Here is a 72089-nt window from a genome sequence, read left to right on the forward strand (position 1 = left end):
CCTCTCTCTCACTCTGTCACTGTCTGCCTGTCTGTCTGCCTGCCTCTCTCTCACTCTGTCACTGTCTGCCTGTCTGCCTCTCTCTCACTCTGTCACTGTCTGTCTGTCTGTCTGCCTGTCTGCCTCTCTCTCACTCTGTCACTGTCTGCCTGTCTGCCTATCTCTCACTCTGTCACTGTCTGCCTGTCTGCCTCTCTCTCACTCTGTCACTGTCTGCCTGCCTGTCTGTCTGCCTCTCTCTCACTCTGTCACTCTCTGTCTGTCTGCCTGTCTGTCTGTCTGCCTCTCTCTCACTCTGTCACTGTCTGCCTGCCTGTCTGTCTGTCTGCCTCTCTCTCACTCTGTCACTGTCTGCCTGTCTGTCTGTGTGCCTCTCTCTCACTCTGTCACTGTCTGCCTGTCTGTCTGTCTGCCTCTCTCTCACTCTGTCACTGTCTGCCTGTCTGTCTGTGTGCCTCTCTCTCACTCTGTCACTGTCTGCCTGTCTGTCTGTCTGCCTCTCTCTCACTCTGTCACTGTCTGCCTGTCTGTCTGTCTGTCTGCCTCTCTCTCACTCTCTCACTGTCTGCCTGTCTGTCTGTCTGCCTCTCGCTCTCTCTCTCTCTCTGCCAGCCTCTTCCTGTCTCTGCCCTATATCCTCAAAACCGTTTATTGCTGCTTGCAGCTATATTTGTATTTTTTTTTCTTCTCCAAAAAATATATAAAAAATCACACCCTGTGTGAAGGAAGCGGTGCCTTTGATGAGTTTATTTAATTGGGCTATATATGAACTAGAGAAACAATGTTAAATCCCTGTAAATTCAAAATTGGCCTCCTGGTGGCGCTATAACAGGGCAATGTGAAAAGGGGGGCAATTCTTCCTGGGCCTAGTGGGAATATGCGTGGAAAGTTTCACGGAAATTGCACACTGCGTTCATGTTGTGGGCACGTGTGCAGTGTTGCTTCTTTGCCGTGCCTCCTGGTGGCGCTATAACAGGGCAATGTGAAAAGGGGGGGCAATTCTTCCTGGGTCTAGTGGGAATATGATTTGCGTGACGTTTGCAGAAAATGTGTAAAAGTATTTTAAAAACAATTGTTTTGCCAAAATTGGCCTCCTGGTGGCGCTATAACAGGGCAATGTGAAAAGGGGGGCAATTCTTCCTGGGCCTAGTGGGAATATGCGTGGAAAGTTTCACGGAAATTGCACACTGCGTTCATGTTGTGTGCACGTGTGCAGTGTTGCTTCTTTGCCGTGCCTCCTGGTGGCGCTATAACAGGGCAATGTGAAAAGGGGGGCAATTCTTCCTGGGCCTAGTGGGAATATGCGTGGAAAGTTTCACGGAAATTGCACACTGCGTTCATGTTGTGTGCACGTGTGCAGTGTTGCTTCTTTGCCGTGCTCATACGGACGGACGGACGGACGGACGGACGGACGGACGGACACACAGACACGGTCAAATGTAGAGCGGCTGGTACCGCTAAAAATAAATGAATAAAGTAATTGAAAAAACACGGTCTCCTCATGTATTAGAAGGACAATATCAGTCACCAGAACCAAGGACGGGTGTTTCCGATGAATCTAACATGGTCTAACATTATCTAACATGACAAGATTGTCAAGTGAAATATCCCTTTAATTGCAAATTCTAAAATAGGCTGACAGAGGTTACATTGTCAGAGGTTTATGTAGAAATGGAATAGTGTTTTCAGCTAAAATACAGAATGTTTTTTTCTTCAGAAAAATAGTTTTTCATCAAACTCTTGTTAATATGGAGTTCGAGTTTGGATAGTGTTGTTATTAGCCATAGTGTGAGATTTAATCCGTTGTATATGATAACTTTGCAACTTTGTGTATAAATGTTGGTAAAAATAATGCACAGAGAGAAGAAATACATGCATGATACTGTAGGAGAAAACAGAGCATCTTAGATTGTGTTTTTTTTTATTATAAGTTATAAGAATAGTGTTTTCAATAAGTGTATCGTCACTCCCTGATTATGTGCAGGTATGCAAACAAAAGTAGTTTGATAAAACACAACTGATGTTATGAAGCATAAAAAAGTTACTTAAAACATGCAAGATGTTACTGTTGCAGGGACTCCTGCAAGATATAAGGACTGTGTTTCCTAATGGGCTGACTCTTTCTATTGATCGCTGCAAGTGATTGACGGGGGCCCAGATTGGAAATGGATCTTTAATCACGCACCTTAGATATGGTGAAAAGGCCCTGGTATTTATCTAATTATTATTACTATTATTACTATTATTACTACAACTGCCGAACACCATCCTGTCTAAGAGTCGAAGTATTTATGGGTAGGATATGATGCCATGCGGTCGTAAGACGACGTCACGCTGGCGTTGTGTCCATATACGGGTGTAGTACCGCATCGCCGTCGTCATCTGGTGGTGAGTGGAGTGCTTGGCCACGTTCTGCTCGGTAAGGAGTGTTAGAAATACTGCAGGGCGTTCGCTATGCTTAATATCCATCCTAGGGTCTTAAAAGTGAATAATCCTTTAAACTCTGGGGGTCTGTTGAGGTAAGGGTCTGTGAGAGTTGTTACTGTTGTACTGTTAAACTAACTAACGCTACAATTTAGGCACACTTTGTGTGAACCTCATAATAATTATGTAAAGTGTTAATCATATTACATTTTAAAAATGAGTCACCATACAACCCATTTTTACAGATATCATAAAACTGTTACAGTTTAAAATAACCTGAAACATTTATTTGTAATCTTATATTCTTAAAAAGGAAGGGTTATCATTCATTCATAGCGTAGTGCTACAGCAATCTGAAATCCCCAGTTTTGTGAGTCATTGAGTTAAGATTATGTATTCCTTCAAAGTAATGTAGGCTAGATATACAAAAACGGTCTCTGCTCATGTGCATTGTTGTATAAGATTAACAATGTCTGTTACTAAGGTCCATCTTGTGGAACCTTGTGTATGGCCTTGGTGTTACGATTTGATTTGTATGAATGTATGTAAGCATGCATGCATGCATGTATGCATGTATGCATGTATGCATGTATGTATGTATGTATGTATGTATGTATGTATGTATGTATGTATCTTATGAACACCTCCTGAATCAATGAAAATGCCCTTTTTCAATAGAGGACGTTATGAACCTTAATGCAATAGAAATGATCTTATGAATAGATAATATTTGACACCATAAAACAATACAAATTCCCTATATAACTACTCTAATGCTGTACAGACTAGCATTAGACCCTACTGATACTAATAATCAGTAAAGCATCTGGGAATGTGTAAAGATCAACAACAACATTATTATCAACATGTTAGTGTTTCTGCTACATTGTTGTGAAGCTGAATGGAGACATGTTTAAACTGAAGCTTCCTGATGGAGAGGAGGTTCACTTTTAGTAGGGGGTACTAACCACAAAAAATGGCCAAATCGTTACGCGGCGGATAAAAGCATGAAATTTGATACAGATGTCCCTTGGGTCATCCTAAAACATCCTAGAAGGGGTGCCCAAAAAAATCTTAAACAGGAAGTGAGTTATGGACAAAATTAAAAATGGCCACCTAAACTGTTGACCGTTGACTCAAAAGACACCAAAAGAATCTCCAAAAAGCATAAAATTTGGCACATATGTCCCTTGGGTCATCCTAAGACATCCTAGAAGGGGTGCCCAAAGGAATCTGAAACAGGAAGTGAGTTATTGACTAAATTGAAAATGGCCACCTAGTGTTGTCGATTGACTCAAAAGACAACTAAAGAATCTCATAAAAGCATACAATTTGGCACACATGTCCTTTTGGTCATCCTAAGACATCCTAGAAGGGGTGCCCAAAAAAATCTTAAGCAGGAACTGAGTTATTGACAAAATTGAAAATGGCCGCCTACAGTGTTATCTATTGACTCAAAAGACAACTAAAGAATCTCATAAAAGCATACAATTTGGCATACATGTCCCTTGGGTGATCCCAAGACATCCCAGAAGGGGTGCCCAAAAAAATCTTAAACAGGAAGTGAGTTATTGACAAAATTGAAAATGACCGCTTACAGTGTTGTCGATTGACTCAAAAGACAACTAAAGAATCTCATAAAAGCATACAATTTGGCATACATGTCCCTTGGCTCATCCTAAGACATCCTAGAAGGGGTGCCTGAAATTATCTGAAACAGGAAGTGAGTTATTGACTAAATTGAAAATGGCCGTGTACAGTGTTGACAGATGATGCAAAAGACACTCATAAAAAATAATCTCATAAAAGCATGAAATTTGATACAAATGTCCCTTGGGTGATCTGAATGCATCCTAAGGGGTGCCAAAAAATGTTTTAATAGTCTCTCAATGGAAAACACTCCTCCCACACGGGCTGCACTGCTACAATATTCAAATCGAGCAGCCAATCTGGCATTTGGTCCAGAAGCCTGAAAGCTATGCAATCTCTACCATCTCCTGACAAATATGGATGGATTAAAGTCGCTGATTCGTGGACACCTTTATGGACACTCTTGCCAGAGGCTGCTTAAGTTTGTAGAGAACTCAAGTGTGGCTGCAAAGCTGAGCCCTTCTGTTCGAGAAAGTGTAGATGCCGGGATGCTGGGTTACCTTGCAGAGCATTATGCCAATGTGCTGGTAATTGCGAAATGGCACACATGAATACATGTAGTTACTAAACACTAATCACAAAAAAACAGTAATGATCAAGAAGAAAATACATGAGAAGATAGTGTAAAACAAGCAAGAAGATGTAGAGTGCAAAATAAATAAGATGCAGAGAGTAAAATAATAATATGCAGAGTAAGATAAGATGCAGAGTAAAATAAATAAGAATATGCAGAGAGTTAGATAAATAAAGAAGATTCAAAGAGTACAATAAAAAAATAATGCAGAAAGTAAAATAAATAAGTGATGTAGAAATTAAAACAGAAGGTAGACTACAAAATACGGCAGCATAACCTGTCGTATTGGTCTGCATAATATGCAGACTGCCATGGTCAACTGTTTAAACAGCCATTTAGAATTTCTTCAACATGGTCCCTTCCTAAAAAGTTTAATAAACAAGCAAACAAACAAATAAATAACCCCTTCTAGGATATATTAAGAAGCACTCAATGTACGTACCAAATTATACACTTTTATGACGTCCCTTTATGTTTTCTTTTGTGTCAACTGCTTTAGGCGGTCACTTCCTGTTTAAAACCTTTTTGGGCACCCCTTGTAGGATGCGTTCAGATCACCCAAGGGACATTTGTACCACATTTCATGCTTTTATGAGATTCTTTAGGTATCTTGCATCATCTTTCAACACTGTAGGCGGCCATTTTCAATTTAGTCAATAACTCACTTCCTGTTTCAGATTATTTTGGGCACCCCTTCTAGGATGTGTTAGGATGACCCAAGGGACATATGTGCCAAATTGTATGCTTTTTGGAGATTCTATAGGCTTTTTGAGTCAATCGCCAACACTGTAGGCGGCCATTTTCAATTTAGTCAATAACTCACTTCCTGTTGAAGACTTTTTTGGGCACCCCTTCTAGGATGTCTTAGGATGACCCAAGGGACATGTGTGACACATTTTATACTTTTTGGAGATTCTTTAGTTGCCTTTTGAGTCAATCGACAACACTAGGCGGCCATTTTCAATTTGGTCAATAACTCACTTCCTGTTTCAGATTTTTTTTGGGCACCCCTTCTAGGATGTCTTAGGATGACCCAAGGGACATGTGTGCCACATTTTATGCTTTTTGGAGATTCTTTTGGTGTCTTTTGAGTCAACGGTCAACAGTTTAGGTGGCCATTTTGGATTTTGTCCATAACTCACTTCCTGTTTAAGATTTTTTTGGGCACCCCTTCTAGGATGTTTTAGGATGACCCAAGGGACATCTGTATCAAATTTCATGCTTTTATCCGCCGCGTAACGATTTTTCACTTAGTGCCCCCTACTATTTATCCTGAACTTACAGTAACAAGTTCAACACATGAACCCTATTCGGTTTATGTCATAATAGGTGAACATTAAGTGAAAATATCTGATCTACAAGTTAACAACAAATCACAATCCTATGTGTTGTGAGCTTGTAGATCAGCTCTTTTCTGAAGAGTTAATATGTCTTTACTGTGTGATTTTAATCATTGACAAAGTGACATTATAGGATCAACAGTAGGCTATGCACCATGTGCAATATTGTCCAATGGGGTATTTAAGATTTAACCTTTCCCCCCTATAATACAGCTTTTTCTGAAAAATCGGTACTGCTGTATTACAGAATGTGTTGTTTTCTTATTAACTGTATTGTCAACTGTCCATTAACTCTTGATACTTTTTTTAAAATGTTATTTTAGGCAGTCTATTTGTTAGAGTATTCAGAGTATGTGAATACTTAACTCAGGGGTTCACAAACTTTTCAGGCCTGCGACCCCCCAAAATATTCATATTTGAACTGGGGCTGCCTCTTAAGAAAAGACTCGCCCCACCTGCCTCTGATTGGCCTACCGAACGCCCCCTTCTGTGACGCACGCGGAAGTTTCCAGCTTGCCCTGCTGAAGCGGAAGCACGGCCGAGATACGAACGCCTCAGAGCCGTCTACCTTTATATGTTTATGCTCTCAATGCTGCACATTGGGGAGGAGGAGGGGCGTGGGGGCGGGAGCACAGATCGGTGAACCAATGGGATCCGGCGGATTCTCTCTCAGGGGATTTTGAACCCGCCCCTCTAGACCAGATATCAGACGCACTAGGGCAGCCTAGGGAACCACTGTTGTAACTAACATAACTGCCACTGGTTGTAGTTTGTCTACCAGCTCTTCTATTGAGACATTTAGACACTGGTTTTGAGTAGGACTACTACTGGTTACTGGATGTACTGCATACCACTTAAACTCTACTGTGTTCTCTGTTATAGATCAACAGATTTCAGCACCCAGGTTATGACATGAAGGTAATGGATAGCAGCTTTAATGATTATGCATCCACAAATACAAAAAAATCCCTCAACTTTTCAATACCATATATTATGCAAAGAAAATACATTTTCAAAAGGTTTATTTGAAGATTATTCCATGTATATGACAACACAATAGTCTTGTACAACTGTAGCATACTTATCACTATGAGATATCTACTGTGTAAATGGACAAAACTGAAAAGTTAGGAGAAGACATGTTTTAAAGTCACAATTTATTTCATCCCTAATTTGTACTGTATGTCTAAAAGTCAATAATTGATTATCCATTTGTATTTCAATTAAATATTCTCAAATGAAGATGCAACACTTTTTTCAATGTAAGGATATTACAACTGACTCAAAACTCAAATCATAATTTCAACCAAAAATAAACAGCAAATGACACAGAATATATCCATATGTATAGATATGATTCCTTCTAGTCTTTTTCCCCTCTCCGGTAAAATTGCAAAAAAAAAGAAATATGTTGCTTACACCATCTTGTTAAGAAACAAACAAAAGTAAGTCCAATTGACTTCACAAGTTTTATTCATGTATTCGGAAAAACTCATTGTGCTTAATGATATACAATTATACAACAAACAGTTCATGACTCAATTTTCTCTTCATTCAATCTTCATTATTTTAGGATAAACACATAGGATAACTATACAACTATACTTTGTGTCTATTCTGTGTTCAACTTGTATATTGTACCAAATAAAATCAATGATGACAGCATACAAAAACACAATATGGGCATTCCACAAGTGTGGAGAGGACATTACTTTCTTTTAAAGACCCTTTTAAATTTCAAATTAGGTAAAAAGGACAGAATTGAAGTACTTTGCTGGGTGTTTTAATTGTGATGTATATTTATGTATTATCTTGTCTTAAATGTATGCATTGACCCGAAAACTATTTTCCCTTGGATAATAAAGGACATCTAATCTATCTAATCTAATCTAATCTAATCAATCAGATGAAAAAAAAATGCTTTTCTATTCTACATTCTTTCAATTGACTGTCACAACAGTCAGGCAGTCCAGGCACTTTGATGAACTTTTACATTAATAATCCAGTAATAAGTACACTGTCACCCGCATTAACTTTAATCACATTTATGGTATTTGAAAGCATGTTGTGAATGTGTGTGGGGCATTCCCAGACTACATGTTCTCCAAGCTTTCAATAGCTTCCTGTTTTGTATGCTCTTTCCATTCTTCAGGAATTTCTCCAATGCCCTCAAATGTTTTGCCATAATAATCCTCCAGTTGCTTTTCAAAGTGACATACAAACCATTTCCAGTATGTCAGTTTTGATTCGTCAGGGGTAATTCTCCAGTCAGGATACTTTTTTCGATACTCTTTGAATGGAATGGTCTCGTCTGATTTTTTTTTAGGGAAGAAATGTACATCACTTGCAACCAGCGTTGTGCAGAAATCAGTGACAAATAACTTAGTACCTCTATAGGAGCCTCCAGAAACTGCACGCGGGCTATGAAAAGGGACACTGTGATCATCAGGGCTGTGATCCTCAACAGTGTTGGTACAGATAGCGCAACAGAAAGGACACTGTACCCAGCAACACTTGCACAGTTGGTCGATAAGAATTGACACACACACAGTCTTCAACCGGACATCCTCCTTGTTGGTTAAGAGGCTGTTCAAATCTGCCTCCATAGACTTAAGGTGATTCTCAATCTGCTCTTTAAGAAAGTCAAACTTGTTTATGTCCTTAAGATGATCATAGCAGTCGGTGGCAACACGTAGGTCATCTTTTAACAGACTGGAAAACTCCTTCAACCACATGCTGGTGTCTCCACTCTGCTTTTTTACTATTTCTGTTACATCATGCACTGCTTGCTTCAGAAGACCGACTACATCCTCCACATTTTTCTTCATGATATTGAGTACTTTGTTCTGATTGTTGGATATGTATTCTTCAACAGATGTTTTAATAAATAGCTCCACGTGTTTCCTTGGATGTCTGATATAGTTAATGTAACTGTCAAAGTCTTCATCTTTTGCCAGTGATTGTAAAACATGTTTCTCCAAGTTCACCCTATTTGCACTGAAGGGAGGGTGACTACATCGTATCTCTCCAGCCAGGGCAAGGGCACTCTTGTCATAGATAGGCTGAACTGCAGACACCTTCAGTTTGCTACAAAGTAGTTCAGCAAGCACAGCGGCAGAGGAGCTACCTCTACAAAAGCTACTGAATACATTATAGAATTGTCCTTTTTGGTTTTCCAAATATGCACGCGCATCATTGATCTTTTGGAATTCATTGTGAGCATTTTGAAAATATGCCATTGCAATTTTACAGGCATTAAGTAATAGATCAAGTCTGAACTCCTTCTTGAGGCCTATGAGGGATTCAAAATCTTTCAATTGTTCTTCCACATTTTTTGCTACTTCTTGCATGTAACTATTATGGTAGCCTCCTGTGTCAACAGGTTTCTCCTTAATTAAGACATTGGTTTGTGTCTCAACTTTGGCAATGAGGGCTTTTAGCAGATCGTTAGGATTAATCTCTTTTGTTGAACTCGTTGAACTAAACCATGAAGCAACCTTTTTGAAAGCCTTCGTGAAAACTTCACCTGTGCTCGATGTGTTATGCATATTGGCTATGCAATCTGTATAATCCCCTTGCTTGGATATGTCTTTACTGCTTTTGCGGCTGGCTATAAGACTCCACTCATATCCCATATCCTGAAGGATAGAATACACATCCTCTTGAATGTTGATCTCCATTATGGGAGGAACATCTGCAGTGAGGTCAGTAACCCAACCTTTCCAAAGAGTGTTGAACTCCTTTTCAAGTTCCGTTTCATCATTTGCCTTGCCTTTTAGCTTGCTGGCAAGCTCTTTGCTCTTGTGTAGAAGCTCATTTTCGTAAAATGTCTTCCTATCATCCCAATTTTTTCGAGCTTTCCTCTGCTGAATAATTTCCTCTAGCTTTTGTTTGGCTCCTGTCACTTGTTCATCGCGGAAAGCCTTAATTTTCTTTTCAAATTGTGTTTTCCATTGCACCAGTACATCTTTATCTTCTTCAAAATATTCTTTCACTGCCTTTTCCACTTCTTCCCAAGTCTTATTCATGTCTTTGACAAGATCACTCTTATTAATCTTGTCAAGTCTTCCATTGTCAATTCTGTGGTGAAGTTGGTTTTCAATTGTCCGCATTCCTTGCCTTAAAGCCCAGGTCCATTTTGCATACTCTTCTTCAAGTTTTCTGTACAATGAAATTTCCATTGTGTTTTTGAAACTGAAAACAAAGTTTTCATTCAGCAGAGCATCCCAAAGGTCTTTAATGGTGCTGTTGAATTCTGAAAGTTTCATTCCTTTAGACTGTTTTGCTTTTGAGAGTATCAGGTTCTTCAGCTCTTGAATGTTTTCACTATAACCTGGGTTTGGAGGGGCCATAGGTGGATTGCCTTCCCAGAGCTGGGAAATGTATTTCACATCTTTGTCTACATCAAATGCAATGACGTCACTGAAGAACTTGGCATCAAACGCTTCCTCTTTGGCAGCTAGTTTGGTCATCTCATCAAGATTTTCTTGTAGTCGTCTCTTTCCCACCTTATTTTTTTCACCAGCTTCAATAGCTGCAACATTCTGGTGAACGAACACACAACTTGGAGACAGTTTAACTTTCTTCATTCTCATGAAGGCCTGAACAGCAATATGAAGAATATCTTGCATCTCAGACAGATTCTCTCCAAAGATGTTGATTAAAGTCATATTTCCTAGACCAATGACAAATGTTGCCAATTCATTGTCATGACGATAAGTGTCCTGCCCTGCCAGCTCAGGAGCACGCAGTCCTTCAGTGTCCACAACCAGGACATAGTCAAACTTGAAGTCTTCCTGGATCTCCTTTGATACATTCACTAGCTGCATGAAGGCTCCTCTAGTGCACCTGCCAGAACTTACTGCAAACTTCAATCCAAACATTGCATTCAGCATTGTAGATTTTCCACTGCTCTGGATGCCTAGAACTGATAAAACAAAAACTCTCTTCTCGTCTCCAAGTTTGTTTTTCACTTCATCTAGAACACTAGTGATCCATGTTAAAGGCACATGAGCGGCATCTCCATCCATCAGCTCCATTGGGTGACCTGCTATCATAAGCTCTGCCGCCAGCTTAGGGTAATGAGACCAGTATCCTCTCTTGCTGGTAGATGCCTCTATAGAGGCTTCATAGAGTTGTCCTGTTTCTCTCAAGATGTGCTCAAATCCAACAGTTGATGACTGCAGTTCATCTGAAATTTCCCCCAACTCATGTTGCTTCTTCTTCAACATATCTGAGTTGCCATTATTCTTTTTCAAATGCAAGACCTCAGACCACTTAGCATCATATGCCTGGTTGAGTTCAGAAAGTTTATCTGAGAAGCTGTCATCCAGAAAGAATACAATCCATTTTAGGAAGTAGAGTTTTTCATTCTCATCCAGAGACTGCAGGTTTTCAATAAACATCTGCATCAACTCACTGGATGGTTTGTCACATTGTTTCTGTCTTATCTGCTTCAGTTTCATTAGTTTTTCACTTTTTTTCATCTCTAGACTTTGAGCACCACAACTGTCTACTTTGAGGCAGGAGAGGTCTTTCTTTACTTTGCACCACTCATGCCACAATTGGCCATGGCATGGTAGAAATGTGCCTTTGATCTCTGAAAGCTCTTTTCCTTTGAGCAAATTTAGAATCTGCTGAGCAGCAAATTTCCCTTTTTGGCATGCAGGGTCTTCTTCATCTGTTTTGATTTCAGAGACATTTCCCATACTTTGAAGTTGGAAGGATGTATTTGTTGTTGACAAAATGTTTCTAATTACTCTCGTCATTTCTTCAGCCACATTTGACTGACTTCTATCCTTCACACCCATTATAAACTTTCCTGGTTTGATCTCCTTGGCAACAGAGTCATTATCAGCAAGGAGACAAATGAGAGGTTTTGGGCCCTTAACAAGCTCTGCCACCATTGTATCATCTCTTCTCAGAGTAGGTAAAAGGACAACATTAACTGAAGCCTTATCAATCAGTATTGCACGCTGTTTATCGTGTGTTAGAGCATCTCCATGGAGATTACAGAAGGCAACACAGTCAGAGAAAGCATCATTTGGTTTCCCAGCAGGACAGTACCAGGCAATCTCTGCCATACCATCTATCAGACAGTGAGATTTGGTGGCACCTGAACAATTCCTATGAAAGAACGTGCTGTGGCGGTTGTTGATTAAGGTATTCATCAGCTGAGATTTAGATGATGACACTGAGCCAAAGCGTAAAAATGACACCATAGGTGTCTCAGCTTGGCAAATAGGCAAATCCTTATTTGTTTTGGTACCTGAATGCATATCAGTTACCTTCCATGTTTTTCTTATTTGCCTATATGTCCACAAAGGACACTGGATATCCATTGTGACAGGGTCAGGCACAAGCAAAGGTAAGGCATACTGACACTGTGATAGTTTGGTAATCATGTCCTGCCTGAGAAAGCTATCAGAGCAGTGAAACACAGCCATCTGAACGTCCATTGGATTGATATGGCACTGCTTCATGCTCTGATCAGTGTTTACATTGGTCCTGTCAAAAACATCAAAGAAACTTTCTTCTCTGGAACCCTTGTCAGAATCTTGAGTGACTTTTACATTGTTTTCTACTGGAATGTACCTGGCTCTGTGGTCTAGCATTAACAATTTCTGAAGGAAAGCATGAACTAAATCTTTCTCAGTTATCTCATTGGGCTTCTTTATGGAAGAGCCTATTTGCAGAATGTCAGCAGTTGTTAACTTATCTAGGTAGTTGTCTTTAAGGTGAAGTCTGCAAAGCAGTTCATTAAATTCTCTTGAACGTTCTTTTTCTGGGCTGATCTTTTCAGAAATCTTCACAGATTGCTGTCCTTGGCCGACCTTTAAAACGAGCAATCAAACAAAAAAACATCTATTAATAAAATCAGATATGAAGCAAAAAGCCCTGAAGGTCTTGTGACACCAAATACAGTTCTCTATCGTATCGAGACTATCTCTCCACCCAACATATTTACATATCTATGGGGACCCATACTCCCCACCTCGCTTAAAATGTGGATATATCTTTAAGACACAACAGTCGGACTGGCACGCACAGCCCTATATAAGGCCCAGCTGTGCGTGATTACACAGATTATTTGATCTCCACGAGCAGTCTAAGACGTGGGTCTTCTGAGCAGAAGTGTAGAGCAGAAATTATCAAGAACAGAATCTTTTTGGAAGATTTATTTTGGAGAGAACTACTTACGAGTTGGCAGCTGTTGGAATCCACTGCAAAGTGCAGTTCAGAGAGCTGGTGTTAAGTCGCTCCTCTCGGGGTTGCTGTCACGGCTCATTTGTAGGCAAACAAACAAATTAAGGGAAGTGTGGACCAGTGGTGTAAAGTAACCAAGTTTATTCAAGTACTATACTTAAGTACAAATTTAGATGTAGATGTAGATCTTCTATTTTCAAAAGATTTGTATACATCTATACATTTGAAAAGTCCCGTCAGTGGAGACACTTGGCGGGGAGTGCTGGTGTTCTGTCGAACACACCCTGGGCGGCCATTATAGCCCGCTTTACGGTGTATTACCGATTGGGTCGGTTTACACGTGCGTGGCGGGTCTGCCAGGGGTCCCCTGAATCAGTTATTGCACGTTATACAGCGTATTGCCGATCAGGTCAGTTTACGCGGCTGTGGCGTAGTTCGCTGGAGAACCGGGGTCGGTGATACCAGCGGAGCGCATCCGTACTGTCAGGGGCAAGCGGAGCTTACCATATACGGTGTGTTGCACGGCGGGGCCGTCTAACACCTAGGTGCGATTCTGCATGGTGTGCTCCAGTGAGCTTAATGTCAGAGTGTTTGTGTTGGAGCGCCTCAGTGCGGCTGCAGAGTTCATGTGCAACCTCTTCCAGAGAAGATAGAGACACTAGAAACTCTGCTGGAGACACAAAACAAACTGCTGGACATTGAGTTTGATACGGACATCCATCCTAACAAATAAAAAACATATATATATGATACATATATATATATATATATATATATATATATATATATATATATATATATATATATATATATGTATATGTATATGTATATATATATATATATATATATGGGCTGGAGATGGAAACAGCGGAGTGGGGCTGCATGTGGGGCGTATATGCCCACAGAGGATGGCCATGACCAGTGTGGGCCCTGTCTGGGCCCTGGTCACGCCATAGCAGCTCGTGAGGATCCTGCCTCCTGTATGAATTGCTTCATCTTGCCAGCTAAGGCTAGGCAGGCCAGGTGCCTGGTGTGTTGCACGGCGGGGCCGTCTACACACCTAGGTCTAATTCTGCATGGTAGAATCCGGTCATCGAAGCCACGGAGTAAGCTCCTTGCTCATCCCGAGAATGCACAGAGCCATGGCTGTCTAGACGCAGCTAGCCAACATAGGGGCTATTCTGTCACTGTATCAGTGCCCGCTTACATGGCACTTGCGTGACCATAATAGCCCTGACCTTTAATGAGGAGCTGCAGGAACATGCTTGCAGGCTCCCCAGGCTGTTGGAGTAACAAGCAGGGCTATGGCTGCTCTCTGGTCGGTGAGGCGCCATTGGTGGCTGTCCTAGTCCAAGCTGCGGCAGGAGGACCGAGCTTGTCCGATGAAGCTGCCTATTGAACCATCGGCCATGTTCGGCCAAGAGGCCAGTGCCTGGTTACAACGAGCTAAGGAGACTCTTGGATGTGCACGGGAGGTGATGGTAGGAATGCTCCGGCAGCTTGCCTCGGCAGCTCCTCGAGCTGCTTGCCTCTGCAGCTCCTCGGGCTGCACAACCCCAGTCGGGTTTGGCAGTTCCAGGTGACCTACGGGTCTGGTTGGAGGCCAACCGGCGTGGTAGGGCTAGATGTGCTCAGCGTGCTGGGCGGGCCCAGTGCCCCCCCGAGCCCACGCCTCAGTCCTGACGGTTCTGGGAACCCAGCCCCCTGCTGCTTTCTCTCGGGACAGTAGCTGTCCTGGAAGACAATTCAGGTGGACCCCTGGGTGGGTTCCACAGGGGGCTCAACAGGGGTTGAAACCCCTGCACTCCAGGATGTTGACAGTGCTGAGGGTCTGACAGGCCATCCTCCAAGGCGACTGGCTTGCCATGCTCGAACGGGGGATGCTTATTCTCAGATCCCAAGATCTGATGCACTGACGCTATCTCGGGTTCGTCTTAGACGATAGAACCTTCGAGTTCTGTGTCCTCCTATTCGCTATATATCTAGCCCCCACACGTTACAAGGTGCTTGGACGCAGTCCTGGGACCTTGGCGTCAGGAGAGCCTTTACAACCTAAATTGGATGACGGCTGGTGTGTGCTTGCTCAAAGGTGCAGTGCCACAACAATGTGGCCAGGCTCCTGCAGCACATTGGTCACCTAGGCCGGCGCCTCAACAAGAGGGTTTGCAAGCGTCAGCTCTCACAGTCCGCAGGGTTCCTCGACATGTGTTAGAGGCCAAAGCAGGGACTCTGTCCATTGCTCCAGCGGGACGGGCCACCCTCAGGGCTTGCTCGTCCTGATTTTCAGTTGAGGGCCAGGTTGACGTGGAGGCTGTGCCTCCGCCCTTTGGGGCTGATGGCAGCCACGGCACACATTGTGCCCCCGGCTCTCCTGAACATGCGGCCAGTGCATTCCTTGTCAATCACAGTCATGCACCATACGGGGCGTATCGCTGGCGGGGTCAGCTAACACGTTCGGGTCTATAGTTCCGTCTGTGCGGTGACACAGTGGAGCATGCGAGACTGTCAGGGGTGAGCAGAACGCACCATACGGGTGTTGCAATGCATGTCCAGTTACGCAGGGTGGGGCAGCCAGCACCCCTTTCACTGAGTGTGTGCTGGCCTTGGCAGCAGGACATGGCCTTCACCAGTCGCATCTGTAAGGATAATTGTGGAGTTGCAAGCTCTGTCAGTCCATGAGGAGCCTTGCAGGTCTAGGCCCGGATGATGGGGGAGTATTGTTACGCCCCAACGGCCTTTCTCCCCAAAGTTCATCCCAATCAGAGTTTGAGCTCTGTCCTCTCTTTGACATGCAGACAGATGGAGTACAAAGACAGAGTCGGTCCCCACTCTGCCCTGTTAGAGCGTTAGAGTCGTACGTCAGGGCCACACAGGCCCACAGAGTAACGGACCAGTGCTTCGGGTGCTAAGCAGGAGTGCTTGGACCACTGTCGAAGGCTAGGCTGTCCCACTGGATCATAGAAGTGATACAGCAGGCATACAAGCATGCAGGAGTACCGGTGCCGCCTGAGTGTGGGCACACTCGACCCGTGGGACGGCGGCCTCCTGGGCGCTGTGGAATGGTGTGTCTCTGACAGAGGTCCGCACAGCAGCGACATGGCCCGACATGGGCCCTTTGGGGAGTCGGTCTTGTGTGCTACTCAGTGGTGTCACCGTCACCTCCACCAGTCAAGTCGGCCTTGCGTCTGGCAGGCTGGCTTGAGCGGCCCGTCTCCCCTGTGGTCACTGGCCCTGGCGGCGGATGGCGTCTGGCTGTCCAGTCACCCCAGGGGTTGTAAATATTTTACATTGTGCATAATTGTAAATATTTTAAATCGAACGTACTTGTAAATATTTTAATTGCAGTATGTGCTGGATCGGAGCCCACTGGTGTTGGCTCTGGGGGTCTGGGACTGATTCGCTTCCTCACGAGGTGTCTTACAGAGTTCCCCATACATATGAAATATGTTGGGTGGAGAGATAGTCTCAATGCGATAGAGAACGTTCGGTTACGTTGTCACCTTTGTTCTCTGAGTGAAGAGACTATCTCTCCACCTCGATGTTGCTCGTCAGCGGTGTAGATCAAAGTAAATCCAGTGTAATCACGCACACCTGGGCCTTATATAGAGCTGTGCGTGCCAGTAGGACTGGTGTGTCTTAAATAAATATCCACGTTTTAAGCGAGGTGGGGTCATTACCCATACATATGAAACATTTGGGTGGAGAGGTAGTCTCTTAACTCAGAGAACAAAGGCTACAACGTAACCAAACGTTATCTTACCTCAGCCGTGTTATTGATGCTAACTTCCTTGAAGGAACCTATTTGTATAAACAAATACAGGTCAAACCATTACAGTAAACTCAATGCTGTGTTGTTTAAACATAATCTGTCATAACTCATGTTTCCCTGAAAGTCAGTGTAATAAATTGTGAGGTCTTCAGTTACAAGTTTACTGGTTTTAATAAGCATTCAGTATGTTCACTTGTGAGAATGTGTTGTATGTTCATAATTTGCAATGAAATCTTTGTTAAGGGTTTTTACCTGTCTCACTTGGAGCAGGAACAGTGCTGCTGGTATCTGAAGACTTGTTTTCAGTTGTTGCGTTGTCATCTTCTCCAACACTATCTGTCAACTCTGAGCTTCCAGCATCAACAGCTTTGAGTTCAATCTAAGAAAGCAGGACATTTTCTTTAAACATTTGTATTGTACTTAAGCTTTGTATAGGGGCTGATAATCTGATTTGTTTTATAAAATAAATGCACAAAAACAATACACTAATACATTCATAACCGTAAACACATGTACTCACAATTACAAACAAACACACACATCAAACACACATGGACTCAACCACATGCGAGCAAACCAATACAGCACCACATGCACCAGTTGTTCAAGTCTTTAACTCTATAACCATTGTTAAACAGTTCACAACGAGATGAAGAGTCCATGATTTATGAATAGAAGGGAAGGGAGTTCTCATACCTTGTATAGTCTGATAGCTGTTGGCCCAATGATAGTCTGTACCAGTCTGTGTATTACTAATGGAATGTTCGCCATTGACCCTCCAATATAAGGTAACACATATGGAACTCTGTAAACCATTTCCTTCTAAAAACTAAAAACTGTATCTAATATAAATTCAAACCTTTAAAAACAAAATGACCAAAATTGTATGTAGAAGTGGTTTAGTATAATCACATGTGGTGCAAAAAGCCTTTTAACATTCCTGAGAAACCAAATAACTTGATCTTACCTGATCCTTGTTTGTGCTGCTATCCATGGAACCTACAGCATTTGTATAATCAAATATGTACAGATTTAATTATACAATTATACATTTACTGCAAGAATCTCAATATCGCTTCATTTAAAGGCATTTTGTGATAGCTAATGTTTTCCTGAAAGTCAGTGCAATAATCTCTGTACTTGGTCTGTACTTTATTCCCATCTACCCTTAATCTCTTCAGCACAATAGCCTATATACTAACTCACAACACATCCAGAATATGGATGCTAGGATTCAAGTGGTTAAATTGTATTACATTATTCTAATAATCGCTAAGTATGTTCAGTTGTGAGAATTTGTTATGTGTTCTTAACTTTTGGAACATCCAAGTAGTGAATTATTTAATGCAGGTTTTACCTGTCTCACCTGGAGCAGGAACAGTGCTGCTGGTATCTGAAGACTTGTTTTCACTTGTGTTGTCATCTTTTCTGATCTCTGAGCTTCCAGCATCAACAGCTTTGTGTTGACTCTAAGAAAATGTATACATTTCACATCTGAATGATCTACAGTACAAGCAACTTTTAACTTTGTTGTGTATCACAACTGCATAATGGCTGACAATCTTACTTGGTCAAGCCCAGTGGTGGGCAAAGTACTCAACCTCAGTACAGCAGTGTTGATTTTGACAGCAAATTTTGATTTAGTTTTAGTCATAGTCTTTTGAATAAAATTCCATTTACTTTTAGTCATATTTTAGTCATCTGAAATGTTTACATTTTTGTCTAGTTTTAGTCGACTAAATATCATAAGATTATAGTCGACTAAATCCACAGTTGATTTAGTCGACTAAAATGTATTTTGGAGGTGCCTTGATGGCGTTGATGCAAATGACAAAGTAAATGTTCGTTTTAATATTCAAAACACACAAAAACATTTAAAAAATATTGAAGATATAGAATATGAATGATTTAAATGAATTTTTGAAATTATGAATTGTGTGAACTGTTATACACTACCATATGCGAAACAAAATAAAATTAAATTAAATGAAATGAAAAGATAGCTGATCTACAAGCTCACAACACGCCACTTAGCACCACATTTTGAGCTTGTACATATGCTATTTTCACTATTCTTAATAGAGCTTATCTAAGTGATTAATTCATAATACATTTTGTAAGTTTGTAAGTAAGAGTCAAAAGTACAATATTTTGTCCTTTAAGTGAAGGTGAGTCAAAGTCATAAGATGGATTTAATATGGACCTCAGTACATGCCCTTGCATGTACTGACCTGTCCTTTGGAATGCCCTGCCCCTAGAGATCAGGCTCACTGAGTCTGTCCCCCGATTTAAATCCCTCCTTAAAACCCACTTCTATAGACAAGTAAGACGCGCGAACGCGGGAAGCGAACGCAAAACAAATAATAATAATAATGAAAAAAAAATATTAAAGAAAAAGTAACCAATACAAAAAAAATAAAAAATACAAAACATTTCTGCGTTAAAAGGAGCATCTTAGAAAAATACAAATTCACAAAAAAAAAACTTTGAATGTTTTTGAACAATTCAACAAGTGTTTGAAGTGCCTGTTTCACCCACTTCCGGGGGGCGGAGCCAAAATCCGAGCCCGAAGAATTTGTTCGTAGACCCCCACTTAGGGGGGGTTGAAAAAGTTTCGGAGCGATTCGGGCACTTTTCATTTAACATGGGGTTTCAATGGGGAGTTTTTAGGAGCCTTCTCCGGGGCGTGGCTTCCGGGGGAAGGGGCGGGCTTAAACGCAACCTTGACAGGTGTGTTCAGTTTTCAAAGACCTTTCATTTGATGTATGGTACGTCTATATTGGACATTTACTTGGCTGCACACAGCACAGGCAGTGCACACAATAGTGCACAAAGAGACGCAGAGACACAGAGACACACACCCACAAGCCGAGCACGGCCTCCTTCCGCTGCGTTCGCAATTAGCTTTTAGGGCTCTATTCAGAGCCAGATTTGAACAAACCACTAATTAGGGATTTCGGACTAGGCAAGAGGCGTTTCCCCGCAAAATTCGGTATTCTATGGCACCCCCCTCACCCGCCAAACACCTGAGCTACCCGTTACATTATGCATAGGTGTGGTTTGGGCGTTACAATGATAAAACCAATCACCGTGCCAGAAGCCATTGCCTTTAAGAGAAGACTGCGCTAGCCGTCATCCCGATCCAATATATGCTCTAGCCTATCTACCTGTCTGCACTGTTGCCTGGTCTGATTATTATAAGCCACATTGGGCTTGTTTTCCTTCTTTTTTTTTTTTTTATCCAAATACATTTTTATATTAATTTGTAGCCTATTGTGTTCACAATAAGCTTGTCATATTAGTCAGATCCGGAATAGTATATGAAAGCCATTTAAAATATGTATACTATTGGTACACACTGGCTGCTCCCAAATAATTAATTACATCATGTTGCGACAACGCTCCTACGTGGTACACAGACAAACAGTAGCACATGGGTATAATAAATTGGACAGTTTTAGGAAAGGTACATAGCCTATGTACTCATGTTGGCTGTTATCGTTCTATTTCCACCGTTCTAATGGATTCCAGGGGTGTGTAAACATCTCTGAAGTTGCTCCATAGTTTCCTCTGAAGTGACGCAAAGTTAACTTACATCCATATTGTCCCCGTTATCTTTCATCATCCACCTTTGTTCAGTAATCCCGAACAGAGCTAAACTTTAAGTTTACATCAATCAAAGCCTCTCAAACCCAGACACATTGCTGCGATGCGTATGTGCGTCGCCTACCCAAAATAACAGACATACAAGCTATCAACGGCGCTGCGTCATGTCGTGTCGACAGTTACAGATCTGTTATTTTGGGCAGCATACAATGAGGCGCGCGCGCGCCACGGAGTAGCCTATCACTAAACCAAAAACATTACATTACGTGGTCAACAACATACTAGACATGTAACTTGCTTGGAGCTTTTAATGCAGTGGTTCTCAACCTGTGGGTCGAGACCACAATGGAGCACCCAACGCCTGGCGAGCTTGTAGATCTGCTATTTTCACAATATTTATCTGTGGAACCGAGTCAAACAAAATGGGGGGGTCCCCAGTTCAAATATGGTTATTTTGGGGGGTCATGAACGTAGCGTTTGCATGGGAGGCGTTGTGAGCTTGTAGATCTGCTATTTTCAAATAGCTGATGTATATGTTAGAGTGCTCATGTGGCCCATAGTCGCTTGACTCGCTTCTTTTGGGCTGGTTTTCCTAGACCTGGTTGCTTGTTAGTTGTTTTTCCTCACAACACTGGCACTGATGATAACTAGACGGCAGCCGTCATAGAATCAAAATGACCCCGCTGGGAGTGGTGGTGGCGTTTGTGGTAGAGTGACCATGGGTTTGTATGAAGAGAGATAGCGCATTTGCGGTAGAGTGAGCATCGGTTTATATGAAGAGAGAGAGCACATTTGCGGTAGAGTGAGCATGGGGTTGTATAGAGAGAGATAGCGCATATGCGGTAGAGTGAGCATGGGGTTGTATAGAGAGAGATAGCGCATATGCGGTAGAGTGAGCATCGGTTTATATGAAGAGAGAGAGCACATTTGCGGTAGAGTGAGCATGGGGTTGTACAAAGAGAGAGAGGCATTTGCGGTAGAGTGAGCGAGCATGGGTTTGTATAAAGAAAGAGCGCATTTCACACACAGATCATTCATATATTACCAAGATTTAATGAGAAATAAGGCTTCTTTAGAAAAATGACTGACGGGCTGGGCTGGGTCTAATTTGTCAATTATTAGTCGAGCCGGGCTGAAATATTTAGGGGATATGAAAGCTCTAGTTAGTAGTTTGAAGTGCTCATGTGGCCTTAGAGTTGCTTCTTTTTGTTTTCATAGACCTGCGGACTGCGTTGCTTATTTCTCTCCAAGGCTGGCAACACGGCTCATGGTCCAACGCACAAAGCCATTGTAGTGTCTGTGTGCACTTGACGGGTGATTTTATAAACCAGCGGGTGCTTCTAGAATCCACTATCCCCCGTCCCCAAGCCGTACCCATGTGTGTCTGTAGAATTGCAATGTGGGGGATATAGCAACAACACGCCCACGGGCACACCTCCACGCGCAAATAACGGCGTCGGCATAATGGTGACGGGTAGAGCAGGTGCTAGAATAACCTATTGGGGCGGCGCAGGTCCATTATCCCGATTTAACGGGGAATTTTTGGCCTGAGAATGGGGCCCTCTATGCCCAGCCCATTGTTTTCTGCATTGTGTTTAATCTTTACATTTTCTTTGTTTTGTGTTTTTCTTTTGCTGTTTTCTTTGTAAAGCACTTTGTAACCCAGTTTTGAGAGGTGCTATATAAATAAAGTTGTATTATTATATTATTATTATTAGCTTAAATAGTAAAATGGTTTTAAGCTTAAATAATGTACATTGGACAAAAGGTCAACAGTCTTATGCCACCAAATACAAATGATCTTACCTTATCCTTGTTCTTAGTCATGTTTTTATCAATGGCACCTATAGATACAGGTTGAAAAGTAAGTACCTCCACTTAGCTTAATTTAAACATAACAATATGTTTTGTTTTTTTCCTGGAAATCAGTGTAATAATCGTTGAGTTATTACATGTTGAGTTAATGAACACTCAGTGTGTTCAGTTGTCAGAATTTGTTGTGTGTTCATAACATTTAGAACATCCAGGCAGTTAATTATTGAATGCAGGTGTTTACCTGTCCGACTTGGATCAGGAACAGTGCTGCTGGTATCTGAAGACTTGTTTTCAGGTGTTGTGTTGTCATCTTCTCCAACTATATCTGACATCTCTGCACTTCCAGCATCAACAGCTTTGAGGTCACTCTAAGAAGACAGGAATTTGTATTTAAACCTATGTATTGTGCTTAAGCTTTGTATAGTGGCTGATAATGAGATTTGTGTCATGAAATAAATGCACAAAAACAATACACAACAATACACTAATGCATTAATATAACACATGTACTCTACTACAAACAACACACACACACACACACACACACACACACACACACACACACACACACACACACACACACACACACACACACACACACACACACACACACACACACACATCAAACCCACATGAACTCAACAGCATGTGAGCAAACCAACACAGCACCACACACATTCACCTGTTGTTCAACAGTCTGTGACTATAACAATTGTTAAACAGTCCACAACGGAATGAACAGTCCATCCATCCATCTAATACTACAAAGCGCAAAAGTCTGCGCTTCCCTGTGTCCCGGCTACCAGCGTCCCAGTAAATTCTTGGTTATCATTTCATTGTTTCGTTATACAATACAACAAGAACATGTAAAATGTCATTAAAACGCTGGTCACAATGTTCTTGGCTTATTAGGCATTGTTTCATCAACTTTTCATTGTTGCCTCTTTGGGGCATATTTCTTTTCTTTCCACAATATTTCTGCCCCCTGCGAACCACACCGGAAAGGAACACCGCTAGCAACAGTTAGTCAAAATGGCTAATATCTACTTAAACATTTGCTACTTACTATGTCTTCGTAGCCACCGTTGTACTGTCCATATTCCCACCCCAGCCACGTTAATATGTCCGTACTTTCACGTGTCCTACACATCCCAAAGCAAACTTCATTCACACACTCTTATAATGACTCGGTTTAAAACAACAGAAGACGTTCGACTTCTACCGTTTACAGAGTTGCTTGACTCGCGCAAGAAACAAGCAATCCGGTCTATGAAAATTGCCTCCGGTCTTGCTAATCCAAAGTTGCTTCTAATAAGTGGACATGGTAACCGTCATGTCCATCACGTCACTGCTAACATAAGGATGCGTCACTGGCGTCACTGTCTATCTCCCAAAGCCCCATAGTCCACAGCGCCCCTTGAGGCACCTCAGTACAGTTCAATTGAAGTGTTGAAGTGTGAATCCGCCCTCAGACTTACAGACCTGTAAGGGTCCATTTGGTTCCATTAGTAGGCTATACTGTCAGAGTTACAGACCTGTAAGGGTCCATTTGGTTCCATTTGTACATTCTCACAGTTACAGACCTGTAAGGGTCCATTTGGTTCCATTAGTAGGCTACACGGTCAGAGTTACAGACCTGTAAGGGTCCATTTGGTTCCATTTGTACATTCTCACAGTTACAGACCTGTAAGGGTGCATTTGGTTCCATTCGTAGGCTACACTCTCACAGTTACAGACCTGTAAGAGTCCATTTGGAACACCCCAGGGGGCCCACATTTCTAGTATGAATACAAGGGAAGGGAGCTCTCATACAGTGTACCAGGTTGTCATTCATATTTAATTTTAAAGATAGAAGTCACACCGCGTCAGTCGTGAATTTGGAGAACAGGACCAACTCGTCCTGCACTGCGTGATCTGCCCTGTCCAGTATTCAACCTATTAAGTACATTTGGCTCTGAAGACCTCAATGGTTTACTTAAACAGAGACCTGGCTGTGCTAGTGTGACTCCTTTCGTGTCTTCAAAGAGAAAAAGTCAAACAAAGTCAGTTTGAAGGAGGTGTGGCATTTCAATGAGTTTAAATTAGTCTCAACCGTGAGACACCTACACCTACTTTGTGTGTCTTCAATGCTGTTGTCTTACAAAACAAGAACACCCTGGTATTGTTCAAACCACAGTGGCTGGTAGGAGTAGTTCCATGGTTAGCTAGTGGAAGCGGTATTATGGCAGTGAGAATCAGGAGTGTCAGGAGATGAGAAGGTGTTAAGGTTTTAATGTTAATGAACAGATCTCATCGGGTCTTGTGATGTTAACGTGTTTCTCAAAATGTGAAGGAAGGAGAGTGAAGTGAAGAAAGAAAGAATAAAGAAACAAACTAAGAAATGTAAGAGGTATTTCACGTTAAAACACTTCTGGGGGCCCGGACCGATTGCGTAGCGGTCCGGGCACCTAAGCTACAATGTAGCCTGTCACGGGTTCGAGACCTCATCCTGACAGCCTTTGCTGCAAGTCACTCCCGATCTCTCTCCTGTCAGCCTACTGTCCTAAAAAAATAAGAAAAAGCCCCCCCAAAAAAACAACACACTTCTGGGGTCATTTAAACATCTACATGGGGGCTTCTGTGTGCACCCCAGACCGTTTTTAAGTTGCTTGATTCAACATTTAGATATTTTTCATTTCATCAGACAAGAAAGAAAGAAATAAACTTGGATAAAAAGATGGATGGACAGACAAAGCCACATATTGTAGATACACAGACAGATCAATAATGTCAAAAGAGACTCTTCTGCACTAATACAAATAATGTTGTTGCAGGGTACAGAAGGAATGAGGAATGTGAAAAAGAGAGAGGTGGACAGAGAGTCAACAGGTCTACCTGCCTAGTGAATAGGCAGGTTGACAGGAAAGGGACTTTTAGAAGGAGTGGGACTCAGGGACTGTGTCAGAAGAGAAGAGAAGAGAAGAGAAGAGAAGAGAAGAGAAGAGAAGAGAAGAGAAGAGAAGAGAAGAGAAGAGAAGAGAAGAGAAGAGAAGAGAAGAGAAGAGAAGAGAAATACAGGAGTATTTAAAAAATATTAAGGAGACAACAGTAGATAAAGTGGAAGCTGAAAGCAAAGAGACTGGTACACAGACCTGCATGTCCTCCTCTGGTACAGGCAGGTCTCTGGAATATTGCAGGAACTGGGCCACGTACATCATAATGGACTTCTCATCCGGGTCGTGAACATCCACATCTGCATCCAAATCACAAGCCTCCATAATCCAACTCACACCATATAGACTAAATTGCCATAGGCTAGGACAGTTCCTACTTTAAGCCAGTGCTATAACAGATTAGGCTAATCTATACCAGTCTATACATTTTTGGTCTTTCACCAAACCTTCCCAGCACCATTAAACAAGTACAGTATCAGACACCCTGTTCTCACAGCAACCGTCTGCTAAACTGTGAACATGACATATCACTGCTAGGGCAGAAGATCACATACAAAAGAAATATGGGGATGACCGGGTGTCTACATGGTACACACACTAAATTAGTGGTTCTCAAATTAGTTCAAATCCAGTCTTCAGGACCCTGGTACTGCTGGTTTTCCATCCTACCGGGCCTAACTAGGCCCTGATTAGACAGCTAGAATTACAAAAACACCAGGTGAATGATCAGACCAGGCCTAACTACTCCATAATTATAGAGCTAGAATCCCAAGTTCTTGAAGGATCCCCGGTACATAAGAGATAAGAATGTACTCTACTTGTTGTTTACATGCTACAGTATGTGTTAGAATGTGAACAAAGTGGCGTACCGTCAGGTTCCAGCAGTCTGGGGATCCGTAGCTCTCTCTCGGCAGTGCGAAAGGCCTCCTCCAGGTTCTGCTTGTTGGATCTGGTCCTGGTTGTGGAAAGGTCCACCAGGTCTGGTCGCAGGGCATTAAGGATGGCCAGGAACACTACCCCGCTGCTCCAACTGGCCTTAAAGTCCTTCACATTCAGAGTACAGCCAGCCCTGAAGATGGAGAGACAGGTCGGAGAATTACACTGATATATTATTAGTACTACTGGTGGTAGTTGTATTGCCATAATGCTCTAATGTTAGATCTAATATCTGGAAACTTCATCAGTTCTAACCATACCCTATGAGTGGAGCTCTGACCTCAAGTTCACTTGTACTGTATATTTAAAGCATTGTTATGGATCTATATGTAAACTGTAGGATACTCAGCCAGCGGGTGCATACTTTTGACACTGTCCTCTGACCCAGAGAAGCAGGGCTTTGTCGGCGGAGTGGGTGTGTAGTGGGGAGCTTCGAGGAGACAACGTGGAGGTGGAGCGACTGTCCAGACCGGCCAGGGACTTCATAGACGACTGACGGGAGCTGAACGACAGACTACTGGCCAGCTCCTCAACCTGCAAAAACAGCACAAGGGTACACAGTCAAATCCTGTTAGTTTAACTCTGAGATTAAACAAATGTATTCAAATGTCAATTTCATTACGTTTGTACCCTCTCTGAGTTACAAAAGGATACATTTACACAGGATTTTTGTTTCCATTTCATGGAATTTATGTTACTGGCTAGACTTTGAGTTTTAGGCATTTAGGGGATGTTTAATACGCAGACACTACTGCGTGAAATCACATTTAACTAGAGAAAGTGCTCCTCGGAGCAAAGGTTTCCGCCAGGTCAGGTAGGTTATTGTGGCCTCCTGGTTGGTGGCTATAATAGGCCAATACTGCCCTGCCAAGGTAAAGTGCAGTAACTACGTTTTTGGACACACCGACTTATTTGTGTATCCCAAAGGTCAAATTAGTCTCTGTGATTTTGGGGGATAAACAATTACCTCAAGAACAGATGTAAAATTAGTGTAATATCACTTATATGCCGATATCTCATTTGGCTAACCAGTTGAATCACTTTTAAACCCATTTTTCAGTGATTTATTTTTTCGTAGTTACTGCACTTTACCTTGGCAGGGCAGAATAGGCCTTGCACGGCAATCGGACACTGCATTCATGATTTGAGGCATTTTGTTCCAAAAATGTGTTTTGCTAAATTAGACCTGCTGGTGGCGCTATAACATGCCAATGTTAAAAGGGTGGCATTTGTTCCTCAACATAGTGTGAATGTGCGTGCAAAGTTTGACCGCAATCGGGTGCTGCGTTCATGATTTGCGGCATTTTATTAAAAACAAGCCACTACTGCAAACTTTGGATGTGAATCTTAGCCAATCAGGATGGAATATGAAAAATCGAACAGATCCGTCTTGATCACATGACTATAAAGATCATGTGTACCGATTTGCATGAAATTTGGATGAATTTGGAAGGAGTAATATATGTATTTTTACATAAGTTGGCCTCCTGGTGGCACTTTAAAAGGCAGATGTGAAAAATGCAGGTCAAAGATTTTTCCTTGACCTCTTGGGAGTGCGCATACAAAGTTTTACACAGATCGTTGCAGTTATAGGTAAAAATACGAATCGGCCCGTTATAGCGCCACCATGAGGCTGATTTTTAAAAAATCGAGTGGCTTTTCTTCCTCGGCATAGTGGGAATGTGCATGCAAAATTTAACGGAAATTGCATACTGTGTTCATGATTTGAGACATTTTGTTCAAAACGGAGCACTTCTGCAAACTTTGGAAGCCATTTTTAGACAATCAGGATGGAATATGAAAAATCTGAAATACTTTTTCGTTTAATGACTATAGAGATACTGTGTACCGATTTGCGTGTTGTTTGGACAAATGCTGTAGGAGTACTGTCAAAAAATGTGTTTTAAAAAAAGCGGCCTCCTGGTGGCGCTATAACAGGCCAATCTGAAAAATTTGGGGCAGAGGTTCGGCTTTGGCATCCAGGGAGTGTGTGTGCACAGTTTCGCAGCGACCGGGCCAACGGTTACGGAGATTAGCTGTTCACAGACGGACACACGGACACACGGACGGACGGACAGGGTGCAAAACATACGCTCGCCATGCCTTTCAGCCTGGCGGAGACAATAAACAAAAGTTGTGTGTGACTTTTAAGGGTATGTAATGCTCTCATAACCCAATAATGTTTAATACCTGAAAAACTGAGGTAAACACTGAACAAACACAGCAATCTCTCTCTTGTGTTCTTTGAATCTTACATGATATTGTCGAATGATGGTCCATATGAGTCCCAGGATGATGGAGGGCTTACCCTTGATGATGTCGGAAGTGTTAATATTGACTAGCTTGATCTGGGAAGAGAAAACATATTCTTTCTTACCAGGAATGAATAGGAAAGGATTGCACATGTACTGAATGCACGCTCACACACACGCATGCACGCACGCACGCACGCACGCACGCACGCACGCACGCACGCACGCACACACGCACACACACACATAATGGCACTTACTGATTTCTTCTTTAAGAAGGACAGAGCTGTCTCAATATTGCTCCTCTGATGATACATACTTCTGCCTCTCTCACGACCCTGGAAGAGACCATGCAATCAATCGGATGAAAGAACAGATGCTGTTTAGTGCTGAGCTGAGCCGGACTGGGCTGAGAAAGACCCACGTACATGTAGACAGACTTACTATTTGCTGCCCACTCATCACCTCCAGCAGATCCAGCAGCCTAGAGCCATCACGAAAGTCATTGAACAGGTCCTGCACCAATGTACTTGGTGGCTCCCTCTGTCACAATACACACACACACACACACACACACACGCACGCACGCACGCACGCACGCACGCACGCACGCACGCACGCACGCACGCACGCACGCACGCACGCACGCACGCACGCACGCACGCACGCACGCACGCACACACACACACACACACACACACACACACACACACACACACACACACACACACACACACACACACACACGTATAGTATAATAAATGACACTGTAATTCGCAAAGGGACTAGTTTCTCCAATGTACATACTGTACAGTAAAGTTCTAATGTTCAAAATGTTTATATATTGATAGGTCATTACTCCTACAGATTTTGTCCAAACATCACGCACATCGGTACACAGTATCTCTATAGTCATTAAACCAAATAAATCTGTCGGATTTTTCATATTCCATCCTGATTGGCCGTTTTGAACAAAATACCTCAAATCATGAACACAGTGTGCGATTGCCGCGAAACTTTGCACGCACATTCCGACTAAGCAGAGGAAGTCATGCCACCCTTTTTCACATTTTCCTGTTATAGAACCACCATGAGGCCTGTTTTTTGCTAAACAATTCTTTTTATATTACTCCTACAGATTTTGTCCAAACATCACGCAAATCGGTATCTCTATAGTCATGATAGTTGTGATGAAGACGAATATGTCCGATTGTTCATATTCCATCCTGATTGGCGAATTTTGAACATTGCTGGCCCACAACAACCTACCTGACCTGGCGGAGACAGGACGCGCAATAACCCCACGTTTGCAACTACTTTCGCCTGCGCACTTCATCGGGTATGGTCTAGTAACAGTAACTTAGGGAAGAAGGTGCAACATGTAAATGCTTTGACTCATAGTTAAATAGCCTAAAGCCTGTAACCAGATGACTAGGAACACGTTTTTTTGTGTGCTAACTTTTTATTTTATTTATGTATGTTTTAGTTTGTTTCTGCCTTTATTGATAGTATACAGTAGACTGACAGGAAATGGGGAGAGAGAGATGGGGAGTGAGACGCAGCAAAGGTCGTCGGGATCGGGATTCGAACCATTAGCAGCCTAGGTGCCCGGACTGCTACGCCAGCCTTTTGTGCGCTTTCTTGTCCACATCTCTCTTTAAGAAGGGATTTGTACATTGAGGTAAAAGAAATTAAATGTAAACAAAAAAAAGTGCTCCTCGGAGCACAGGTCTCCGCCAGGTCATGTAGGCTATTGTGGCCTCCTGGTGACGCTATAATAGGCCAACGTGAAAAGGGTGCCATTTCTTCTTAGGCCTTGAACGACAATCTCACAGACTGCATTCATGATTTGAGGCATTTTGTTAAAAACATTTGTTTCGCTAAATTAGACCTGCTGGTGGCGCTATAACAGGGCAATGTTAAAAGGGTGGCATTTGTTCCTCAACATAGAGTGAATGTGCGTGCAAAGTTTGACCGCAATCGGACGGTGCGTTCATGATTTTTGGAATTTTGTTCAAAACAAGCCAATAATGCAAACTTTAGATGTCAATCTTAGCCAATCAGTATGGAATATGAAAAATAAAACACATCCGTCGTGATCACATGACTATATCATGTGTACCGATTTGTGTGAAATTTGGATAAAATTGGAAGGAGTAGTATAAAAACATGTGTTTTACATAAGTCGGCCTCCTGGTGGCGCTATAAAAGGCAGATGTGAAAAATGCAGGGCAAACGTTTTTCCTTGACCTCTAGGGAGTGTGCATACAAAGTTTTACACAGATCGGTGCAGTTATAGGTAAAAACACGAATCGGCCTGTTATAGCGCCACCATGAGGCTGATTTGAAAATGTTCAAATGGTAGTTCTTCCTCGGCCTAATGGGAATGTGTGTGCACATTTTCACGGAAATTGCATGCTGTGTTCATGATTTGAGGCATTTTGTTCAAAACGGAGCACTCCTGCAAACTTTGGAAGACATTTTTAGCCAATCAGGATGGAATATGAGAAATCTGAAAGACACGTTTTGTTTAATGACTATAGAGATACTGTGTACCGATTTGCGTGATTTTTGGAGAAAATCTGTAGGAGTACTGTCAAAAAATATGTTTTGCACAAATCGGCCTCCTGGTGGCGCTATAACAAGCCCATGTGAACATTTTGGGGCAGAGGTTCTGAATTGGCATCCAGGGAGTGTGTGTGCACAGTTTGGCTGCGATCAAGCCAACAGTGCCAGAGATTAGCTGTCCACAGACGGACGGACGGACGGACGGACGGACGGACGGACGGACGGACGGACGGACGGACGGACGGACGGACGGACGGACGGACGGACGGACGGGGTGCAAAACATACTCTCTCGCCATGCCTTTCGGCCTGGCGGAGACAAAAAACAGCAATGTATTGATGTCATCAGCCATGTAAAAAAAAGAAAAGGACGAAAAACAACCAGACTAAGCATGAGGAACCATAAGTGTTCAGCACCATGGTGCTGGTGGTGTGATGATGTGGGTGCAGTGGGTGATAGTGGTGTAGGTCGGACACTGGTTCTCAAAGTGTCGTCCAGGGACCCCTGAGGGGGTTTCAGGGAGTCCCCAGTTAATAATGATTGATAGGAACCAAATGGGCCCTCATTGGTCTGTCACTCCAAGAGTGCACAAATGGAACCAAATTGACCCTTCCAAGGCCCTGATCAGCGAGTCCCTGTGTGATTCCCAGTCGGCCAAACCATTTGCTGAATATCATTCCCCTACTCTCATTCCACATTTCTCTCTATCCACTGTCTCTGTCAATTCAAGTCTTAAAAAAATGCCCCGAAAACATAACTTTAAAAAAATGGGGGTCCATGCCATGGCCTTATGCATAATTATTAAAGTGGGGGTCCTTGACATAAAAAAATGTGAGAATCACTGGTGTAGTGTAGGGTGCGGGGGTTGGCCGTCTGTCGCTGTCTGTCTGGTTGCTGTGAACCTTGCTCCTCCACACTATATGTTCACGACACTACACATCCCCCAGTGATCCCACCAACCCCTGCCCAGTCACCCCAGTCACCTGTACACCTGTAAGCTAAGAAATTACTGGACCTGGGCAGACTGCAGGAGATCGGGTAGTACCTAGTAGTCACATCCCACACAAAAGCCACCTCCATTCATGTTTACACATTGTCAATAAAAACTATCACTCCATAAATGTTTAGGTAAATGTATGATGCCAAATCATGCCAGCCTTTCCAGGCTGTCCTAGACGTGGTGGGACAAGGAAGGGTGCACAACTCCCTTATTTGGGCAAAATTGTTTAGGAAAATAGTACGTTTTCAGGCTGCACTGTAACGACCCGGGCTGGTCCTAATCTCACTTTCCACACAGCAGAGAGTCTTTTCACGGGCGTCGAGAGGGCCGTCAGAAGTCCTCTCTCTGTCTCTCTCTCTATCTCTCTCTCTCTCTCTCTCTCTCTCTCTCTCTCTCTCTCTCTCTCTCTCTCTCTCTCTCTCTCACACACACACACACGCTGTTAAGTTCTAACTTTATGGTTAAGTTAAACCTATTTCCTGTTAATAATAACCTGTGTAAAATGCGCTGCATTGGGAGGTAAACGGGAGACACTTTCAAATGAGAGGGCACTTGTGCGTAAAGTTGGCATGTCGTCCAACCACGAATTAACAACAATGCACACGTATTTGAAGATGAAACATCAAACAAACACGGATGCCTAAAGACTTCACAAAAGCTATCCACACTGGACTGTCGCATCCAGATGAAACACAACGTTAATCATAAAGGTGGACACGTTAAAACATTACCACTTGAATGGAATATCTCTGAGGAGACTACAAGGAGTCTACAAGACTACAAGGTTCCCACATGCTTCATCAACTTTCCCCAAAAGCTTTCCTAACCAGACGCAGGGACTGCATCCCCTGTCTATCTATTACAGTATATCCTGTGAGTAGCTATAATGTATTGCCTTAAAGGCTCAGCTGAGCCGCGTTATGAATGATTAATCTAAGTACCCATTCCTGTACAGTAGGCTACCCTTTGAATGTTTGTTATTCTGAAGGAAATGTGTTCAAACGCAACGGAATATTGAGAAACCATTACGCACGCTGCATGCGCTCAATGCGCAAATGGTAATGTAGGTAATTAATGTATTTGTGCAAGATGACCCTGCTATAAAAGGTGGATATTACTAATTATGTTCAAACTGTTAAATCCAAAATATCATGCTGTAAGTGTTAGGTTGCATTTATGCACCTGCTTGTCATTAATGCTTAAACATATCTATGACTTATTTTTATCAGATGTCCGATAAATGTCCTCAATGAAATTACCTACTTGTTAAATGCATACGGTAGGCTTTATTCAAATCATGACAAACATTTTGGTATGATTCATGACAAGCATAAGCCTATCCCATCACTGAATACATGGCAATCCACTGGCAAACACTGAATGGATGCAGGTGGTGGCCAAATATGCTCGGGCCACGGTGGAATTTCTTTGGGATGCTCCACTGCTTCGAGCACGGCACTCTACTGTACGAGCCACACCAAGGAAAGTGTCAGACATTATTCTGTGTATGTATGTATGTATGTATGTATGTATGTATGTATGTATGTATGTATGTATGTATGTATGTATGTATGTATGTATGTATGTATGTATGTATGTATGTATGTATGTATGTATGTATGTATGTATGTATGTATGTATGTATGTATGTATGTATGTATATGTGTATGTATATGTGTATGTATGTATGTATGTATGTATGTATGTATGTATGTATGTATGTATGTATGTATGTATGTATGTATGTATGTATGTATGTATGTATGTATGTATGTATGTATGTATGTATGTATGTATGTATATATCAAATCAAATCAAATCAAATCAAGCTTTATTTATATAGCACGTTTACAAACAGGCGAACCAAAGTGCTGTACAGGCACTTCAAAAACATCAATGCAAAACGACAGAGCAAGTTCACAAAACATTTCAGAGCAACAAAGGAAGACACTTTAAAAGACAACGTAAAAGAGGGGATGAGAATATGTATAAAAAGTAATTACAAATAGGCTAAATACTTATAATATACTTATCAATTCTAAAATTTACGGGGAGCCAGTGTAGAGAGGCAAGGACAGGGGTAATGTGCTTGCGTCTTCTTGTACCTGTGAGGAGGCGGGCAGCAGCATTTTGTACAAGTTGAAGGCGTCTGAGTGATGTATGGTCTATGCCGGTATATAGAGAGTTGCAGTAGTCTAGTCTAGATGAGATGAAGGCATGGATAGCCATCTCCAGTTGGTGGCGAGGGAGATAAGGCTTAATCTTGGCCAGAAACCTTAACTGAAAAAAGCTAGTTTTAACCACAGAGCTGATATGTTGAGTAAATTTGAATGCACTATCAAGGGTTACACCGAGGTTTTTGGCAGATGGGTATGGTATGGGTATACAGTTTGGGAATCCCTGCTTTAGATAAAGAGAAATGAATGTTTAAATTGTAAACTGTGTCACCCTGTACTGATTATGCGCTCACCTTGGACAGCTGAGCGTTCACCCAGTTAGTGAAGGTTCTCTTCTGAATCTGCTCCTGTTCCACTGTTGAAAGGAGATAAAACGTATCAGGTATGTTATATCATATTTGTACACATGCAAAACAAAAATGAATTCACATTTACACTTGTAATACTTTCACCTGAATTCACTTTTCAGTTTCATGGAAATACCAAGTGACCCTAATGCTTTCAAAACCCACAGCCACAGTGTGAGCTGCTAAACCTTCACAAACTCATCTTTCATCTTTAAAGCTTTATTTACTATAGTTTCCAATTTTTCACCCATGGATCGAAATCAAAAGCCCCTCCCAAGGTTGACAACCGCTTTTGAAAAGTGTGAAACAACCCTAACCCTGAAACAACATCAATGAACCATGCACAGCATTGGACATAACATAAACATAAAAATAAACATTGTACTGAAAATAAATCTCTTTTATCAGGCAACTTGCAAATATGTTCACTTTTTGTTCACAAAATAAAATCGGGTCGGGGACACATCCCAAACCGATTTTATTTCGGCACTAAAAGTGTAGTATGTATCGGCCTTTAAAGCTCTACAATCATTCAGGTCAGCCACAGTGTGCTGAGTCTCATGCTTCATGCTTCCTCATCCACAGATGCCAATCAGTATGGCACCGATCTGCGCGTGTGCGAGCACACACACACACACACACACACACACACACACACACACACACACACACACACACACACACACACACACACACACACACACACACACACACACACACACACACACACACACACACACACACACACACACACACACACACACACGTTAAAAGAGGCTTTACAAATCATACTGTACACTATGTAATGGAGAATTTGTATCTTCCTCCGCGTCTTTAAAGCTGCAATCACACTAACAGTGACTGAATTGTCACTGAAGTGTTGCTCAAGCCACACTGTAAATGAAAAGGTTAGGGTTAAACAGCACAAACTGGCTAACGGCTGGTTTCCATTGAAAATTACTTGTAGCATGTTGTGTCGTTGCTTGTGCAGCATGAGACACACAAAGTCAGTGATCATTTTCTACTTCTACTTTTCCACTTCAATACTGTAAGGGATCTTTGCAAAGCCCTCTGAGAGGGCCGGTAAGGAGACATGCCTGTGTCCTCATTTATCACTCTGAGACCCACACACATTGCCTGTATTGTAGGTGTCTCATCATACGCTTTAACTAAGTTTGACAAAGAAATCAATTTAGACACAGATCAATCAGCTGAGAGCAGAAAAGCACTACATTGAACCAAACATCCATATACACACTACAACCTTTTCATCCAATGTACAGTACACAGCATATTCTTGTAGTCAAGTCAAATGTGTTTGTCACAAAGTGCCTGTGAGCATTTGTATGAAGTGACCTTTATGTTTACTCAAAATTCTATCTATTTAGGAACACAGTTTTACGCAGTATATTTGGGAGCAGAGCACACATTGTATTCTGTCATCAAAATGCACCAGTATTTCCTTATGAATATGAGTTTATACCCATACAACTGGACACACCTTTGATTAATATCTCACGCTCAGCACATTCAAAGGAAATCACATGTCACATGTGACATGTGATAGTGGCATATTTCCCTGACACTGTTTGCATTTGAGCATGTGCACCTATGAAAGCGAAGGAAATCCTCATACTTGCTGTGTTTAAATGACAGTTCAAGGGGAGCTTAGCCTCAATTAAACACTTCTTTCTGTCAACTCTCATTGGCTGCGGGTACATGGACCATCATGTATTCATTCAGAATGAATTCATTCCGAATGAACTCATTCCGAATAGAGGAATCTGATCCACTCACCTGTTTACATGGGACCTGAATAAAAGTATTCCTCGTTTACATGACCAAAGCATTCATTCGGAATATAACTTTTGACATGCGCAAAGTGGTTCCCGCCTACGAGCAGAGCTTCCCCTGGTGGGCATGGGAGGAGGCAATGAATAGCCCCCTTGTGCCTCCGCAGCGGAGGTCTGTCGGTCGTAGACAGGCCGGTAAGCAACGCACCGACTCCTGGCCAGGCAGCGTTGTATGCGGTACAAGCCTGTGTTCCTTTGTTATCGCCGTTTTAATGCAAAAGTAGCAGATCTACAGACCAGTTTATTTTTTTGTATTGGTACCAGACACGGTAAAACGTAGGCTAGCCTATACTATTTGTCACATTTCTCATGTAGGTACGATGACGTCATCGCGCATTCGCACATGGTCATCATAATAATAAATAATAATACATAAACACCGGACCGCTCATGGTCATTATAATAATAAATGGAGAGAGAGAGGGAGAGAGCAACACTACAGTCTATGAAACAAGGCACGCTCATTTATAGGCAAACGTACAAAAGTATTGGCATCAAAATATACTTAAGTAGAAAGTAAAAGCTACTCATTATGCCGAGTGTCACGTTTTTCTTGTATTATTATGAAAAAGCTTTGAAACATGCTGTAACTCATTCACTGTGACGAAAACCCTCTTTCTGCGCCGAGTAGCGCGCGGTGCGCACACGGAGAATGCGGAGTCTGTCGCCCTAAAACACAATCGCCCCGGGTCAAAATCCAGCGACCATGGAGCGGCCGTGGATGGCCCGCTCAAAAGGTGCGTGGGGCGTAGTGTTTTGGGACGACCGTTCCGGCTGCCCATGTAATGAATTGATTAAGTAAAACTAATCTGTTTTCGCTGCAGCTGCGCCCTAATAATGTAGTTTTCATTTATTTTTGTTCACGTATGCTATTAAAACAATGCAGCTATTGCAGTATTGGGCCTTAACATGTGATTAAAATGTATACTATTTGGCCCCTCATATATAAAATAAATGTAAAATCTGATTTAAAATTGAAACTTGCAGCTGATCAATGCGTTTCTGCGTTTACGTGTGGACAGGGATTAAAAAAAACAAATCTGGCCAGGGATTCTTTTTAAAAACTGTGGACTAAAATACCTGTTTAGAAAAAGATCCATATAAGTGTAGCCTTACTAGCCTAGGCCAGCAATCCTTGGAGCGTCCTTTCTCCTGGACAAGTCTGGGCTTAACCATGGCTTATTAAATGACGCTATAGAATAGAATCATTCATTTTATCCCGCAGGAGCGACCGTGGCCGAATTAGAGATTTGATAGGTCATTTTTGGACAATTCTGACAGCACTATAAGCACGGACATGCGCAAAGGAATGCATGTAATCCAAACAGAGAGGAGCGTTCAGAATAAAGTGTTTACATGGTCAATTCCGATTGGTATATCCCGATTCAAACGGTCTATACCACCCCTCCTAACCCGAATGAAAATTCATTCGGGTCAGACTGGAATGGAATATTCTATTCCAATTGAGGTGTTTACATGAGCATTTCTATTCTGAATGAATTCATCCATTCATTCATTCCGAATAGAAGTGTATTCATTCCGAATGAAACTGTCCATGTACCCGCAGCCACTGTGTGCCAGGTTGAAGCAGAAAGGTTGCCTATTTCTGTCATGTCTTGTTCAAGTGAACCGAGAAAAATGTGTGACATTTACGAGTCTCTACACGCCTGCTTAAACAATCACTCTCTGAAAGGGAAACAGTGTTTGATTTGAACTAGTCTTGATTGCTGATCACCAAAATATGACTTACGGCTATGGAACAGCCAGGTGTTGAGGCCAAAATTATGGAAGCGAATGCATGCCATAATTCAAATTAAATGGCAAAATAAAAAATGCAATTGAAATAAGAGAAATGCTTTTCAATCTTAAGGAAATTAACATATTGTTTGAGACAAAAATAAATGTAAAATGCAATAGCATTTGCATTTAATCTACACGTGTGCCCATTCTATGACAGAATTAAATCGATAAATAAAAGATCATTTGATTTGTAATTTTCAAAAAAATCCCTGCTAAATAGTGGACAATATTAAAATGAAAATGCAATTTTGAAAATGAAAATGAAATAAGAGAAATGCATTTTAATCTTCAGATAATTGACAAATGTTTTGAGACAAAAATGAATGTATAGTCCAATGGCGTTTACATTTAATCTTCAGGTATGATCATTCTATGACAGAATTAAATTAATATATAAAAGGTCATTTGATTTAACATTATCAAAAAAATCCCTGCTAAATAATGGACAATAGTAAAATGAAAAGGTTATTTTGAAAATGTAAATTAAATGTAATTTTCTTTTGCTTTTTCATTTGGTCATAGAATGAGCACACCTGGAGATGAAATGTAAATGCGATTGAATTATTCATTCATTTGTGTTTTAAAAGCATTAGCCTTATTTTTACTTTAATTTTAATATTGTCCATTATTTAGCAGGGCATTTTTTGAAAATGTTAAATCAGATGAGCTTTTATGTATTCATTTAATTCTGTCAATGAGCACACCTGAAGATTAAAGGAGAATTTTGGACTAAGGTTGTCTTCCATTTTCTATGATGTTATGATATCTTAGGATGAATGGTACAATAGAAAAATGTCCTAACTCCTTACAGGGTCCGCCACAGCTTAAAACGTGCGCGGATAGGCCTTGCGCTAGACCCCATATTTTAATAGCTTTTTTTCTTTTTTTTTGTTGTGAGATCTGACGTTCATAGTGACAGAACACTATGAAACCCCCCCCAAAAACAAAAAAAAACAGAAGTCTCGTCGTCTAGCGAGACTTCTGTTTCTTTTTATTTTCTTTTTTTTTTGACAGTGTTCTGTCACTATGAACGTCAGATCTCACCAAAATGTTTTAAATAAAAAGCTATTAAAATATGCGATCTAACGCAAGGCCTATCCGTGCACGTTTTAAGCTGTGGCGGACCCGGGATGGAGTTATGAAAATGTTCTACTGTACCATTCATCCTAAGATATCATAACATCATAGAAAAGGTAAGAAAAAATTCTCCTTTAAATGTAAATGCTATTGCATTATATATACATTTTTATCTAAAACAAATTTGTTAATTATCTGAATATTAAAAAGCATTTCTCTTATTTCATTTTCATTTTCAAAATTGCATTTTCATTTTTATATTGTCCACTATTTAGCGGGGATTTAAAAAATAAATAAAAATCAAATGATCTTTTATTTATCGTTTTAATTCTGTCACAGCACACCTGTAGATTAAATGCAAATGCTATTGCATTTTACATTTTTTTTTGTCTCAAAATTTCCTAAAGATTAAAAAGCATTTGTCTAATTTCAATTGCATTTTTTAATTTGCCATTTAATTTGACTTATGGCATGTATTCGCTTCCATATGAAATAATGCCCCACTGGTTCATTTTTAACCTTATGCAGGGCTGATGACAGGATTCTTGGGTGGGGGGACAAGATTTCCGAAAGTGGGCCCCATTTGTGGAACAACAGCAGCACCATCATCATCCATAGTCTCTAATGTCGTCATAGACAGTGCTGTGCACAATTGGTGCCCAGTACATTGTGTTGGGTGATCAGTGTTACGTAAGTAGTGTTGGGACTAACGCGTTACGTCCCAACACTACTTACTTAACTCCCACGTTACGTAATGCAACTACTAATGCAACTACTACTACGGTGACTAATAACGTAACTATAGTTACCTTTTCCCACTCAGTAACGCTGTTATAGTCACTCTGATTTAAATGGGTGCGTTGCTGCTGCGTTACTGGAGCTATAAAACTAGTGGCCAAAGACCCCTCCGTCTCTACCACCGGTGGTGGTGAGTTGGTGAGGCCAAAATGTGTTCTGCCCAGTTCTCTTCAGTGGCTGGAGCAATTGATCTGAATTTGCACACAGCCATTGACCATTACCATGTGCACGGAACAGCAAAGCCCGTTTTTCGATTTCACCAAATCTCAGCTGTTTATTAGCGTTTTTGTGTAAAAGAATGTCGCCATGGTTACGGCTGCCCCGCGAGCTATGGGACGAACTGCGTCCTGGGTTGCCAGATCATGTGCGCATATCCCCCCACGGGTATGAATTAGTACAATATAACTTATATAATTGGGGCGGTTATATTTAGTCTCCCTGCTCTTCTATTGAGACATTTAGATTGTGTCAAAGGTCATGTCTCACCTAGACACAGGATCTGACATGAATTTTGACCAGATGTGTTAGTATAGGAAATCAAAGGTTGTGCGTATGGAGACCAAGTCGACTTGTCTCTGTGCCATCTTGTTTTGACAGGGTGAAGTTCGCCGCTGTGCATGTTGGCGTCATCTTGTTTTGACCAGATGAAGTTAACGGTTGGGCGTGTGGGTACATATGGGTTGGGCGTGTGGGTACATATGAAAATGCAGATAACAGCTTCTTATTTGTGACCACATCCTCTGCTCTCATGAGAGCAAAGGATGTGGTCACAAAGAACCACATGCCTTGGCAAATGGTCTATTTATATAACACTTTTATACAAAGCGCTTTACATAGATTGTGCATTACATTTACCCATTCACACACACTCATACAAGGCACTAACCTGCTCATCGGGAGCAATTAGGGGTTCAGGGTCTTGCTCAAGGACACTTCGACACTCTGGGGTAGCCCGGGACTGAACTGGGAACCTTGCTGTTTCCATCCAGCCGCTCTACCAGCCACTCTCTACCCCTGAGCCACTGCCCCCCTTGCAAACAAATCCTGCCTCTGTGCAACCACCATCTCTGCAGGCATGGATGCCGATTTATGTTGGGTGTGTAGGGTACTCAACAACAAGTCACACACACATCAACCAAGTTTTAACCCCTTAATCAGAAATACCTGATGAATGTCAGTTGGAATCATTGTACTTGCAATAACATACTTTTTTGCTTTTTTACTTTTTTGACGCATGTCGGTGTCATCTTGTTTTGACAACATGAAGTTAACGGTTGTGCGTGTGGGAACATTAAAATGCAGATAACATCTTTTCCTATGCTCTCCTGAGAGCAGAGGATGTGGTCACAAAGAACCACATGCCTTGGTAAATGGTACATTTATTTGCACTTTTATCCTAAGCGATTTACATAGATTGTGCATTACGTTCACCCATACACTCATGGCAGAGGAAACCAAGCAAGGCACCAACCTGCTCATCGGGAGCAATTAGGGGTTCAGCGTCTTGCTCAAGGACACTTCGACACTAACTTTGGGGGAGCCCGGGATCGAACTTGGAACCTTGCGGTTCTCATCCGGCCACTCTACTCTCCACTGCCCCCCTTGCAAACAAACTCTGCCTCTCTGCAACCACCATCTCTGCAGGCATGGATGCCGATTTATGTTGGATGGGTAGGGTACTCAACAACAAGTCACACACACATCAACCAAGTTTTAACCCCTTAATCAGAAATACCTGATGAATGTCAGTTGGAATCATTGTACTCGCAATAACATACTTTTTTGCTGTAAGTGAAGACAGTGTGCGCGATCACCATTCTGTCCTGTCTCATGCACTGGCTGCCTGCTCCTATGCACCTGTCCCAGTAGGTGTGCAAAAATAAATTTTTGAGTGGTGCCAACCACTTCTACATTTGACCGTGTGTATGTCTGTCCATCCGGGTGTCCGTCCGTATGTTTGAGCACGACCTCAGCAGCTGCAGCTGATAGCAACACAAAGATGCAACCAGTTACACTAAGTAAACAAAGACAGGAGTGCAACTCATGCGCCACTTAAAGACATGCACACACACACACACACACACACACACACACACACAGGCTGGCTTCATGTGCGCGCAAGCGCAACACACACACACACACACACACACACACACACACACACACACACACACACACACACACACACACACGGACACACGGACACGGACACACGGACACGTGCACGCACACTTTGGAGTAAAAGTACTTAAAATAAAGTCAATACATTGAGTAAAAATACTTTAAATGAGTATAAATACTTTAAAGTACCTGAAATGAGTACAAATAAAATATGTTATAATGAGTAAAAATACTTAAAAGTCATCAAAGTCTGTAAAAAGTAACTCATTTAGGTAAAACCCCTTGAAAGTTACTAAATTGAGTAAAAAATACTTAATTTGAGTAAAAGTACTTAAGTACTTAAAAGTTACTTCAGTGAGTACAAATTTAAAAGTTAATACATTGAGTAAAAATACTTAAAATATGTTTCTGCCATCATAAAGTTATTTTAGCGCAGTCTTAGGCTAATATTAGGCACCACTCACTTCTGGGTGTGATTTTTTTTACTACATTTCAAGTCATACAATTTGATTATTGGCTGATGATGAAACCATAACTGGCTTAAGGACTTTGCAGATTACAGGGAGAGAGTTTGAATGACAGAAATCTGTTCACAATAACACACAGTACCAGAGCTTATCATACACACTCAGGTCACATACACTAAACAGAGACAATGTTCTGTTTTCTATGTCAACTGTATGCATGCATAATGAGCATGTAAGGTATTGTGTCATACCACCAGATGTTACTTATAATCTGGTGAAAAAATATGTGTAATCACGGTAATCAAAACACCCTTGACAGTTACTCTATGAATTGAATTATTTTATTTATTTTATTTTAGAACAGATGGCCTCAGTTTAAAGTTATCTCCATGTCCTAATCTTTGAAGCTGAATATTATTGTATCTTGACAAAAAGGTCACAGTTGATGGCCCTGGATCTGAGAATTTGTACCAAATAGATTTTCTTTATCACCAAAGTACATTAAGAACTGGAATATAATTAATGTGATCTGAGTTCAGCTTTGTCAGCGATGTCTCGCAACAACAATGTGTCACTCATATGTGACTCCTGTTATTTCCTCATGAGAAAATAATAATCTTTTGAGGCACTGGGGTTCACGCTGGTCCCGAGGAAGACTATGTGGCGGCCCCAGAGCTGTGGAACAATCTCCCTCCACATCAGATCTGCCAAGTCCATCGAGATTTTTAAGTGCTTACTAAAAACTCACCTTTTCTCTCTGGCGTTTAACAACATCCACTCCTATCCAATTTTAACTCATATCTAACGTTTCCTACCTTCTGTGTACATAGGTGTAAATGTACAATCTCGCTCTGTATCTGTGTCTCCTATATGCATACATGTTATGTGTTTTATACATGTTATGTGTTTTTGTTCTTTAATTTGATGTAATTGCTTTGCTTTTACCTGTGCAGCACCTTGGTCAACTACTACTACTACTGTTGCGTGAAAATGTGCTCTATAAATAAAGTGTGATTGATTGATTGATTGATTGATTGATTGATTGATTGATTGATTGATTGATTGATTGATTGATTGATTGATTGATTGATTGATTGATTGATTGATAAGCTAGTAACTCCCATCAAGATTACTGACATCGACTATGCAGATGACATTGCCCGAGTCAAGGACACAGCAGAGAATGTAAGGGAACTACTACTGGCAGTAGAAATGGAGTGCAGGTAGATCTGCCTCAAACTCTATGCCAAGAAAACAAAAGTATCTGCATTTAACACAGAGGACATCATTGCCACTGCTGACTTCAAATGACTTGTGTCATGTGCGTGCGTGCGTGCGTGCGTGCGTGCGTGCGTGCGTGCGTGCGTGCGTGCGTGCGTGCGTGCGTGCGTGCGTGCGTGCGTGCGTGCGTGCGTGCGTGCGTGCGTGCGTGCGTGCGTGCGTGCATGCGTGTAAACATTGGCACAGGGGAGGTGATTACTGGCACACTGGCTTAAGTGTGTGAGAGGTTTTTTCTTTTAAAATTTAAAAAAGCTTTAGTCACTTAAATTAATTCCATTCACATCCATATGCAAATTACATCAACTTCATTCAAACTGATAACTCTGACTGGGGAGGGAGTGTGGGAGATTGGTGGGTTATTGCGTCTAATGATCATTACATCCTGATGTGAAAGAAAATAGTTCTAAAGAAGAAACAAATAAACGTTGTTATGAATAGCCTATCAAAATCATTTGGAAATAATATATATATATTTATTTTATCTTATATATTTTTCTAAAAAGTAAAGTAAAGTACTTTCATAATTTGATAACTAGTAAAGTAACTAGTTACGTTTTTGGAGTAACTATAACTATTTACTTTTTAAAAGTAACTTGCCCAACACTGCTTGTGATGTTACCATGTAAATCAGTGGTTCTCAAAAGTTTTTGTGCCAAGGACCCCCAAATTGATATATATATGGCCGCGGATCCCCATCTGAAAATGTTTTGTGCCAAGGACTTCCAGAAGCAAAGATTTAAGTAAAAAAAATTCCGCTTTAAAAATATATATATTCAAAGATTTGCACAAATGTTAACGATTTTTCAAAAATAGCAGATCTACAAGCTCATAGTGTGGCATGAAGTGATGTACTGTATATCTGTATTTCTGTTGTATATCTGCTATTTTTGTATAACCAAAGTATAAAATATGGTTAAAGTGGTTAAAATGATTGTGACATAAACTACTTTTGCTGGAGACCCCTGGTACCCTTCCGAGGACCCCTGAGTGTCCCCGCCTCCCGGACCCCACTTTGAGAACCAATGATGGAGGTAGTCTGACGTGTTTATAACTAGGACACCTACCAGAATCAGATATACTTTATTTACTTCACTTACATGACAACCAAACATTAAACACTGAACAATTATTGCAAGCTATGACACTGTTGGTTGCACCTTTTTATGGATGTGCACTCTTCAACTTTATTAACCCATTTGGCCGCGGACCCCCGTCTCAAAATATTTTTTCCAGGGACCCCCAACAGCAAAGATTTGAGTTAAAAAATGTTTGTGTACACACACACAAAAAATATATATTCAAAGATTAGCACAAATTTTCACGATTTAAAAAAATATATATAAATCTACAAGCTCATAGTCACAAAGCCAAAATATAAAATAATGTTTTTGTATTTTTTTATGTATATATTTTTGAAAGCGAACATCTTCAACTCAAATCTTTGCTTCTGCAGGGTCCCTGGAACAAAATATTTTGTGATGGGGGGTCGGCGGCCAAATACATATAATTTTGGGGGTCCGCCTTGACATGAAAATGTTTGAGAACCACTGATATAGCGACATGTATTTCAGAAAAGGGTTAGGATTTAGAAGACATTTGTAGAATCGGCCTCAGGTCTTCATCGGTTAATTTGTTTCCCTTTATTTGGCAACAGGGGGTGGTGTGATGGCCCATGCTCGTGTTCTGAACTGCGTTGCCGGTGTGAACCTAGCCATTCTACAAGAGGCCATCGAAGGGCAGAGGAGCTTCTTCAAAGATAGAGAGGCCGATGGTCAACCACCTGCCGATGACCCTACTTGACCAGGATGTGTAAAGCTTTTCAGGTCTTAAGTGGATCTAAACCTATGCATTAAAACACAGTGGTGTATGATATCAACCCCATTATGTGATTTCAAAAGTGCATTAGTCTCTCAAGCCAGACAGTCTCTTTCACAATCTTCGAATGCTATAGAGTCTGTAATTCCGCCTCATAAAAGTTGAGAACAGGAAGCTGTCATCTGCTCTTCAGATCAGAAGGGTATTTGAAAAATCTGCTTAATTTACTACTCATTTCCAGAGCTTCGGAAATATAGACTGTTAGGCAGAAGCATTTAAAAATTGCGGGAGCCATTTTTCAAGTGCCAAGAGACTAAAAGTACAAGGGTGTCAAAGGAAAATAAACTGTTTCCTCCCTTCACTCCTATAAAAACTAAATGTGTCTCTTTATTCATCCCTTTGAAGCCCCACATCACTGCATAGATATGAATTTAATGTTTGGTCAAAAGAACAGTGATGGCATACATTATTAGCCTGGCTAGATTAGTTTTTTACTCACTTAAAAAAAGAACGCCGAACGTAGCAATCAGTCTGGATTCCAGGCTAATACATTATGCACCATGTTGCATTTTTCAAGGCACATGTCAGCAGTTCCATATTGTATTTAAAGCCATTTAAATACCAGCTACAATACCACAAAATCCAATATTTTCCAAAGGCCCTGCATGGATGTGATTTGCTATTTGTTTGCTTATCATGAATTACGACCATAGAAATCATGATTACAACCAATATTGTATTGGCAGTATCATTAAAATGGCAATGGCTCTTTTTGTACCCTGAACTATATATTTATTTTAACAGCATAACCATGTTTTCAGATTATATGATGTTACAGAGCACACCTTCATCCTGGCATACTGGTGGTGAATGTCAAGTGTTTGAAATGGGTCATAAGAACATTTACTAGGTTTATTTAAGACATGACATACTGTATGCTATTGTTTATGGGAGCTGTTTGTGTGCTGTGTCTCCCAAAACATGAATCTAATGTTTTTATTAGATTAAAAACATTAATATTAATAAAAACATTATTCTAATGTAATTTGAATACATCTTTTTACTATATATATTTTTTTTACTGTAGATTTACCATCTATATATATATATATATATATATATATATATGTATATATATATGCACTCCCACCTCATATCAAAGCCGCCCCCACTCTTGCCGTGTTCAAAACCCACCTTTTCAGACTTGCTTTCCCTGCCTAACCCAAACCAAATGTCACTTTCTTCTTCTTAGTCTTAGCTTATTGTTTTTAGCCTTTTAATGTTTTTCTTTTTTCTGGGCTCCTAATGAAATAGCTTTTAAGCTGTTTAGTAAAGCGACTTTGGGTACTAGAAAAGCGCTATATAAGTTTGATGTATTATTATTATTATTATTATTATTATTACCCTTATTATTATTATTATTATACATGCGCACGCACGCACGCACGCACGCACGCACGCACGCACGCACGCACGCACGCACGCACACACACACACACTCACTCCTTAGGGGGAGGAAACACTCACTTGCTGATGCCGGAGACCATACCAGAGACCTTCTGGTTGGGGTTGATGGAGGTTGAGGTGGAGGTGAAGAAGCTCTTGCTGCTGCTGATCGTCTGTCTTCCTCGACCTCTGGCTCACACACATCTGTCTCTCTCTCTCTTCACACTCTCGCTGGTCCGTACCAAACTCTAAACACACACACTCCCTTTCTGGAAAAAGTGGAGCTTCTTGTCTCTGGTAACCCCTCCCCTATACCCGAGACTAAATCTTTGTTAGCTGTCCACAGCAGTGAAATGCCTACGCAGTGGTGGGAAAAGTACTGGCAAATATTTAATTGCACTTTTTACTCCACTACAATTACTTGAAAGCTTTAGTTACTAGTTACTTTACAGATTTAGATTATTATTACAAAACATAAAACATAAAAACTAAAGTTTTCAAGTAAAAAGTGCAATATTTGCCTCTGAGATGTAGTGGAGTAGAAGTAAATGTATTGAAAATTGGAAATACTCCACTAAAGTAAAAATACCTCAAATGTGTACTTAAGTACAGTAGGCCTACTTGAGTAAATGTGCTTAGTTACTTTCCACCACTGTCTGTGGGTCTTTCTGTCTGTGGGTCTTTTTCACACGTATGAATTGAATTGTTTAAGTCTTGCCGGAATACAAGTAAAAGTATTGAAAATTGGAAATACACCAGTAAAGTAAAAGTACCCCAAAACTTAAGTACAGTACTTGAGTAAATATACTTAGTTACTTTCCACCACTCAAGACAACACACAACATTTAAAAAAAAATATATATATATCTGTTATGAATTTATAAAATCTGCTGTCTTTTGTCAGCCCCTGGCTCAACTTCCTTCCATCTACTGTATAAATACTAACCACACGCACGCACGCGCACGCACACACACACACACACACACACACACACACACACACACACACACACACACACACACACACACACACACACACACACACACACACACACACACACACACACACACACACACACACACACACACACACAAACAAACTGTTGAATGAGATTGCACTTCCCCTTTGATTGCACTTTCTTAGGATTAGCCACTCATTGTGCTCTGGCTTGAGTTGCATAACCTGGAGACCAAAACGTGTACTTTTTTTCTTTTATAACATTACTACATTTAAAACTCAGAGCACAAGTCTCCGCCAGGTCAGGTAGGTTACTGTGGCTTCCTGGTGGCGCTATAATATGCCAATGTGAAAAGGGTGCCATTTCTTTTTAGGCCTTTCACGGCAATCGGACACTGCATTCATGATTTGAGGCATTTTGTTCAAAACGGACCAATCCTGTAAACTTTGCAAGTCAACCTTAGGCAATGAGGATGGAATATGGGAAAGAGGACAGATCCGTGTTGATCATTATGACTATAGAGATACATAATATATAATTATATTATACCTCTATGGTGCACTCTCTGTGAACATATTCTAGGAGGCGGGCTGCTGTAGTCAAAGCCACCCAATCAGATCGCAGTCTACGTGAGCGACGCTGCTAACAACCAATCGCAAAAAGGATTATCCGAGAGTGACAGACAGACGTGACCAATTACAAGTCTTATGAAAGTAACCCCTCCTACTCCAGCACTGGCCGTTTCCATGGCAACGTCAGGGTTGTGGCTTGCGTGTGTGTGTGCGTGTGTGTGTGTGTGTGTGTGTGTGTGTGTGTGTGTGTGTGTGTGTGTGTGTGTGTGTGTGTGTGTGTGTGTGTGTGTGTGTGTGTGTGTGTGTGTGTGTGTGTGTGTGTGTGCGCGTGTGGGTGTGTGCCTGCGTGCGTGCGTGCGTGCGTGCGTGCGTGCGTGCGTGCGTGCGTGCGTGCGTGCGTGCGTGCGTGCGTGCGTGCGTGCGTGCGTGCGTGCGTGCGTGCGTGCGTGCCGTGCGTGCATGTGTGTGAGAGAGAGAAAGAGAGCGTCCTGTCTGTGTATTGTCAAAGACATTGAGAGGGTCCGCCTCCTCTCCCCTCCCCGCCGGGGTGGGCCGTAGGAAAATACCAACAGATTATTATTGGGGGCTAGACCAGTGGTTCTCAACCTGTGGGTCAGGAACCCCGGGGGGGTCCCCATATGATTTTTGGAGGGGTCCCGGGTGACAGTGAAGTGACAATTTAAGCCTTTTTAATAGCTCCAACAAACTATACTATAAAAACTGGTCAAACATTGGCCAAATTGTTAAATAATATAAGAAAGAGGAAAACATTTTTTCACAATATTTATCTGAGGAACCTAGTCAAACTATCAACAAATTGAATGCCTCAACTCCTACATTCCAAGTGCTTTAGGGTGGGGGGTCCCAGTTCAAATATGATTATTTTAACTGTGAGAATTACAAGTGGATATGCTATCAATATTATGCACAATTCCCATTGCTGAGAAAAGTGTTTTTAACCTTTGTCTTGTCTGTTGTAGCCTATTGTAGACTTTGGTTTCTATCTTTATTCTTACTTTTTATTTTATTTTCATCTGTTGAAAATAAAAGTATTATCATTGTTATTATATTGTCGTTATATTGTATTGAGGTTATTAACACAGTCTTGCGGAATAACATGCCACACATACATTTCCCTGCTTGTAGCCTACTCTTGTGACAAAAAACAAACCCTCTTGAATTTTTAATAGCCTTCAAATGTCATATTTTCGAATATGGAACGGGAAGTTATTGAGTCACAGAATTACTTTTATTAGGCTACTCAAATGCTCCTTAATTGGTCTATTAGGCTGTAGCATCACTTGTTAATCTTAACCCATTCTTGATGATTTTTCAGTGACCTTTACCATGTAATTACTAATTAGGCTAGGCCTACTTGGCCTAGCTACAGTATACAGCTGTTACACAGAGAAAGAGTAGGATGATACCAGTGGTGGAAAAAGTATGTTTTACTTAAGTAAAAGTATCAATACTTCAATGTAGAAATGCTCGGAAAAAGACCGGAATTCAAAATGTACTGAGTAAAAGTACAGAAGTATTCGTACCAAAATATACTTGTAGTACAAAAGTAAAAGTAGGCCTACTCGGCTACTCATTTTGCAGAATGTCCCGTTTCACAAGGTATCATTATGTATAAAATATATTAAAATCTTTTGAAAATAGTAGATCTAAGCTCACACGTGAGCTTGTAGATCGGCTATTTTCAAATGGCCAAAGTTTAATAGGGAATAATGGTTAATGTATGTTTTGTAATAAGAATTCAAATCTACAAAGTAAGTGGTAACTAAAGTTTTCAAATAATTGTAGTGGAGTAAAAAGTACAATATTTGCCTCTGAGAAGTAGTGGGGTAGAAAAGTAGACAATTTACAAACGGAAATACTCCAGTAAAGTAAAAGTACCTCAAAATTGTACTTGAGTAAATGTAGGCTACTTAATTACTTTCAACCACTGGATGATATGCTCTGGGATTGCACAAGGCTGCTGTAGGCACCATGTGAACCCTACAGACCTTATCAGCAAAGAATAGGCCCAACGTGCAACAGGGCCGGATACAGAAATTATTAACTGGGGGGGCATTAATAAATGCTGGGGGGGCGGCTTCCTCGGCGCCGCGCACAGCGTGGCGGCGAAATTTTTTTTTGGGGGGCCCAAAACCATTTGGGGGGTTTTCGGGGGCCCCAAACGGTTCTGCTTCATTTTTCTGTGTGTGGGTTTTGCGAGCAGTCGGCCCGTCACAGTCCCCCCACCCCCCCCGCTTCGGAGAGACACTAAGCGGTGCGTGTTCAGGTGGGTCTAAAATGCTGCCCACGGTGCCCACTTACAGTCTATGGTGCCCACCCAATCAAAATAAATAAATGTTACATAAATATTTTATGATAAAAAAAAAAAATTGGCAAAAAAATAAAAACTTTTTTTTATTTTTTTTTTTTTTTTTTTTACCCAAATTTTGATTGGGTGGGCAGGATGCACGTTTGGGTGGGAACTGCCCACCCCTGCCCCCCCCCCTAGAACCGGCCCTGTCGTGCAATCATCTACAGTATATTAGGATTCATAGTAGTCTAAAGCACTTGCTTTTTTTTCAGAGTTTTTATTTGTTTTATTTCTTGTTTTGATGTTTATTTTAGTCGTGCATGCATGCGTGTGCGTGCGTGCGTGCGTGTGCGCGCGTGCGTGCGTGTGTGCGCGTGCGTGCGTGCGTGAGTGTTAGAGAGAGAGAGAGAAAGAGACTATTAATGGAACATTAACCACTTAAACCCACACATGGTTGTGCAGAGTCCCTCAGGGCTCTCTAGTATCTTCCCCCCCCCCCTTTTTTTTACAACTTTATTTCACAGTTTTTATGTTATAAACATGTACAAAAAGATCACATAAAACACACTTAGACATTGTAATGGCAATTTCCACTTTCCACTGGGGTTCCAATATCGCACATTACTTCACAGGTGTAGTATGGAGTGATCCTACGCAGTAGACACAGAATTGAAACAAACAAGATGGATGTCCAGTAAAAAAATCCAGGTTTAGGTGTATTTATTGTAGTTGCAGTTGTAATGAACATAACAGTGATATTGCAGTGTAATTTTTTTAGTGATTTTCTGTCTGTCTGCTTCTGCTCGCTGCTGCTGGTAAGAACGGTGTGGCTCCTCACTATGGGCTCTATTCAGGGTGAAATTTGAACAAACCACTAATTACGGATTTCGGACTAGGCAAGAGGCGTTTCCCCGCAAAATTCGTCCCAGGTGCATCCATGTGATGTTTTTCGTTGTAGCCTATTGTGTTCACAATAAGCTTGTCATATTAGTCAGATCCGGAATAGTATATGAAAGCCATTTAAAATATTTATACTATTGGCACACACCGGCTGCTCCCAAATAATTAATTACATCATGTTGCGACAACGCTCCTACGTGGTACACAGACAAACAGTAGCACATGGGTATAATAAATTGGACAGTTTTAGGAAAGGTCTATAGCCTATGTACTCACGTTGACTGTATTGTTCTATTTCCACCATTCTAATGGATTCCAGGGGTGTGTAAACATCTCTGTAGTAGCTCCATAGTTTCCTCTGAAGTGACGCAGTTAAAGTTAACTTACATCCATATTGTCCCCGTTATCTTTCATCACCTTTGTTCAGTAATCCCGAACAGAGCTAAACTTTAAGTTTACATCAATCAAAGCCTCTCAAACCCAGACACATTGCTGCGATGCGTATGTGCGTCGCCTACCTACCCAAAATAACAGACATACAAGCTATCAACGGCGCTGCGTCATGTCTGTCGACAGCTTACAGATCTGTTATTTAGGACAGCATGCAATGAGGCGCGCGCGCCACGGAGAAGCCAAACCAAAAACATTACATTACGTGGTCAACAACATACTAGACATGTAACTTGCTTGGAGCTTTTAATGCAGTGGTTCTCAACCTGTGGGACGAGACCACAATGGAGCACCCAACGCCTGGCGAGCTTGTAGATCTGCTATTTTCACAATATTTATCTGTGGAACCGAGTCAAACAAAATGGGGGGGTCCCCAGTTCAAATATGGTTATTTTGGGGGGTCATGAACGTAGCGTTTACGCGGGGAATATAATAATAATATATATAATATAGGCTATAATATAATATTCACCCGCAGCATCATAGCATGGGTTTAACGAGACAGCAGCCAAAATGAAACACTAGACACACTAAACTAAACACTAGATGATGCTATCATCTTATAAAAAATGTAAGTGCTTAAGATTTTAGCCCAAACCCAACGGGACCCGACCCGGCCCGCTGGTGCCGGGTCTATGTTTTTTTTACATCCAAATAAATTCACATATTAATTAGTTTGTAGCGTAGGCTATTGTGTTCACAATAAGCAACTTGTCATATTAGTCAGATCCCCAAGAGTATATGAAAGCCATTTAAAATAGTTATATATTCTTACACAGCTGATGCCAAATAATTAATCAACAGGGCAGCGCAACTCAAAAGTAGGTCAAATCAAGTCATGACGCAGCAGCAGATCGAGCACCCTTTAAAGTTTAAACCATAACATGACATCTTCAGACTATTGAGCTTTCTTCATGTCTTTTTCACCTCAAAGTAAATGTTGGATTATTTCTTCAAATGAGAGCAGCGGGCAGTAGCCTAGAAGGTAACATTGGATGTGATTTCTCCATCACAAAAATGATTACGGTTATTCTATGAAACATATATTTCATAGAATAACCATAATCATTTTTAAAATGGTTATGGGGCAGTGTATATATTTATATATAACTATTTGCTCCAAGCTGTTTTTTAAATAAAATATAGACTGCTGGAAGAATTAACGAATTACCAAGTTTTAATGAGAAATAAGGCTTCTTTAGAAAAATGACTGACGGGCTGGGCTGGGCCTAATTTGTCAATTATTAGTCGAGCCGGGCTGAAATATTTAGGGGATATGAAAGCTCTAGTTAGTAGTTTGAAGTGCTCATGTGGCTTTGCTTCTTTTTGTTTTCATAGACCTGCGGTTGCTTATTTCTCGCCAAGGCTGGCAACACGGCTCATGGTCCAACGCACAAAGCCATTGTAGTGTCTGTTTGCACTTGGGGGTGATTTTAGAAACCGGCGGGTGGTATTAGATTCCACTATCCCCCCCCCGAAACCCGTACCCATGTGTGTCTGTAGAATTGCAATGTGGGGGATATAGCAACAACACGCCCACGGGCACACCTCCACGCGCAAATAACGGCGTCGGCATAATGGTGACGGGTAGAGCAGGTGCTAGAATAACCTATTGGGGCGGCGCAGCTCCATTATCAGTATTTAACAGGTTAAGGGTAGCGTTGCGGCTGGGAAAACTGGCACAGAATAGAGCCGTATGTGTCCTCTGTCCTACCTAATCAGTGCACCTTCGACCCTTTAAATGCACACCTAGTGCTGTCAAACTAAAGCCCGCCACCAAGTGTCCAATAATAATAGTGCCAACCTAACAAATGATATAGGCCTACCACCATCATAATGGCTCCTACAGGCCTAATATACAAAAGACCACATAAAACACATACTGTACATCCCCCCCCCCCCCCCGCTAGGCTCCAAATAAAAGCCAAAAAAAAAAAGAGGCACTGGGACAAAAAAATAAACAAAATCTACAAAGGGACTCCAAGCTAAGATAAAGTTGTTGCAGGCTCTACACACTATATCTAAGTTTCTCAAGAGATAGGAAAAACAATAGAGGGTGCTTTATCGGACTTCCAAAGAATCAGTCTACAAGCTAATAAGGAGGCAAATGCCAAAGTGTTTGCTTGTGGAGATGTGACTGTACAGATAGGAGGAATTATGCCAAAGATGGCTGTGTGAAAATAAAGAGTTATTACTGTTCCACACATATGGGAGAATACGTCAAATAATTGTCCCCAGTAGGTATTGAGGGAGGGGCACATCCAGAACATATGGCCTAATGAAGCTGGGGTCTGGCTGCATCTCGGGCATCAGTTGGCCAGACTCGGGCATCAGTTGGCCAGACTATTTAACCTCCCGGACCATGGCTGCCACTGCCAGGGTCCGGGAGGTTAAATAGTCTGGCCAACTTCTCCCCTGAATAATGAAGTCGGTGTCGCACCTTAAATTGAATGAAACCATGGCGTATGCACAATGAAGAAGTGTGAATATGTAGTAGGCTGTCCCTCCACATCTCCTCAGGACAGGTCCAGGAAGAAGCTCTACACCCAGATCTCTCTCCCAGGCAGCTCTCGTCCACATCCCAAGTTACTGGTTTTAGGTCCAGTATCAAAGCATAAATCACAAACACACGTTCTTTTTGCAAAGGGATCAAATTCCGAAATAACATCCAGTTGATTTCTGGGTGGCATGTAAGGATATGAGGAAAACATTTTCTGGGTAAAACTGCGAATTTTAAGAAACCTAAAGAAATGGGATCTGGGTATATTATGATCTGCATTGAGTGCTTCAATCTCCCAGTCTCTCGTTTGGGAGATGACTTTTTTTAGCAAAACTAAGCAATAAAAGCCTGGAGATCGAGGCTAGGAGATGACAAAAAAAACACCAATCCATTCCTGTGCCAATATTGAAACGTATCCATGAAACGTCCATCACGGATGGGGAAAAAGAGGATTATTTGTCACTGGGAAAAATGTGCTAGGCTGTTTTAAGGCAAAATGTTTTCGGACTAACCATATTTTAAGTGAGGCTTTAACCACCGGATTTGTAAGTTGTGTGTTATGGCCAAATGGTAGGCCTAATGGTGAGGTGAGTATTGGCAAAGGATTGGACAGCAACTCCATATGAACCCAGTCTGGTCCCTGTTCATACATGTGTATCTCCAATGCATGCTCCAAACATTTTACAATATTTGCAGCCCAATAGTAGGCCATAGAAAGTTTGGTAAACCCAGCCCTCCAGCTTCCCTAGGAACCTATGACATTTTTTTCATCCTAGGGTTCGAATTATTCCAAATAAAAGATGAGATTAACCTATCTATTTGTTTAAATGACATTTTTGATATGAATATAGGAATGATTGGGAAGAGATAGAGAAACCTATAGGTAAAACCGACATTTTAACTATATTAATACGACCAGCTAATAATGAAATCGGTAGTGTTGACCACTTTTTGAAGTCTTGTGTTGTTCGTTCAATTAACGTTTTTTTTTAAATAATAATGATATAGCTCTCCCATTGTGACTCTCACTCCTAGATAAGTGATAGCCCTGAAACATGACTGTCATACCAAGCGTCATGTGAACCATGGCTAGATAAGTGAAAGCTTTAAGTACAAGTTTGAATGGAAAACTGGAATAATCTCCATCTTTATGGGTAATTAGAAAAAGCAAACTCTTTGAATAGCTTAGCTTATAGCCCGACAGACGACTAAAATTTTCCAGAGTGAGAAATACCAATTTGGTATCGAATCCGCTGGGTTCTTTTTTGTTTTCAGTTATTGTAGGGAAAGCTTTCACTGAAAATAGCTGATCGACAATCGGCCACAATACGGATGCTGGGATTCAGTCTCGGCCTGAAAAAGTTGAGAACCACTGGCATAGCCTATTGGATGTCACAGCCAGTGTTGTAGGTGATTATTATCTTTAAACATAATAAAATGCAATAAACAATGCAAGCAATATCATTTATTTTTATTATGATTTTCGCAGACAGAAAGTCACGTGACTGCCTCCTATTGAAGTTAACACGCACACATAAAGACACACACACACGCACACACACACACGCACGCACGCACGCACGCACGCACTCACGCACGCACGCACGCACACACGCACGCACGCACGCACGCACGCACGCACACACACACACACACACACACACACACACACACACACTAGTGTCAAAACATCCTGTGGTTTAAATGTTTTAAGTAAACACTTTTTAAAAACATATTTTAGACCAGGGGTTCTCAACCTGTGGTCCCCAGATGATTAGCTCAATGTGCAACATTGTTTTCTCCCTCAACAGTAAACAAACCAACCTAAGTATAAGTGTTTTCAGGGTATCTGCACGCTTCTGAAGTTACAAAATGAAAAATAAATAGATAAAAATAAGTAATTCTACAATGAAAATGGTCAAATTGTCAAATATTACCTAAGAAAAAAGCAAAAATTGTGAAATTAGCAGATCTGCAAGCTCGCCTCGCAATGCCAAGTGCTTGTCAGGGTGGGGTTCACAGTTCAAATATGATTATTTTGGGGCCTGGAAAAGGTTGAGAACCACTGGTTTAGACCAACAGTATTAAAAGGACTGGATATGAACTGGATCTGAAGAACACATGAACCCAAGTGCACACACATACACAGACGAGGAGACAAGAGTAGATCAGAGAAGTGGCATTAATATTAATATCATGCCTAATTTACATGTGACACGTTGTGAGCTTTATAGGTTAAGGAAATAGGAATAGAGCACAGAAATGACATTATTATAGTAGGCTATTAGTGTTGGTCTAAAAGTGTTTTGGTGAGACTACAGGATGTTTTCACAGTCATTTCTGCTGTTTTGCATGTGTGTGTTTTTTTCAGTCCCAAATTTCAGCTCGAGTTATCGTCTGATCTTCACACCTTCACGCAGGGAGTTTCTTAAAGCAGTCCAGGTTTAGTCAGTGTCACTACTGTGGTTTTCTCATCTATTATTATTATTTTTTTGGTGATGTATCAGAGTGCAATACACCTTCCAACCATTAGTGTCGCATGGTTGAAAGTATTGGAGAAAATTTAGAGAAAATGGCTGGCGATCGGATTAAAATGCTTTTTATTGAACAATACGGGAGATACGGGTACTTATCGTGGTCCGGGTCGCCTTGTAACATCCGTGGCTCGGGGGTAAGCACTTTATATTTGAAATCTGAACATTTATGTACATGTGAGAGTTGGCCATGTAAAAAAAAATCGAACACCGCTATAAACCAGGGGGACTCGGCACCATGATGCTTGTGAACCATGGCTAGATAAGTGAAAGCAAGTTCAAGTTTGAATGGAAAACCGGAATAATCTCCATCTTTATGGGTAATTAGAAAAAGCAAACTCTTTGAATAGCTTAGCTTATAGCCCGACAGATGACTAAAACTTTCCAGAGTGAGCAATAATACCTTAATTGGTATCGAATCCGCTGGGTTATTTTTTGTTTTCCGTTATTGTGGGGAAAGCTTTCACTGAAAATAGCTGATCGACAATCGGCCACAATATGGATGCTGGGATTCAGTCTCGGCCTGAAAAAGTTGAGAACCACTGGCATAGCCTATTGGATGTCACAGCACGTGTTGTAGGTGATTATTATCTTTAAAAATAATAAAATGCAATAAACAATGCAAGCAATATAATTTATTTTTATTATGATTTTCGCAGACAGAAAGTCACGTGACTGCCTCCTATTGAAGTTAACACACACACACACACACACACACACACACACACACACACACACACACACACACACACACACACACACACACACACACACACACACACACACACACACACACACACACACTAGTGTCAAAACATCCTGTGGTTTAAATGTTTTAAGTAAACACATAAAAGACATATTTTAGACCAGGGGTTCTCAACCTGTGGGTCGGGACTCCCAGGGGGGTACCCAAATGATTTTGGGGGGTCCCCAGATGATTAGCTCAATGTGCAACATTGTTTTCTCACTCAACAGTAAACAAACCAACATAAGTAAGTGTTTTCAGGGTATCTGCACGCTTCTGAAGTTACAAAATGAAAAATAAATAAATAAAAATAAGTAATTCTACAATGAAAATGGTCAAACATAGGCCAAATTGTCAAATATTACCTAAGAAAAAAGCAAAAATTGTGAAATTAGCAGATCTACAAGCTCGCCTCGCAATGCCAAGTGCTTGTCAGGGTGGGGTTCACAGTTCAAATATGATTATTTTGGGGCCTGGAAAAGGTTGAGAACCACTGGTTTAGACCAACAGTATTAAAAGGACTGTTATGCACTGGATCTGAAGAACACATGAACCCAAGTTCCCTCCACACATACACAGATGAGGAGACAGGAATAGATCAGAGAAGTGGCAGTAATATTAATATTAATGCCTAATTTATATGTGACACGTTGTGAGCTTTATAGGTTAAGGAAATAGGAATAGAGCACAGAAATGACATTATTATAGTAGGCTATTAGTGTTGGTCTAAAAGTGTTTTGGTGAGAACATGTAAACTACAGGATGTTTTCACAGTCATTTCTGCTGTTTTGCATGTGTGTGTTTTTTCCACTCCCCAATTTCAGCTCGAGTTATCGTCTGATCTTCACACCTTCACGCGGGGAGTTTCTTAAAGCAGCCCAGGTTTAGTCAGTGTCACTACTGTGGTTTTCTCATCTCTCTAGTGTCATGTGGTCTGTATATGTACACAGGTAGCGTTCACATAATGGTTCTTCTTAAGTTAGGTGCTGCCTTTTAAGATAAATCCTATGAGAAATGAGTAAAAGGCGACCGTATAGGCCACTTTTAGAAGGCGTTTTCTGTTTTTGTTTCTGGCCGAGCAGAGCGATTTACTTTCAAAAGTTGAGAATAGTTAAACCTTTTCAGAAATGCGCTTATGATGTGAACCGCCTTTTATCAGCTGTCCAATTACTGTACACAAATGCAGAGCTGCTGGTCAGAGCTGATGGAGCGTCTCTCTGTGTGTCAAATGTGTTTTTTGGGGGGGAGACTTGAATTGGTAACACAGTTCAAGTACCTCGGAGTCATCCTGGACTCAACCCTAACCTTTAAAAGTCACATCAAGAAGGTCTCCAACACTGTCAACTTTAACTTGCAAAATGTCAAACAAATTAGGCCTTTTCTAACAGTTGGAGCTGCCAGGATGTACTTGCACTGTATGATCTTCTCTCACATCTAGTACTGTTTAACAAATTGGTCTTGCACAGGTGTGACGACACTCAAGCCCCTAGATTCTAGAACAGCTATATAAAAGAGCCATAAAGGTATTTGATTAAAAAGAAAAAAACACATCACTGCAACATCCTATAACACACCTTTGATAACTGAAAGCTCTTAAACAGGCATGTGCCGTATATAAAACTTTACATGGTTTATGCCCACCTCCTATGGAGGAATTTATAAAACGAAAGCCCTACACGGGCATCAGTACAAGGGCCGTCACCAGAGGGGATTGTGGGGTGCAGTCTAGACGCACAGCCTTTGCGCAAAATTCCTTTTCAGTCCAAGGAAGCGCAATTTGGAACAATCTACCAACTAACATAAGAGTGTGTCCATCCTTTACATCTTTTAAGGTCCAACTAAAAGGATGGATCATAGACAATCAAACATGTGAACGTTTTTAAATAGGCTTAAATGTAGTTTTTCTGGTATTTTAGGTCAAACTAGTTCTTTTTTACTGTTACTTTTTCTCTTCTGTTTGTACTCTTTTAGTAATGTTTATGTGCTCTTTTTGTAATGTTGCTTGTTTTCTGTATGGGAATTATGGATGGAAATTAGCATTCTTGCTAAATCCGGCGTCTTTACGTTGCATTATTTGTGTGCATGGTGTTCATTAATACATATATGTATGTGCTGTCCCTCCCAAATAAACGTATTTATAAAATGTCGGACTCTGTCTTTTCCCAGTGTTTCGCCCAGGTTGACGTGGTTTTGAGGTTAGAGTTAGGCATAGTTTCTGTGAGGTTGGGGTTAGGGTTAAGGTTAGGGTTAGGCATAGTGTTTGTGAGGTTAGGGTTAGGCATAGTGTTTGTGAGGTTAGGGTTAAGGTTAGGGTTAGGAATAGTGTTTGTGAGGTTAGGGTTAAGGTTAGGGTTTTCCATTTCAGATTCAAGAAGAAGCGTTAATAACCACTTCCGTCAGATTGACGGTAAGAACAGTGTGACGTTACAGAGAAACCACATCCTGATGAAGAGATTATGATGAGAGCTGATGAGTGAACATTAAAGACACAGAGGACAGCGCGTCTTGTTGACTGCAGGTCCAGTTAAGACTAAAGTGCGATTGAATGTCCATTTATCAGTTCCGACAGCCAGACAGACATGGATGTACATCAAATAGTGATGCTGTTCACCTGGTTCTGGAGCTCAGGTAGGACTCTGTTTTAATCATACTTGTTTATTGATTAAAATATATTAAAAGTATCACTGAAATATATTAAAGATCAGTGATCACCTCCATCCAAATCCATCTATGTCTTTGCTTTTACATGATGAATCCTTAGAAGCCTCAGGCCATCAAGGACTGGTCTACTAGACTGCCTATGTTCTCCGCTGTCCTTTTGTTTAAATAAATGATAATAATAAAGAATAAACTGTACATTTTAAAGGAGTGTATTATTAATTCTGAGTATTGTGATGAAGGCCTAAGAGACACCCAACATAATAAATACAGCTGTAGGTGTAGAGGTTAGTATCTATAGTGAATGATGGAGGCGTGTGGTCTATCAGGGTCGTAGTTATGTAACCTGGTGTGGCATTGAAGTTACTCTTAATAATAAATGTACAACTACACCATCTTGATAATGTTATAACAAGAAAAGAATGAAGAATTTATATAAATTGGGTTCCCCCGAAAACAGTTTCAAACAATGAGACCTGATATTCCCCCAAACACATGGAAGTTTATTTATAACAGTTAAGGTCCTTACACACCGAGGCGAATTCTTCATGCGAATAAATACGTTTTTTTTTAAAACCTTATAAAGTCAATGCAAGCGTCCACATCAGTTTTGCGGAGCGAAAAAGCGTCTTTTAATTATTCGGAACGAGTCCGAATTTTGCGTATATTCGCCGGTGTGTAACCGCCTTTACAATTGACAAAATCCATATACTGGAGTACAACAATATTTTGTCAAATTCCTAATTAAAATCACAATAGCACTCAAGTTCAATGATTAAATACACGGATCACAGCAGAACAATATAGCCAACGACAGTATTGAATCATAATGGACTTGTGAGGCCCCGTCCACACGTACCCATGGGTATTTTCTTTAAACGTAGCTATTTATATGCGTTTGGGGGGTTCGTCGACTCGCAAACGCGTTATTGGCCCATGAAAACTAAACCTTTTGAGAACTCCGGCCACAGTGTAGATTTTTTAAAACTCTGTTTATGCGTCGTCGTGTGGACGACATAAACAGAGGATTTCACATTATAAGCATGCGCAGTGGGAGTACTGTAATATAATATAATATAATATGATATAATAATTAGCCTGTAGCCTACATCATTTATTTAATATTCCTCACTGTCATTATAGGCTATGTTCTATAAGAACAAATTATACCCTGTAGGCCTATGAATAAACAAAATTGCGTTAGCGCCTAGGAAACATTTAGCTAATGTTACTCTGTCAATCATAATTAACAAGCAAATCAAGCGTGTAGACTCGTCGCTCCAGTAAATTTCATACTAGGACCTTTTCATGCTCCTCTTTTTAACCCAGCACCCCAACAGGTGATGTGCATTTATGCGCTATTAATAGGCTACTGGGTTGTGGGACATGTTGCGCTCTGGGCCCTCATTTATCAAATATTTCCAACGTTTAGATTGTGACTATCTGTCATGAATGTGCATGGTGTCACGGCCCGGGGACAGCAAAGCTTTTTATTTGCAAAATAGCAGCAGTCAGAGCTCTCCACAGAGCTTCAGTCAGAGTTTAACTGGGTTAAATTAATATACAAAACATATTCCATTTAGGACGATGTGATGGTATCATTCTTGACAAAGAAAGTTTATACCGTTACAGAATATGGTAATTCCACTGCAAACACTGTAGTCCTGCAGTTTCCACTGTATGCCAAAATGCGCGCCCACACCAAGAGTATTGCACTCTTGATAGAAAAGGCTTACCAAAAGTTACAGCCAGGTGCGAGATGCCAGCAATGAAGTCGAGAAACAATAGAATATTTTTGCATCCAAAGAGCCGCAACCTATTTTCAGTCAGTGTGCGAGCCTCTTCTTGTTTGTATAATTCAATAATCAGACAGTTTACACTCCGGGTGGAGAGCTGCGCATTGGGCAGCCAGCCGGTGATGCCCTGTGTCTCGTTCTGAAATAGACAAGCATATGGTAGTATACAGTAGGCTATTTAACCTAACCAGATATCGCGTCATAATTTTAGGCGATGAATGGGCGTTATGGGCCATTTATTTGCTCAATAGTTAGGCATTCATTTCATATTGGTAACAGCCACAGCTATAGTTTTGGGCAGTGGTGGAAAGTAACTAAGTACATATACTCAAGTACTGTACTTAAGCAAAATGTTGAGGTATTTGTACTTAACTTGTGTATTTCCAATTTCCAATACTTCTACTTCACTACATCTCAGAGGCAAATCTGATCATTTATTTTGTTTGGTTTTTTCTCCTCAGCTCTCCAGGCTGTACCAAAAGACAACACAACAGGTAAACAAGTATCAAAGAAGAACACACTATTATAAATGATATTACAGGGTGGGGTGGGATGTTGAAGAAAATAATCACTGAATTAATAAACACAGATGTTAATAGTAGAACTTCACACATCATCTGTAGACATATAGAACCGTTTCTGTCCTGGCGTTTTGCTCGAATTATTGTGTAATAATGTACTGACCCAACAACTACTTCCTGTGTCTCAGTGTTCAACAACACGTGTGACAGCAACGAGTTCATGTGTCACAACAAACAATGTGTCTCCAAGAGTTTTGTGTGTGACCATGACAATGACTGTAGTGACGGCTCAGATGAGTCTATGCAGTGTGGTGAGTGGACCATTGTTTAAGCCAGGGGTCTTCAATGTTTTTCAGACCAAGGACCCCTTAGCTGAGAGAGAGATGAAGCAGGGACCCCCACTACATATTGTATAAAATATGCAGATTAAACGTTTTCATAGATGTCATAGATCGCTTCATAGACTTATTTGACAGCACTATCATCAGTGTTGGATTCATGTTGTGCCTTTTCAGACAGTTAACCACTTTAACCTTCAATACATAGAACACCTGTACTTGGTACACCAAACCTCTTTGGCAAAAATAGCAGATCCACAAGCCCAGATCTACAAGTGAGCTTCTAGATCTGCTATATCCGGCTAATGTTCCCCTCAGAATAGGGATGATAGGGTTCAAGTAGTTAAAGGTAGGGTAAGTGATTTTCTTTGGTTAAAATAAGTGTTAAATAGCTATATATTCTGATAGTACTCATTACTATAGAGTGCTTGTTCAGTAAAAGGAGTCTCCTTGTCTCTCCAGCTCTTTATAAAACAGAAAATGCTTTTTCGTTTCAGTTTCATTTCCAATTGTATCCAATCAGGATAGAGAACTCAATCAGGATACAGATTAAACAAGTGAAATTGGAAGTGATGACACTAAAAAAAGAGCAGGCAAAATTGGAACTGGAACACTATAAAATGAATCTTAAAAATGGGTACTTTCTTCTGATTGGCTGAGAGTTTGACACCTACCGGAAAATTTATTTTCTGTTTTATAAAGAGCTGGAGAGACGGGGAGACTCCTGTTACTGAACAAACACTCTATAGCAATGATTACTATCAGAATATAGTGCTTTAACCTTTTAACAAAATACTTTTTGTTTTAACCCAAAAATATCACTTACCCTACCTTTAATGTAAAATAAGAAAGAATTTAGTGGCCCCCCTGTAGTAACTTTGAGTACCCCCCTGTTGAAGAGCCCTGCTTTAATCTATTAGCCTGTAAAGAACAGCTTTCTAGCCTCGTTCCTTACTCTTCAACCTCTATTTCATGTTCCAGAGTATCCAACATGTGATTCCGTAACCTATTTGCCTGTAAAGAACAGCCTCCAGCCTCCATTTCTGACTCATCAACCCCTACTTCATGTTCCAGAGTATCCAACATGTGGCTCCAACCAGTTCAGCTGTGCCAACGGTCGCTGTCTAATCCAGAGAGCGTGGGAGTGTGACGGAGATCTCGACTGTCACGACCACTCAGATGAAGCTCCCAAGAATACTCGCTGCAGTGACCCAGGTAACGCACACACACACACGCACATGCGCACGCGCACGCACACGCACGCACGCACATGCACACACACACACACACACACACACACACACACACACACACACACACACACACACACACACACACACACCTATGCTTGCACCTCTAACACCTGTCATATGTTTGCTAAATACTTTCTAGCAATTTATATTGTAAACTTCAACACAATCATAATCACATGAATCTCAGTCTCCTCTGCTTCCATTCCTCTTCCCTTCTCATCCTTTCTCAAATTTTCCACTGAAACAGAGAAGAAATGTGATGACACCGCCTATGCTTGTCACAACGGGAACTGTGTTCAGGAGACACTGCTGTGTGACAGCAAGGACGACTGTGGTGACGGCTCTGATGAGCTCAACTGCTTTGTTAACGAGTGTTTGAACAGCGAGCTGAGTGGCTGCTCTCAGCTCTGTGATGACCTCAAGATAGGCTTCAAGGTATGTAAACAACACAGCCATTTCCACAAAGAAACTAATGAAACACCTGGTCAGCATCACACTTTACCCACTCTGTTCCTGCCTCCTTACAGTGCAGATGTCACCCCGGCTTCCATCTGAAGGACAATGGGAAGACGTGTGTGGACGTAGATGAGTGTAGCACCTATCCCTGTACCCAGCGCTGCAACAACACACAGGGCAGCTTCCACTGTCTCTGTGTGGAGGGCTTCCAGCTCAGCCCTGAGGACCCCACCATCTGCAAGTCCACATCTGGTAACAAACAATGGGAGCTGAATTAGATAGTCCTGCTTTGAGGGGTGTGTGTAATAAATAAATAAAAGTTAAACAAAGTCAAATGTGATGACTCATTTTCTCCAGATGTGGAGCCCTTCCTCATCTTTACCAAAATGTTACAACTGAGGAAGATGAACTTGAACGGCTCCGACTACACTGTGCTCAAAGGGGTGAAAACCGTTGAACTGAACAATACATCCTACAATATTCTCGACCGCTTTTGACATGTTGGAATGTATTCCTGTCAGAGACTAACAACAACTTCTGTGGTGTGATAGGGCTGGGACATGATGAACGCGGTGGCTCTAAACTTTGACTCTCAGCAGCAGAAGATATACTGGGCCGAGAGGACCACCGGGATAAGTCGTATGCACATCAATGGCAGTGACGTCCAGGTCAGTATGACAATGACAACGATTTTGAATACATTTGTTTTCAAAATGCTTTGTAATATCATTGTTAGACAGTGGTTTAAAGTAGCTAAGTACATTTACTTTTGATCTTTGAAAGGCATGGCGAGAGAGTATGTTTTACCCCCTGTCCGTCCGTGTGTCCGTTTGTGTGTCCGTGTGTCCGTGTGTCCGTCCGTCCATCTGTCTGTGAACAGCTAATCTCAGGCACCGTTGGCCCGGTCGCTGCGAAACTGTGCACACACACTCCCTGGATGCCAATTCAGAACCTCTGACCCAAATTTTTCACATGGGCCTGTTATAGCGCCACCAGGAGGCCGATTTGTGCAAAACATATTTTTTGACAGTACTCCTACAGATTTTGTCCAAAAATCGGTACACAGTATCTCTATAGTCATTAAACGAAACCAGTCTTTCAGATTTCTCATATTCCATCCTGATTGGCTAAAAATGTCTTCCAAAGTTTGCAGGAGTGCTCCGTTTTGAACAAAATGCTTCAAATCATGAACACAGCATGCAATTTCCGTGAAATTGTGCACGCACATTCCCATTAGGCCGAGGAAGAACTACCATTTGAAATTTTTCAAATCAGCCTCATGGTGGCGCTATAACAGGCCGATTCGTGTTTTTACCTACAATTGCACCGATCTGTGTAAAACTTTGTATGCACACTCCCTAGAGGTCAAGGAAAAACCTTTGCCCTGCATTTTTCACATCTGCCTTTTATAGCGCCACCAGGAGGCCGACTTATGTAAAACACATTATTTTATACTACTCCTTCCAATTTTATCCAAATTTCACGCAAATCGGTACACATGATCTCTATAGTCATGTGATCACGACGGATGTGTTTAATTTTTCATATTCCATACTGATTGGCTAAGATTGACATCTAAAGTTTGCATTATTGGCTTGTTTTGAACAAAATTCCGCAAATCATGAACGCACCGTCCAATTGCGCTCAAACTTTGCACGCACATTCACACTATGTTGAGGAACAAATGCCACCCTTTTAACATTGGCCTTTTATAGCGCCACCAACAGGTCTAATTTGGCGAAACACATGTTTTTAACAAAATGCCTCAAATCATGAATGCAGTCAGTGTCCGATTGTCGTGCAAGGCCTAAGAAGAAATGGCACCCTTTTCACGTTGGCCTATTATAGCGCCACCAGGAGGCCACAATAGCCTACCTGACCTGGCGGAGACCTGTGCTCCGAGGAGCACTTTTTCTAGTTTTGTATTGTATTTGTATTGCATTGTTTTGTGGTATGTCTCATTGACAGGTCCTTCACACATGGGTCAGTCTCCCAGTTAGTCTGGCTGTTGATTGGGTAGGAGGAAACCTTTACTGGTGTGACAGGGCTGAGGACACCATAGAGGTGTCCAAACTAAACGGGGCGTACAGAACAGTCCTGGTCAACACCGGACTGGACCAGCCACAAGCCATGGCTGTGGATGTACGCTACGGGTAAGAGCACTGTGGTGACATCATAAACCTCAAGTTGAATTTATCGACCATCCTGTGAAACACGTTGGACGCAAAAAGACTGAATTAGATCTAAAAGCAAAACTGATGACATTGCATCATACAGTATTCTGTACCTATCTACATTTAAAGTCACAAAAATATTCATATGATTCGTTTTTTGTATAAGAAGAGTAAAGTGTCACTCACTGAGCAGTGTGGAATAATTCCTTGCGATTGTCTTTGCTTTCTGGAGCTCCTATGAGGTGAATCTCCACACATATGACACTTAGGTTAAAACAAATCATGAAAAAGTTGTTTTTGTTGTTGTTTTTTACCATGTATGAACTTTCCATCATATCCGCTAGCACTGTACAGAACTGTATGTCTGATTTGTTGGGAATAGACCCTGACGCAGTGTCTCGCTGACAGGTACTTGTATTGGTCAGACTGGGGTAACAACAACCCCCACATAGAGAGGATGGGGATGGACGGCACCAACAGGAGCATCATTGTGAAGGATAAGATCTCCAAGCCCAGAGGCTTGACGTTAGACTACATCAATGACCACATCTACTGGGCTGACGACGGGGAGAAACATATTCAGTTTGCCAACCTGGATGGAACGAACAGACACACAGGTAAGACACACGCACGCGCGCGCGCACACACACACACACACACACACACACACACACACACACACACACACACACACACACACACACACACACACACACACACACACACACACACACACACACACACACACACACACACACACACACACTGTGTTAAGGGGTCTACATGCTCCAGTTTTAGTCACCCACCTTGCTGCGCGGCCCTCACACCTACGTGGCACTGCCGATCTGACCAATATGTCAGAGTCATAGTTTCGGGGGGCTTACACAGCTGTCACTTGGCTTTGTTTTTCAGCCTGTTGTCTCAGTGTTTATTGTTATTAAGAAGAATAGCTACTTTAAATATTGACTGTCATTATTGGTTATTAGGCTACAGTAAATATGATATGAGAGGTGAAACAAACAATGCAATTGAAATTTGGCTGAGGGGGCGGAGCCAAAAGTACACCTTGCGTATGTCACTGATCACATGACCTCAATCAATTATCCAGTTCTAGGCAACATATGAGGGAGGGGGACTTTTTTTCTTATTTCCACACAACAGCTCTAAGGTATATTAAAGACATACTTCAATGTTGAAAATGAGTGGTATTCCCCTTTAAGGCACTTATTATAATATTCTTTATACAATTTTATAATATTCTGACGCTTTTGGTTTTGTGCATCTGTAGTTCTGAGTCAGGACATCTCCAGCATTGCGGCTATTACTCTGTTTGAGGAGCACATCTACTGGATAGACCGGAAGAACGAATCCATCTACAGAGCCCACAAGACTCAGGGTACCAACAAGACTAGGCTCATCAGCAACCTGGACCTTCTATATGACATCCACATCTACCACCCCTATAGACAGCCTGAGGGTCTGTACCACCTACTGTATACAACACTCTCATTATTATTCTGCATAATGTTTATGGCTTCTTTTAAACTAGAGGTTCGGGCAGCTACGCGGCCCTCACATCGAGTAGCCTAGGCCCCCACATTTAGTAGCCTACAATATAGGCAATATACTATTATTCCTCAAATACAAACCCCTCAGGTACAGGGTGGCTTGCATGCGTTGGCCTGGTTGGTCATGTTCATTTGGGTAAATACCTATTTGTCATGTTAGTGATGATGTTCTGCAGCCTCGCCGTATTCAGGGTTCTGAAACAGCCCATGCCAGGGGAGATGGGGAGGGAGAGGGAGAGGGACAACAACATGAAGAGGAGAGCGTTCATTATCACCTGTCTGATCATGGTGTCATTTAACTGTCTTTATTTGGTGCTTTATGGAAATATTAGTTCATCAAGGCCTCTTATTAGATGACATTTAGTTGGAGCTATATGTATACACTCACACTCACACACACACACACACACACACACACACACACACACACACACACACACACACACACACACACACACACACACACACACACACACACATACACACACACACACACACACACAAAGAGCAAGATCAGCAGGGGAGATGTCACACTGTCTCTCTCACACACACACACACACACGCACGCACGCACGCACGCGCGCACACACTGTCTGACTAGCCGCGCACGTGAAATATTACGGTTAAAGATGTTGTGTAATGATGTAGAAATGTTCCACAATCATTTAGTGCGTCAAATATGGGACAAAAAGCTAATACAAATGTATGCTGATTGCTGAACAATTTAAAGTAGACAATGCAATATTTTACTTATATTACAATGAAGTGATTCCCTGATTACTACAGCAAAATAATTATACAGCTCTATTATTACAACTTGTACAACTGTTATTTTAACTTAACAACAATATAGTTATATGCATGCAAATACAGTATGCACCTAAAGGGTGGACGTTCAACGGTGGAGAATGCATGGGCGTCCTTAATAAACCTTGTTACGGCATGATGACAGCTCTTTCGTCGTCATCCTCCCAGCTGCTGCCAGCGTGAAAGGAGTGACTTCCTGACTGTTGCTGATCTAGTCTGTTACTACTTTCTGTAGAAAAATATAACGTGACACTTAACGTTACATTATATTCATGATCAATGATTAATTTAGAGCCAATTTAGAGCCAATTTAACAGCAGTTGAGCTTACTTTTAAGTTGTAACTAAGTACAGACAGTTTGCTAGACTGCCAATTTATGGCTCTAGTTAACGTAGACGTTAACGTTAACGTTATTCATAAAACATCAGACAAACGTTGCGTCCGTCATTAGCGTTCTAATAACAGGAACACCATAGACAGCAGTTGTACAAGCCTAGTGAAATGGACATTTCAAGCTCCGTAGTTAGTAGAAGCTAGTAGTTAGTAGATGTTCTAATGTTAGTAGGCTAGCAAATATGATGTAACCGGCTCAGTTTCTTACATTTTGGAACCGGGTCTGAAAACTATCCGGTTCCGGTTCCCAACCCTAGTTGTAGTAGTACTAGTAGCAGCAGCAGCAGCATAACATAGGTTTGTGTTCTAATTCATTCCATGTGTTCATTACATGTTTTCTCCATACTCCAGTACCAGGTCATCCATGTCAGACCAACAATGGAGGCTGCAATAACCTGTGTCTGCTCTCACCTGGAGGGGGCTACAAGTGTGCCTGTCCCACCTATTTCTACTTGGCAGTTGACGGCAAGCAGTGCATGTCCAGCTGCACTGCCAGCCAGGTGATTCTCGATTCACCTTGAGTTCACTTGTGTTACGCTGTATGACTTCATGTACCATGTCTGGTTTTGATCAAATACTTGTTCTAAAGATAAGACTGTGTCTCTCTCATCAGTTTGCTTGTAAGAACTACAAGTGCATTCCGTTGTGGTGGAAGTGTGACACAGTAGTTGACTGTGAGGACCGGTCGGACGAACCCGCAGACTGCCGTGAGTAGAGACTGAAACATTACCTCAATATCATGTTTTTGTTTTACTAAATTCATTGATTAGTTATTGTCTCCGCCAGAGGTGGAGAATTGTCTCCGCCAGAGGTGGAGAGTATGTTTTCGTTCTGTCCCGCTGTGTGTCCCCCCCCCCCCCCCAGCCAAGCTAACATTGGTCAAGCTTCACGTGACACGTGACAATATGTTGTCACCAATGCTTTTGATTGGCTAGCGAGACGCATGACGAAATAAAATGCTATAAATAGGTGTGTTACTTCAAAAAGCCATTTATGTTCTTTGAAGTGAGGTTAATCCGGAACAGTACTGGCGTAGACCTGTGCTCCGAGGAGCACATTCTCTAGTTATTACTGTGTTTACAGTGATTACAGTTATTACTGTGAATTCAAATGTCCTTTGACAGTTTCTGACTCTTGTATTAACTTGTACAAGTTGTATAATGATTGGACAGACGCTCATTCAGCCACATTTGTTCCAGGCCAGTCCTTTTTTCACAGTTTTTACCTTGCCTTGCACACTGCTGGCCATGCATGGCAGATGCTTTGTGTGCTTTTTAGTAATAATAATAACTATAGGCGCTATATAACTTATATAGCCTTTCAAAAACCCAAGGACGCTTTACATCAACAAAAATAAACAAACTATTTGCCAAAAGCCTGAGTGAACAAGTGTCTCTTCAGTGAAAACTTAAGGAGTCCAATGTTGGCGCCTGGCGAATCATGGGGAAAGAGTTCCAGAGGGTCAGGTCTGCGACACTGAAAGCTCTATCCCAGAAGGTTCTAATCTCCATGCATGAGGAGAGACTTCCAGAGGGTTGGCGCTGCCACACTGAAAGCTCTATGGAGGGTCCGCTTATTGGTGTGAGGGATGGAGAGGAGCCCCAAGTCAGAAGACCTCAGGTTCCGTGCTGGAGTGTAATCCTGGAGGAGGTCTGACAGTGAGGCTAGGGCATGGAGAGCTTTATAGGTGAGGAGGAGCAGTTTGTAGGTGGTGCAGAACTTAACCAGAAGACAGTCTGGTGACCCTGGTGTTTGAGGGTAGGGGTGATGTGCTGCCAGGCCTTGGTACAGGTGAGCAGTCATCCAGGCGGGAGGAGATGAAAGCATGGATCAGGGTCTCACCAACAGAGTCTGAGAGTGACGGCCGTAGTCTGGAAAATGTTTTTGAGGTGGACTAAG

General features: G+C 41.5%; 1 protein-coding gene across 2 annotated transcripts; it reads right to left on the minus strand.

The window, feature by feature from the left end:
- Positions 1-7107: 7107 nt before the first annotated feature.
- LOC308087690 (interferon-induced very large GTPase 1-like) lies at positions 7108-47449 on the minus strand. Of its 2 annotated transcripts, none has more exons than XM_080431758.1 (15): positions 47337-47449; positions 34544-34605; positions 28950-29048; positions 28766-28843; positions 28509-28601; positions 26618-26787; positions 26187-26386; positions 25516-25616; positions 22626-22752; positions 22376-22413; positions 18330-18432; positions 17931-17962; positions 17216-17342; positions 16955-16992; positions 7108-12821 (listed from the first exon to the last, which is right to left on the minus strand). In XM_080431758.1, coding segments are annotated over exons 1-15 (6009 nt in total). In that variant the 5' UTR covers positions 47338-47449; the 3' UTR covers positions 7108-8081. The 2 variants fall into 2 exon arrangements, with proteins under 2 accessions (XP_080287884.1, XP_080287883.1); XM_080431757.1 differs by having other exon boundaries at positions 18321-18432.
- Between the last annotated feature and the right edge of the window lie 24640 nt (positions 47450-72089).

Source organism: Gymnoscopelus braueri (assembly GCF_963280865.1).
Source record: "Gymnoscopelus braueri genome assembly, chromosome: 6".
In the NCBI taxonomy this organism is placed as follows: domain Eukaryota; kingdom Metazoa; phylum Chordata; class Actinopteri; order Myctophiformes; family Myctophidae; genus Gymnoscopelus; species Gymnoscopelus braueri.

Excerpts from the sequence above, each read along its gene's own strand:
- LOC308087690 (XM_080431757.1), bottom strand. Across the intron at positions 28,844-28,949 it reads TGATGAGTGGGCAGCAAATA|GGTCGTGAGAGAGGCAGAAG; the intron begins GTAAGTCTGTCT and ends GGTCTCTTCCAG. Across the intron at positions 22,753-25,515 it reads TACCAGAGGAGGACATGCAG|AGTGACCTCAAAGCTGTTGA; the intron begins GTCTGTGTACCA and ends CTGTCTTCTTAG.